Consider the following 52,718-nt stretch of genomic DNA (forward strand, 5'->3'; position numbering starts at 1 on the left):
TTGACAACATATATCAAAGAGCATCACCAGCATATTAAATTATCTATACCTTTATTTATTTGTTTATTTACTTATTTTCAAAACGGTTTTGTGCCTTCTTCTTATTTATCTGGTTACTCTAACTAGAATTTTTTCCTTCGTCTCTAACTATTATATAGAGTTTTCGTATTCAAGTGTTAATGTGTATTTAAAATGACATCTTGAGATTTAGGTTTTCTTTCATATTCAGAATATATTAGATTTTTGTTTGCTGTTACATAACACAAAAGGCAAATCAATCATGGATGTCTACAATTAGTGCATGTGCCGTATTTAATAAGTATTGTGAAACTTTTATTACTAATCATTCGAAATGTGAACAAAGACTACTCCCACTTTTACATGTATATTTATGGCCGAAAAAAGGAAACGTCTGCAAACATTTCTGGAATACGACGTTGACTGTGGTGGCGTCTACTTTTCATCTTGATGTTATATTCGATGTACTGCAAGAATTTGACGACTTGGGCGACATTTTTCACTGGACATGCAGTCTGGATAGCACTGAGCAGTTGTCTTTTCCCATTAGATAGACTGGCATATCATACTTCACACCTGGTTGATATCTGGACGCCATGGTGAGTGCCTAAGGGCGGGGGTGGGCCATTCCCCCGGGGGGACAGTCCAATCACAGATGTAATCATAGTTCTTCTGAGCTGTGAGCAGGCGGAATAACCCACTGATATCCTCAGCTCACTGTACAGACGATGCCGTGCTATGCAGTCGGTCCTTTTTGGCGTGTGTTCAATTGATATCAAAAGTACAATAAGAGTGAAGATTTAAGCAGACACACGAAAATTGACTTCAAGCTGAGGAGTCGATGAAGTGCGGAGTTCCAGTCAATAGAATAATCCTAGTCGGTTGAATTATGTCCACTTACCAGCTACTTTGTTGTCCATTTATCTAACACTCTTCCCTTCTCAAATTGGTGATGTCCATGATCCCAATCCAGAGGCTCAGGGCCAGTCCAAATCTTTAAAAGGATATGCACATCTTTAAATTCAGTGAATAAAATGCATATTGTAAATCATAATGTACATTACGAAGCGCGTGCAAAATACATAACTTGATTATGTGCCAGTTAAACGCACATCGACATCGGATTCCATGAAAACCTGATTACCCGCTTACGCCAGTCTATAATCTGTCAGCTCATTGCAACTGCTGTAACATCTGGCAATAAACAGGGCTTCGATTCAAAGAAAAGACTCGCGAGGTTAAATATAAGAACTATAAGGGCCTTTAAAACACAGTCTTCGAGTTTGAAATGCAATGTGACATGCTAAATACGATCTGGTTTGTTGTCCTGAAAAGTTGGCAACATGTATATCCCTATGTCTTGTAAGTGTAGCAGTACAGTCTTACATCTTAGATATCACAAGGATCTTCTGCATAATGGGGTGGTTGTCGAGGGTTGTTTTTGTGGATAGTATTACTGTATTGTCACTTTGTTTGTATTCAGATAATGTAGACTCTATCATCTGGATGACGTGAACACCTATGCTATAGGAAATGAAACAAAAATTAATCCTTAAAACAAGAATTAGTGAATGTTTTATAATGAGTTTTAATCGTTCCATAGGGCTTGCACCCGGTGATATCTAAACTGATTAACATCAAAAAGCTTTTGATTTATTCCGTCGTAAAATCTTAATATTTTGTCAGATTTGCCAGATTTTGACGTTTATTAGAGACAATATAGCTGAACAATGAATTAATACTACCAAGCACAGATATAAGCAAATTCCCAAATGAGCATGTTATTGTTGATCTGTTTCAGTTCTTATATTTGGCATACGAGAATCATTATGGAATAAACAGCTACAAGGAATACAACTCCAATGCGTGTTATTTTATACTAGAATGCGACATTTTTGGTCAAACAATCCATTTAAGTTTGTTTTCTCTGTCGGTTCATAAGGTAAGCTAATTTGGGAACTAAACTTACTTGGGTCTTAAGTTTCCTTTGTATCATTCATATAATTTTTATAATATAAAGAAAATTACTTGTAAATAACTGCGAGTTGCCAAATTTAGAAAGAAAATGCATTAATATGGCAGGAGAAAACATTCTACAATGTTGTCTGATAATTCCAGAGGAGCATGACTTCTTACGATTTCCTAAATGCACTGTGTATAAATTTTTTCACGCATTTTCTCTACCCTTGGTGGACAAGTCAGGTGTGCCCTCTATATGACACTGTGCATGGGATCTAGAACAGTGGATTTTCACGCTTAGCAATACCCTAAAGGGTACTCAACAAGTTTTGTGAAGTCCCATGCATTCCTAAACAACCACCCCTCAGTATTCCATTTTTATGTATGTTTATCTATAGGCTCATATATACTGGAGCAGTCCATGTATGCATATAGGTAGTATCACAGTGTCTTTCCAACAATCCAATGTTTGTTACCATCATCATTGGTTTGTTTGAGTGGTATTTAATATCACATACCCAGGAATATTTCACCTGGCGGCGGTGAGGTTTGTGACCGACAGAAACCGAGCGGGAAACCGCCGCACTTCAGCATGCACCTGACAAAACCCCCTGATGTAAGGCAGCAACTTCGCCAACTGCTAGTATGGAGAGTTATTTGGATTCATACACGAGACCTCAGTAAAACTGGTCATGGGCTATGTAAAGATCTGAGTTAAGTAATTTAGGGATTTTTTGGTTTGCTCTATGCAGTTATATGTGGACATGTTGATAACAAAGACACATTCCTCCAGTCAACGACATGCCCATGAAATAGCATACACCATGTGTGTGCAGCGTACAAATGAGTCCAAACTGCTGTCTTATGTGCATAATAGACATGTAATACAGTTCTGCGTCACTTCACTTAATAACAAATCACTAGATAAAGTTTTTCTAAGTGGCTATCGCGTCACGACAACATAACAACAAGGTTATAAGGAACGGCATTAGCTCAACCCTATCCATTGTTACATAGGCGGAAAAATCCATTTTACACAGAAGCGACTGGTTCTATTAACAGGTAAAGAAGGGCGTGGCTGATCGACCTGGCCGACAGCAGGGGAGAAGCACCTGTCAATGTCCGGTTCCTCAGGCCTGTCCATTTGGTCAATGGTGGCCAGCTAATCTACTTGCTGTGTGGTCAATTCACTAATAAATGCCTGGAAAGAAAAACATGGTCACGGTGTAACCGTCTGGATGGCTGCTGTTTTCTTGCACAGAGTAGTGTTGTCAATAATTGGGGAGCGCCACTTAAAAAAGAGAATGGCAGATGTAATGAGATTACTGCGCTAACAATGGACATTGGAACGTCCAGGAGCGGTCATTCTGTTCAGTGGGAGTATTATTGGACCGGATTATATCTAGGGGCTATTAAAGGAGCAGTGATCGGGGTTTGAGTGGACCCTTTCCCTTCTCAATCCTATCAGCTGTATTCACTCTCTCGGCAGGGTCACGCAAACAAACCGTGGGGGTACCGATGACGCCTCCCCAAAACTTCACAATAACCCACCGACAACAAAACGAACGGCAATGGAAAATTAAAATGGCATTTGTAATAGCTTTCTGCCTCGTTTATTGCTAGGAGGCAATTTCTACATACCATCCTTAATCTAGTTCTGACAGTCACTAGTGCATATCACTTCTGATGACAGTTGTTTACCACGTGCACGGTTACCTGATAACTCTACATTATATATTCTTGGCTGGCGCATTTGTTGAAATGTAGCTGAAAATGACTGTCTGTTGCATTCATATAATTAAAAGTTATTTAAAAAATAAATAAATTACAAAACCCTAAAGCACGGACTTGAAAACATACACATATTAACAAAATTTATCCTGTTCAGTTCTGTTTCGACAATTCCACGTACATTGTAGACTTTGTTGAATTTTGATATAGGAATCAGTGCAGAATGTACTTATCCAATTTTGGATTGCTTTTCTTTTCGCATATTTTTTTGAAAACGAATTACGACGAAATACTCACAACAAACTTCACCTTTCTAATGCCTTATGTCTAGACTTGGTTATGGTACCGTTCGCTATCACATGCAACTTTGGTGACTTGTAACTGCCATTCTACAAGGATTGTAGTAACCCGAGGCAAACGATGTTAAAAATGACAAAATCTCTATAAACAAAGAAACTACAATCAGACAAACTAGTTTCATCTATAGGGCTTGGATCTATTCCATGTAATTTTTGCATTATGGCAGTGCGTTTTGTTCCTAAACTGTTGGGCCCATCATGTATAAGTATATCATGTTCAGTCAAGTATAAATGGGTTATAAGCAATCTGTCAAACTGTTTAATGTTTTGTGATGAGATGTTATGGAATAACCTCCTTTCTATCAAAAATTAAAAACATCGTTTCGGTTTTCCAGTGTATATGGTAACATGTGTGAGAAAAAAAGCATGAAAATGAAACAGAAAATAATATTTACACTTTCATGATGGAATATTTTTACACTACTTTATTGTTAAAAATGGCGCATGGAAAACTTTCTTTAGGTTAGACCATACATTTCGTTGCGTGTGTAATTGAAAACAAACGGTAAACATAAAATAATACACACTGGTGCACCTTAATTGAAGCTGTCATTCATTTACGCGTTCGTGCCTGCACAAAATGTAGCCTTAATAATCTCTCAAAAGATATAGACCCTTCTAAGACTAAATAATCTCTATATGATCTTTAAACAACCACATCGACAGAGTCTAAATGGCAGTGGACTGTGTCGAGCATGTCTGGTGTGCTTTTCAAGAGGGATGTCGATATTCCAAAAGGTCATACATAGTGGATGTTGTGACAGAGCTCATGGATCTGTGATTCTCTTCTGGACCTATGATATTCTAAAAGGATTAGCAGTCGTTTTTGTTCAGGATTTACAACGGTTGTTCGATCCGCCTTCCGGTTTGACAGAAAATTACGTGTCTATTTTCTTTTGTTGTTCCTGGAATGCGTCAAAAGCTTCCATTAAGTGGCGTTGGGGATAATAATAAGAAGAAATCACATGACTGCGAGATACCGCCACTCAGCATTATACGCGTTCTGATTGGCTGCCGAAATAAAGTAGGCGGGGTGCCAACACAACCAGAGTTAATGTTATCCTGTTTGACATTGTTTGTACTATAATTAAAGAAGGGAACCACATCGTACCGTTAGTCTCATTAAGAAGATTGGAGGGCTCATTACGATTTTATAAGTATTACTTCTCTAGGCACAGTTAGTCCAGTCAGAGCAAAGAGGAAAACACTCACTGTGAAAGTATAGGTTAATGTGGTCGGATTTTTAAACACTCAGACCACAGTTTGAGAAAAACCTATCGGAAATTTATTGGAACCATGCATCCAGCGGTTCTTTCTCCCCAGTCCACAACGATGGTTCCATACCCTGTGTTTCAGTCTCCTGTTAGTCTGAGGCATCTTGATTACCATCCCCTGATGTTCCCGTTTCACCAACAGCTAGCTGTGCACGCTCAGACGGGAGCTTTTCAGTACAGTCTAGCAGGTTTACCATTCCAAACTTCCCCTCAGATGTTTGACGATAACGGATCAAGATCATCTAAAACAAATTTCCCTCCAGGAAATACTGGCTCCAGTTTTACTATAGACGCTATATTGAACACTAAGCGCAACAGATCCAACAGTATTTCACCAGAAAGTTCTCCGGTGTCCAGAAAAGTTAGTACTTCCCACAAACGCCATGAGCGCTTGAAGCACTTCTCCATGCCTTACTGTCGAAGTCCTCCAAGACCTGAGATATCGGATTCACCCCGTCCCGGCGGAGATCTCGCCACATCAGGTATGATAACGCCTTCTGGATGTCGGATAATGTTTGATTATTTCACCAAATTTTTTTTTGCAATTTTTATCCTGAAAAATCCGAAAAATAATTTAGTGGTGAATGCCGTTTTACTAAAACGTCTCATTACATGCATAGTATAATCAGTCAAGATTAATACATGAAAACTGTTGTAGAATTAATTCAAAGTAGGTAAAGTTTCCAATTTTTTCGTTCACATGTATTTAACGCGATACTATAACGTTTAGTATATTTTGCTTTTTTAAAATTAGAAATAAGTTATATAATTTCATTTATATGTGGGTTTTTTCGGTCAGTAGCCTGTGTTTATTTTATTAATAATTTTTGTTGCATGTTTGCGCGATATATTGCTTCAAAAATTAATCACCGACGAAGTAACCCATAGTTTGTTTTAATTACTAAAATTATATGACAAGCTGGTCTCTCTATGACAACTGAATCTTTAGTTGTAGTTAAGTAAATATTCTGTGATTAGACTGTTTGTTAATAACCACAGATATGCTGTAGGTTGTGGTAGTGGTTAGTGTTTAAGACCGTATTAAATATTAACTGCCCCTCAGAGCAGGGCTGGTTAAGCCTTTGCCTGTCTGATTGCTGCCAGCGACAAACAGGCACGTCCCATCGATACACCCACTAAGCTGGCCTATCTCTCAACCATTCCGTACTATTGTTTCATGTTTAATGGGAATACCAAGCGCGTTAAACGGGAACATGATGTTTAAACACAGGCTATTTATTCAGCTTATCGGATACAATCTAAAGAAACTTGGATACGTCCCTCTCTGCTCTCCATATTTGTTTCAGCTTCGAATTTATTCAAATCCGTCTAATTGATTTTGATTGTCTGGTTTTAGACGAGGGTCGTGTTCATAATTCTCACCATTTACCATATCTGTAGTTCTGTACGGAGCTCATACTGATAAGGGCATTGAGTGGTCTTGAGTCTGCGCCTGTGTGGGCTGTCTTAAGAACGGGGAGCTCTGGTAGCGATGGGGCACTGAGGAACAGGTGGGACACGGGCCGGATTTCCCCACATCTCTGACCGTTGTCAGAGAATACATGAGAGTCATTAACGCTCTGGAAACATCTCAAAGCACAGCAGCATTCTATACGCCAGTGAAGTTACTCTTGAATACGTCTATGGTCTCATACAAATATTATCGGTCATTATATAAATATATATTTATATATATATCTATGTGTGTACTTTCTCCCGACAGATCCAAGCGAGAAGAAGTCTGGCTGTGGTGAATGGAGAGGGGTTAGAGCTAAGAGAATCCGGACAATCTTCACCCCAGAGCAACTAGAACGCCTGGAGACCGAGTTGAGAGACAACAGTACATGGTCGGCACCGAGAGGTAGGCAAAGTTGTAGCACTCTTTCACAGTCATTTCTTACAACTTTTTAGTAAATATATTAAAATTTTGTTACATGACACGAATGTTTTTTTTTTCGATTTTGACAAAAGACGGGGAAGATTTTTCCTGCTCTTCAAAGGCAAATTGTTATTAATCAAAATATTTTTATATAAGCCTTATAAGACTATTGTTCCAATGTTCATGTATACTTACTTTTGTATTCTGCACTTTGCTATTTTTTTTTCTTATTCTTATAGTTTAAATTCATCACTCAGTCATTCTATGCATAGTTCTTATCTTAAACTTCTTCCTTTTGTAGGTACTATTTGGCCACGGAGCTTAACCTTACCGAAGCCCAAGTTAAAGTCTGGTTTCAGAATCGCCGTATAAAATGGCGAAAGCAGACGTTGGAGAAACAGCAAGCACAGTTGGCGGCGTCTGACATCTACCACAGTGTCCAGTCAGAAAGCGATGCAGAAAGTATCGAAGACGTTAGTGCAAATAGAGACAATGATCGGGAATCTCCTGATGTACAGAAGGACTAAAAACTACCACAACATACAACGTTCGCAACCACATCACATATGTCTGTGAGGAAATTCATAAACATTATATACTAAAAGACTTTATTAATCAGCGTGCATAGTTCTACAAAAAGCTTGAGATTTTCTCTTATTTTCCTGGTTAAATAGACAATCATCCGGGACATTCGCGACAGGGCTGAATTTGCTTTCCGTTTTATATCAGAGCATCTTTGTATATATTATCATATTATTTAAAAAGATTTACACTACGTGTATATATTGTAAGTTATATTTGGTTGAGTATTGCAATAAAAGACATTTTAAGTAGACCAAAATGTATATCTGTTGGGAGTTATATGACCATACCAGTGCTTTTCACGGTAATAACGTGTTGGTGTGATGGGGTTTTCTTCGTATGTGTATATATAGATCTGTTGAGTACAATGAACACGTTTTTTTTTTCTAGTTTTGTCATGTAAACGTGCTTGAGATTATATTTGACGAAAATCATCATAAATAATTAGTGTATCAAATGGATAATTTGAAGTAGTACATTACTATACATGCACGTGGGCTGAAATTCTCCGATCCTCGGTCTGCTATTTTGAGGATAATACTTCGTATTTAAAGTTTTTTTCATCATACTTCTGTTTGGAAATTAAAGCCTAATTCATATAGGCCTACCCGTTACGAAGCCAAGGATTTGGGAGTTTGGCGTAGTTATACTTATGCTATATGCTAACTTAAAAATCAAAAAATGAATGTCCAGCTGGATATCTATATACTGGTTCAATTGGCATGATATAAGAGCGTGAATTTCAATGCGAACAGTGTCCATTGACTCTCTACTTTTCATCAATTTGGTTAAACATGGATTTTAAATAATGGTTCACAATAGTTCCTTGTCAGTCAGCTCCCTGTATTATTTGTCAATTCGTTAAAAGCCATCGCGATTGCCGTAGCTAATTATAAAAATACATTTTATCCAGAACTTTAAATGGGATTTCTACGAGTCTTTAATGTACCAATTTATGAGGACATGCGGAGGAACTGACCATTTAAAGTACCTCATTGTGTCAGACAATCAAACTGTCTTCCGTAAAAGAGGAAGGCCTATGGGGTGTCTTCAGCTGGTAGCAGAATCTCCCGTTATATTATTCCGCTGAATGACTTTTGTCTTAACCGCTTAATGATCAGGCTGGCTTAAGCCACACAGTTCCGGACTATCAGCCGGACGGTAGGGGGTAGGAGTGTCCCGATAATCCTATCCCCGACGGTAGGGTGACACTGGAGCCAGAGTCCGACTGCCTTTTCTCTGCCATTATCGTCAAGGGCTCTCTTAACAGCTTAGCATCGCAATGTGGCGCTCGCTTCCGCCACTTACCCTCGACACTTCCATCTGTCTTCTATCCAGCAGGGGACAAGTAATGAACAGAAGTCTAGTTAGAGTCAAGTGATACTGACAACAGTAATGGAGTAGATAATGGAGATACAGTCAAAGCAATATCAAAGTAATCGGACGGGATGCAGTCTCACTTGTAGCAAATTACTTTAAACCCCTCCCATGCATTAAGCGATCTAGTTGGCTAATTTAAGTTCATTATTTATATATAGGGGTGGGCCTATATATTTCACAATTAAAAGTATTATCGACAGGCACAAAATATGCTTATAAACACAAAACACCATATCAATTTAAGGATCACACTCTCTGGCACCCAGCTTAATTTTTCTGTACAAACATATAGAGAAATCCTCTGGATAATTGATTGGATGTATTCTTTGGTAAATCAATATTATATGGTTCTGTTAACATCATCTAAGCGTTCTTATTGGAAGTAACGGTGAACTATGTCAAAGGCGCACATCTCAGGTAGGAAAGTGGATTTAGTTTGCTGCCTTCACTCATTCTCACATCATGATAAAATGGTACCGACAAAGTTCAATCGGATTGAGAATATTTGGCAGTAAGGAAATAGATATGACAAAGAATTTTATTTCAAATAATAGATTATAGAATCCATCAGAACCTTGCATTGTCTACCATCCCCGCAATTAAATGCCACTCAGACAAGTCAGATAAAAGTTACAACAATCACACCTGTAATTGTTTCACCTGATTCCCCACTGGGCGCTAACCTGATCCCCCGCACGAGCAGGCCTTTCAGACAACATGGCGCCTGATAAAGTGTTCGGCACCACCTGTCCTGTAACATGCTGTACCGGTTTAAATGGCCCATTTAATATTTTTGGATATTTACTCAATGGGAGATGAGTATTAGTAATTAGCAATTAAAGCAATGCTCTTTTAGATAGAGGAATCCTGATGAACCCACAAAGAAGCCGTGCATACCTGTAATGTGTGGGATTAACCTTTGTAACCCAGGCTTAATCCTTCAGCACATAATTGCAGTAAAGTAAGTCATTGGTAAACTTAGACCGTTTTATCGTGTCTGGCACAATGGATTGGGTTATAGTCTACGTTTTAAAATTTCTCAACATCCCATATGTCGGACTGACTTCCTCTTAATCCAATACTGATCACTTAAAACAGTGGCATGTCTCTCACAGTATTGGAATCTGTCTACGGCTGTGCATTTACCACGGTCTATCACCTTCAGGAGAACGACAGGTCCAAGAAATCAAATCCGTCTCTGGTAAGTGTCACGCCATGTCACTCAAATCTTTCGCTGGGCTTAGTTCAAAGTTATTTGACCGTATAACTTTCAAGAGTCTTTTTCAATCTGTAAGGGTCTGTAAGCGTCCGTAAATCAAACACATCGATCTAAAAATCCCCACAGAAAATGTGTCAAAATCTAAGCCCATGGGTTGTGGAAATTGTGTTTTCTTTTAATTGTGCAAGGACAATGTGAGGGGTTCAGGCTTTATTGAGGTGGTGTTAGAGAGGCTGAGTGACACCCTCGTGTCTAACTGAACTGCAGCAGTGACTACATCTCTAATACATCCGGCTTGACCGGCTCCATTATTGAGTGCAGATATACATACAGGTACTTCACTGGCGATGACAAAAAACAGACTATATTACCTGAAATAAAATTCGTAATAAACTGATTATGACGCATACCTAATTTTGAATGAATGTGTTGCGGCTAGTGCTATAGTGTAATGCTATATTTTCCAAGTGTTATATAGTTTGTACGACATTAAACACTGTGTTGTATATACTGTCAAATATAAAGACTGTATTGCATATAGTGTCAAATATACTGACGCTATTGCATACACTGCCAAATATAAAGACGCTATTGTACATACTGTCGGTATTGCATATACTGTCAAATATGAAGACGGTGTTGCATATACTGTCAAGTATAAAGATGGTATTGCAGATGCTGTCAAGTACAAAGACGGTATTGCATATACTGTCGGTATTGCGTGTACTGTCAAGTTTAAAGACGGTATTGCATATACTGGCGGTATTGCATATACTGTCAAATATAAAGACGGTATTGCATATACTTTGAAATATAAAGACGGTGTTGCATATACTGTCAAATGTAAAGACGGTATTGCATATGCTGTTAAATACGAACACGCTATTGCATATACTGTCGGTATTGCATATACTGTCAAATATAAAGACGGTGTTGCATATACTGTCAAATATAAAGACGGTGTTGCATATACTGTCAAATATAAAGACGTTGTTGCATATACTGTCAAATATAAAGACAGTACTGCACATACTGTCAAATATAAAGACAGTACTGCACATACTGTCAAATATAAAGACGGTATGTGGCTTGCAGAGCACGTGACTTTCTGCATAGTCCATAATCGTTGTCATATCGACAATCTTATTTCAAAAATAAAATCCCAAAATAATCGTAACACTGTTAATATGGCCACTATAGCCACGCTGGTACGAGTACAAGACCCCCCCCCCCTTTCCAATATAACAAACTTATTATACCAAAAATATTTGTCCCATAAAATAACTTTTTCTTACTTTCTGAGACTGTAGGACTATATGAACACATAGATCACATATGAACAGCTTTTTATATATAATTTTTCATGTAGAAATGTTTAGATAAATTATAAAGGTTATAGATCGCATCTACTGAGTTTTGGGATAGATCATAATATCCCTGAAAGTTTGACTTACCAATATAGAGGTGTATACACTTGAATTATAATTTTCGGATCGGAGCGTTTGCAAAAACAGCTGGTGTGCTTTAACCAAGCCGTAATTGCTATGAGAAATGCATATTATGGAAATAAAATAATAAAGATACATTTTAACCAGAGAGATCTGAAGGCATTTTTTAGATTAGTTTTTTTTATTTTAACATAAATAAACGGCAATTTCAGGATGCATCTTTAGATACCATTCGAACAGTGTTAATAATAGCACACTTCAGGAAAAAAGATATTATTTTTTCTTTTGCTTGATGTTTGTAATAATGATTATTTACTGGGTTTTTATGTTGGTATTTTTGTATTTGTGCTTAGTTTTTTCGATGTTGTTCACGTTATCGAACATACCATTTTTGGTCAGATTTCTTAAACTGCCAAAACATTCTAACACATACTACATCTGCGGTGATAGAACGTTACACTTGTGGCTGAGATTCTGCATGCTTGAGAAAAGATCTTGTTAAGTGGCCAAGCACTCTATGCCGGGATACGTATTGAAATCGTTCGTATTTCTATTATTTTTCTTCCGTTTTTTTTTTTGAAAGCTTTAGATTTGCTATTGGAATTTGGTATTTGTAGGAACAAAGTTACGAGGCAAATTTTGGCCGTTTTTGGTTGCCTTTGGTCACGTGACATGTCGGCCATCTTGGATTATCATCAAATCTTTTAAAGGTTTTCTTCTGAAGGATGGATTCTTTTGAAATTTGATATATTTGTGATCCCAGTTAGAACAAGTTTGAAAATGTATCCATCTTTGTAAATACTGTTAGAATTTGTACATGCAGGTTGCGTGTGTTGAATTTTCCATTGTCTACATACTTCGGCAGTTGAATAATGCTATTCGTCGTTGTGTGTGTTAGCATCTGCTGGTAAACATGTTTTCTTCAACTTAATATTTCCGATCATCGCAAATTAGTTCAGTGCGTTACTTTCATAGTGTTTTCTAATTTGACATTTAGTTTGGCCTTGACGCTTACCCACCGGTATCGCTGTAAGGAACGTAACAATTATATTTGGCATACAAATAACTTTTCATAAAAATATAACTGATATCATTATAATAGATATAAGTTAAGATATGTTTTAAGAACTGCTTTCTTTTTCTTTATTAGTAAAATTTCGCCAAGCTGAATAACTCTGTAATCAAGCACTGGATAACTGGACATCAAGGTGTTTTTTTTTCTTCAACCTATTATACACGCACTCCATAGGGGCCTAACTACAGTGCACCCAATAGGTGTCAAGTACCTGGGTCTACTACATTTCACCCAAACATTAAGCCACAGATGACATCTGTGAACAACAATGCCTGTGAGATAATCTCCTTTACAGTAACGTTATAACATAGTTACTCTCTAAGTGATAAGCCAGCACATTGTCCGTCTCTCCTGACATCCGGCAGTCTGCTGCTTCTGTAAGGATTATGACCATTCTCTGTGTGCTGTCACAATTGCATCAAGTCTTAAAATTAATTGAGGTGCAGTGCAATGGGCATTCCTGAATAGTGGAGATGTAATTATATGACCATCAATGAGAACGGTGTCAGAGAATCACGGAATACTGGGATTTCGTCTCTGTTCATAAATGATTGAACTGGTTTCTTTGGTATTAGCTCTTGATGAAGCTTATGTTCGAGAGGAATTTAAACGTTGGTCGAACACTACACATCATATTAGTCTGATATAGATGGCAAATGTAAATTCTGTCATTTGCTAGGATTCTAAAACGTCTAATTTTGAAATGTAACATGATGTTAACAAATTTATGAATTGTGTTAAATGTGATTTTAAAGCGGCCATGCACAGGGAAAAATATGCAAATTAACAAAATGAAACAGAGAAAAATAAAGGGAAGAAAGTGTAAGAAACATCTTCCTCTCGAACTGGATCAACTTATGTCATCTAAAAACGTTAAGCTGTGAGAGCATTTTCGTCTCTATTACCGTTCACAACTTTTGGATAACCCATGGGCACTATATTCACCTAGCCCATACACGCATTTATAACTCAGTTCACAATGTGACAAAATTCATGATGCGAGGAATGGTAACTTCATGCAGATGTAGTTTTTGGTCATCTCTACACAGGTGAACAGGGCTACTCCCTATATTACCGCGCCGGGTTTTATAGTTCCATTTAATTCAAGGCATTTTGTCGACGCCGTAGGTGATTCTAAATTAATAAGACTGTGGTTTATTCATTCTATTTGATTTATTAAATATACATTTTTTTTCTAATCAAAAAATATTTATAGGATATTTCAGTATTGATATTATTTTTATATCTTAGTATGGCATCAATAGGGTGTCTCAGTGGATAAGGGTTAACGACATGCATGCTTGATCTTGATATTCATAAGAGCATAGAGAAAAGTGTCGATAATTGCCTCAGCTGATAATGAGATAATCCGAGACATATGGGACGGACGGATGGGCGCGCTTGTTGGGATGCCAGCATCACAGCCTCTTGCAGACGGAGGGGGTAAGGGTCTCTGCTCTACACCCTGACAACCCCTGCTTTGTCATCCCCCAGTCAGCTCTGACGGGAATCTTAGAGAAGAACCATCAAAGCCAAGCGAATCAAACCGCGTTGCCATGGTTAAGAGAACATCATGTAAATGAGTTTCAGCTCTATTCTTGTATGGAGAGAGGTGAGAAGTGCCGAACAACGAAGACATTTATTTATCGGAGCATCACTTCTCGAGCATATAAACTTTACAGGGGAACTCCATTCAAACGGAAATAGAGGCGCTGTGGTCCATCAGCAGAACTCTATGATGACAAATAGTTTTAATTTTCCACGGTAATTGAATCATGGACTTTCTAATGCGGATTTCTATTGATTTTAGCCTCGTAGCGATAGCCATCTCTTTTGCCGCCTGGACGCCGTGGTTTTATTCTACACGGCGATTTAATTGGTATCAATTGTCATATCGTTTAGAGGGATCAAGAGCTCACAAAGAAAACTTAAATAATATGAGCTGGTTGTTCAGATGTCTCCGTGCCCCACGTCGCGTGCTTCTTTTCTAATGAGACAGGGAGACGGACCAGGAAACACGGCGGACAATGCCGGCCATTGTTGCGCTTTTATTGATATAGGAAAACATTGATGATGTGATGATTTTGTTATCTAATTGGCAGAGGACATTACGCGATTATTCCACGTCTTATGAAGAATTAAAATGGCCCTCGATTAAACTGATCGGTACGAGGGTTAGAGTGGTATATGGCCCTAGACTCTGTTTACTCTTCAATAATTACATCTGTAAGACGATGCCAAAATAATAGCCGACAATAAAATATTAAAGAAGTGTTAATTTGCTGGGAGTAGAAAGAGGGAAGGAGGAGTGAGGGGTGGGTAGGCAGTTTTTAACTCGTCTGCATGCATGGTGGAAGTTGTCCATGCTCAATAAAACATCGGAGCCCAGATCTGAGCTGACGGAATCAATCACTGTGCTAACGTCCGCGGAGTTATCAGCGTATGAACCTCAGGAACACAGTTTATTCACACGAGATGGGACCGAGGAGCTCCATTACACCCTATAACTTTGACAAATCGCTCCGCGCGCCTGACACATAGTCCCCTCATTCCAATTAAATCGACCGTGAACACGAATTAGCCTATTGGGCGTGTAACGGTAAAATACGGTCCGGATCAGAAGACAATATGTCGCTTAATCACTCCGCCCCACTGGACTGCCGGGCGAGTCTGAGGGGTGCAATGTTAACAGGCATCCATCTCTGATTGGGGTCGTGTAGGAACAACCGGTCTCTCTAGAGCCGTAGGCCTATATGGGCTACATCAGCGATTTCAGATGGATTACAGAAAGCAATGAAATAAGTTAAATGTGTGTCGAGTTCCTTACAATGTGAAGTTTGTATCAACATGCATCAATCTAAAAAGCTAGCTCGTAAAAGTGTGATCGTGTAGACTGGACGAATACATTTAGCAGATACACGTATGTGGTAGTATCATCTCAGTAAAGAACAGCCTGTGTCATTCCGCCTTAATTGTTCTTCAACCCAAAATGTTAAACATTTTCGGAGGTCGTTCTCTATACAGCCTTTATAATGAGAGACCCATCCTGCTTGTGAGTTATCTAAGGAATAGCCAGTTTGGTTTCGTGTTTTTTTTTTTTTTATTGTTTTTGGGGTTTTTGTTTGTTTGTGTTTAATTTGTTTTAGGTCTTTTATTAACGGGCCATTTTGGTAAGGTTACAGCCATATATATCGTGGCGAGATTGTAATTGAAGTCTTTGTAGGTTTAAACGATTATCTCATCTCAGAAACTTTTGCAGCTGGGAAGATTAAGCAATAAAATATTTCCGGTGCATGTCATAAAATCAACGTATATGTGAAAAAATTAACCCAAAAAATCAAATATAGAGGAAGTAATGACTTTCCTCAAATGCAATTTTTTCATATTTCAAAATACTGTCACAGGTATGTTCGACATATTTGGCTGTCCTTGCCCTATTATTTATATTGATCATGTTTCAAATGTTGCATGGTATAAACAAAGCCTAAAACCGGTGTACATGTAGTTAAACCCCAAGGAATCCTCACGAATGGTGCATAGGCATATATACGATTTGGTTTCCTGCTTTTCTTTCGTTTTGAGACTTGTCCATGCTTGACTCGACAAGAAACAGTACTATAACAGACAATACAGATATTTCCCTGGTTACTAACGTTCTTTGTATCGTCATAAAAACGTCAGGAATCTACACATAAGGACATTCTCACATGTGTCTTAGAATTAATAGAGTGACTTCACTTTGTCCTTCTTCGGGTCTACTCAGGCTGATTACAACCGCATGACTCCATTAACTCTCGCTTATTGGTGAACTTGTGAGAGTCCTTAGCGCTTAAGCAGACTGTTCTACAGAAAGCCCCTCATTATAAAACTGCAAACTGACCAGTTCACATGCTATTATGGTAGCCTGACATTGTCCAGCAAGTCAACTATCTGTGTCCTTAATGTGTAGGGTAATTACACAACCAGAGAGCCAGGGAAACCATTAACTCGCTGTTTCCAGTGTGTATAGAGTCACCGATGTGTACATGAATTTTAATTGGCTGTATTTTATGATCACCTGTTGTTAGGCGTATACGCTTGACGACACGGTAACACAGTTTATTTGCCAACCATGTGCACGGGCGAGATATTAACAATGGTAAACACTGGTATTCTTAAGGGCCAAATGCTAAAACATAACGTTAAAAAACGTTCACAAATGGGACAGCAATAGGTTAAAACATATTTCAGTGGAAAACAGAATGCTCAGTATCCTTTAAAATGTATCATACTTTATTTTCGTGGAGTGTTTTTCGCCAAATAGTTCCAATTGGATGGGTTGATGCAGTAATTCACTTTATGAAAGGACAACTGATATGACATTGAGCTGGTACCTAGGGCATCATTTGAGATCAGACCAGGTTAAGATAAGGGTATACAGCCGAAGGAATTTGAAATGTACTCTGAATTCCCATGTCAAAACTGTTCTAATATGGCATACAATACAGGCATCTGGGAAACCCTCTCATAACATAATCCAGCTGTTGTTACTTTTAAGTGGAAATGTCAGAACGATGTGCGCCATGTTTCATATTCTTTACTTCTGGTAATTTTATAGTCAATGCAGAAAATGCAATTACGTTAAAGCATATGAGTTATCGTGAGATCACAATGGCTCAGGATGCTCTTGATGATATTACTTGTTGAAGTTGTGCTGATAAACTCCAGGACGGGCGCGTTTCTAAACAGAAACACTTACCTTCTAATTCTAAGAATTTTCTTGTTACCTAACAAACCAATCAGCATATATTTTTACATACACTTTTTATTTCCTTTTGACAGGACGATTATAAATGCAAGAAACATTTTCTTGCGTCCTACGAATGAGCGGAGTAAATGGCAGTATATTTTCGAAAAGAATTAATGATGATGGAATGTAATTTTCTTACAAATCTACAATAGTAGAAAAAAAACAGCACAAAACAGAAACTACAACTTCCTTAATGATCCAAGAGTAACAAAAAAGTAGAAAAATAGATATAAAACAGTTTGAAGCATTTAGTCAAAGTATATTTTCAATTTTCACTACATGTTTTTACTTAACCATTGCAGTTCTCAGCTAATTCTTACAGAGAATTCTATTTACCTCCCTTTCCTGATGTAATGACCTCTGGATGACTTTTCAAATAACTGTCGTTGGAAAACCCTCAAATATAACCATCTTTAATAAGAACGATTGAAGGCCATTTAGTTTAGGGCCAATTTAGAAACAAAAACTTAGGGAAGAAAGAAAATTCTCAACAGTAGCCTATATCTTAGTAACTAGTGCGCATTAAGACACATGTTTAAAAGGCTTTATTAATGAGCTATAAATAATTTACGGACGGGATTTCCAGTATGTCTTGGAATCGATCAAATGCTGGTTTGCATGATGAACTTATTACGTGATAATGTTAATCATACATTCATTTGACATCACCGTCCTTGGCGTCAGTAGGGTAAAGGTCATCATTACCGTGATGGTCACCCGCATCAACATCTCACTCAGCGGCAAGCCTGGACTTCCACCAATAACTCCAGCTGAAACAAAAGTATGTGGATTCATTACATGCATTGTTATAATACCATAACATCACTCTATGTTTCTTAAAGTTTGCAATGAGAATAAGTCTCGAGGGTTAATATTTATATGGCGCTCTTCTTCAAACGTGTGCCATATTCCGCTTGTCACGGGGATAAGGATGGATGCGCGCCGTGTAATGAAAGCAATCTCCTCGTTAGATTAAAGAACAGTTGTGAGCAAAGCGCGGCAGACCTACGAAGTTTTGATCGCCGGCAACTTATAAACATGATTTGAATACTGATCAAATTTACATGCCTAGAACACTCCTTGTGTCATTACATTATTATTGCATAATTTAAAACTGTTGACCGCTTCTCTTTCCATGATTCCGCCATAGGGCCTACATTTGTCATTTTACAAACTTTCTTGGCTTGTCTGGTGTTTTGTGCTGAACGTTGTATTTGGAGATTGGTCTTGCGATTATTGATGGCATCAGTGGCATCCATTATGTGCCAAAGGACTGGCACGCATATATGTCTGTTACAATGTCTAGATATACATGTACAATATGCAGATTTGGCGTAAGTAGAGACTAATCACGGAATCTGACACAATATTACATGGTTTCTTGGTGTAAGACACTAAACAAAGACTCGGAAGGGTGTTTCATCTTTACCGTCACAACAACGAATTAGAGATGCTGTAGTTCTGCCTTCGAATTATACTCAAACGTGTGTCGTGATGTATAGAAAAAACATGTTAATGTTATGTTATACAGTGGTCGACGGACAAACTTACTTTGGTTGTTGTGTTTCATGGTATATTATTGCGTTTCCCCCCACAAAGCGTTGAGGTTGTTAAGTCCATGCATTACCTCATCACCGGTTAAACCTTATACTTTGTTTATTTCATCATATATTTATAATCCCTAAAAATGCTATCGATAATAAATCATAATCTATATGAATAATTCAGAACCGCTGTCAAATCGATGCAACATTTACATCTTTTAAAAATAATAACCGCTTTCAAATTATAAATTATTATAATTTTACACCATCAAGATTTCTACTTCTTCTAGGTTTCATCTTATAAGACTACTTGAAAATGGGCAAAATCATTTATTACATGATATGTAGCATCACTACTACATGATGTTTTTTGCATATATATATATATATATATATAATATATATATATATATATTATATATATATATATATATATGAGTCACAACATATGCTGATAAGCCCTTTCAATAATTGATTATTAAAATGCATGATTAATGTCATATCGGCAAAGTTACGGTCACCTCCTGACGCTGGCAAGTTGCGGAAGAAAGAAATCCAGAAGATTTGTTCGATAAGTATAAAGTAAGGTCATGATTCAGCTTTTGATGAGATGTTGGAAGACCCATACAGTTAAACATATTATACAGTTATACATTTGTATATTGAATATGTATTATATGGAGGTGAAAATTGTTCCACCATAGCGTACTAAATAAATCTAACGGGGATTAGTACTGCCATAAACACATTATAGGTTGGTTATACACTATAAATTTAAAGCCTTAGTGCAGCGAAATTACATATCATCAAAAGTAAAAGTTTGGTATATAGAAACTCAATCGGTTGACTGAGTGCAGTTTGTGCAATACAAAGTAATGACCTCCCCAGGTGCACGTCACAATGCGTGTTAACGGTTTACCGCCATATTCTCCAAGTCAACAGGAAGCCAAGCACAAGCTTTCATGTCAGCTCAGCAGAGCCCGTACATACACTCCAGATATATCCATTGGCTGGATGATGGGTGTTTAAGATAAATATATTTCTACCATTTGTTGCCTTAGGAATGGATAAATGCTTTTTACAGTGAGTAGATTAAAACGTTGTCTTTTTAAAAATTTATTGTGTGTTTTGTTTTGTTTTTTTGGGTTTTTTTTAGTGTTTTGTTGAGATTTGCTCCCAACCGTTAAATTGCACTCTGTAATTTCCGTCGCCAAAGCCTTAATGACGTCACAAGAATAGAAATTTGAGTTCGTTATTGGCAATATAGTCAACAGGGGAAGCCAGCGACAGACGCGCTAAAAATACATACAAAAGCATAAGACTGACAGGAGTGAGTTATGCGACAGTAGCGCTATACAACACATATGATCTCAAAGAGAATTCTCACTAAATCATTTCATCTTGTTTGGAAAATACGTGTACCGGTACGCTGATGGAATCTAAGTAAAGACAGTAGCTTCCTTTTCTGACAAAACAGCTCATATTCGTATTTTTTTGTACATCTTTGGTACATGAATGTGTGCAGTTACGTTCTTTTTAGTGAATTTGTAATGATGACATTTTCGCTCAAGTAGCACTTTATGTAAGTTGCATGTACCAAATTAAAATGATATGTTAGTTGTCTTGTTTATTTATCTAGAAACTACTCTGATACATTACTTTTCTCTCAGATTCGTCAGGAGTCGTTTCCGCTCTAGGCTAAGCGCTTGGTATGTTGTTGAAGAAATACCACGTGCACGCGAGTGATGGTATCGCATATAGCTTGACTGTACATGTATATATATGCGGATTGGAAGTTGACAAATGCACTACAAAACAATCATTTGTCAAGAATGTGGAAGGTGCAATCACTGTGAGGGGTAGTGAAGTGTGACCACACTCATTAAAATCGGATCGTATGGTCTATATCGTTTCGCTAACAACGTTGTTAGCGAAGTGATATACATGTAGGCTATGACCGAAAACTGCAGTTATTAAAAACTAAACAAAAGTAAGTATAAGTAATCACAATGCACTCTAACCCTAAAGTGTAACCTTCAACCACAAGTGTCGCCACGATATGGCTGAAAAATTGCTGATGTGTCGTTAAACCATAATCATTCATTCATCCTCAAGTGGAGACCAGCTTGCAAGTGGACCAAGGGAGATAACAATATATTTCCTAACAGTGTGTGTCAACTCGGAACTAACTTAACATTTATCATTCAAGATCATAGATTAGCCAACAAATTATTTCAGTCAAGCAATTAAAAGGTACTCAGTTTTACAATCATTTTGTAAGGCAAAGTCAAGACGGCTAATGTTTTTCAAAACGAGTAAGAAACTATGTACAATTCCCAACAAACCCATATCACAAGTGAGGCAAAGGCGATTAGGCCTAAATCCAAGTCTCAGAAAATTATGGGTTATCGCCGATTGGTAGGAACTGTTTTTATATGCTTTTGGAAAATCTGGACATACGAAATATATTCGATAAAGGGAAACTTTGGTAATTGTACCGTACAGGTATATCGCTTTGGGAAAAAGTTATTATCCTAAAGTAGGACATCATCTATAAAATACAGCCTATACACACCCTCTATAGAGTAAAGGAACCGTTATTTCGAAAAATCAATTTAAAAAGCAATCGAATGACGACACATAGGCCTACATTACATATTTATATACAGACAGTATAAAATATTGTTTTTAAAGGCACCCAGGTGAAATTCTTTACTTGTTAAATTTTGTACCCCGAAATCGTATGACTGCTGGTGATTTTAGGAAATTGTATGAGCACCATCGGACTTTCGCACACAAAACGTTTCAGTAAAGTTCTTTCTTGGGTTACGTATTCTTCCATAAATGTTGAAGGTTCTGTTATCTTCCCTATTTGATTTAATCACAAAATGTTTGGTGACCGCCCAAATCTGTGATAACTTTCTTCTTTCCATGAGGCATCGAAGTTTTCGGCTTAAATTAGTGCATAGGCCTTCTTATTTAATTTATAGTTGTTCATGTGATGGAAACTTTAAAAAAATACATTTTATTTCAGCAATATTAAGGGCAATACAGATGCAGATAACTACGTGGCAGCAGAAATCGTTGATATACTTGATCGAACAACAAAAAAGGCTCTTCTGTGCATGGCCATCATAAGGTCGAGTACAAAAACGTGAAACGATACTTTGTCAATTAATGTTCACATTTTTGTCTATGCATTGATTTTAACAATTCTTCACTTTTTCACATTTTGCCATTGTACCTCAGTGACTCTTATGTAGACCTAACGACAGCGCGAACGCATTCCAAACAAGGGAGATAACTTCAAGCATTAATTCCATTTTATGATCAAAAAGTATCAGTTAACTCCCGCCGTGAATGATAGTGGATAATTACTAAAGTCAAGTTTCGTGGAACAGTGTTTAATATGATTGGTGTTTTACATTGTGGAACAGTGTTTATTTATTTATTTATTTATTTGATTGGTGTTTTATGCCGTATTCAAGAATATTCCCCTTTTACGACGGCGGCCAATATTATGGTGGGGGGAAATCGGACAGAGCCGGAGGAAAACCACGACCATCCGCAGGTTGCAGCCAGACAGGTACAGTGTTTATAGCATTTACATAAACATGTTTACCTAAATCTACGACCGGAATAATTAAACATGGTCAACCCGCCCGCATTCTACCCAGGCAATAATAAGGCATTTGTGCGAAATAGCGGCGTATCGTGTTACTATTTAATCAGCTAATTTGAGACATGTGGCATCGGCGTACATAACGATACCTCCATGCATGGACCTATACAACAGTTTGCTGGAATTCTACATAAGCCCATCTAAAGTAAACAAATGCCCTGATCAATCTATGCCGGAACTAATTCACTAATTCTGTCCCAGGTATTTCTTTTTTTTTTTCCTGAAAGTTTTATTTTGCAAGACAAGGGAATAGTTATTTCTCTGCTGTTTCCTTAAAATTTTGGCCTGCCGGACAAAACTAAGCGACACATTTAAATGTATATACCATGTACCAAAATTGGATTTTGAAATACACCTTAATCCCTAATGCCAGCTATATCGGCTTGGCTATGTCGTGTAATTTCTGCAAGAAACGATATACCCCTGTGTTAATGTCGATGTGTTTGTGTACACATTACGATGTGGTATATGCAAAATAACCTTGCCTAACTCTTGAAAGAACATCAACATTGCTTTAAGTTAAGAGACTATAACCCGACATTTTTGGAAAAAAGACATATTCGGTGATAACATATTCTGTGGTCACCAAGAATAGCTCATGTATTATTGTCACTATCAAATACCAAGCACGTACCTATAATATATGTCTTAAAATGACTTTCTGAAAAAATTTGAAAAAATTATAATAATCCTCACTTCATAAATTTTAGAAACTTTATCACCGATTTTTGAGCGATAACAAGGTAGATAATTTGTGAAAGGTACTTATTTTCGGCTATTCGGTAACAAAAATCGATTGGATTTGAGGTGGTCGATCGTTTTCATGTTTCTCCACTAGGCCTATTGTCTCTTTAAAGTCAAATTTGCCTTAATGAAAGAACGTCAACGACAGGTGCAAAGGAACAGTTTGGTTTATTCGCTTGTATACATGCAAGAGGTGTGAATAACAAAAAATCGTATTAAGCAAAGTAAAAACAAATGTGAGATACGAGTTTATCACAGAAATATTGTTCAGCATTTATATCCCAATAAATTGTCTTATGTTGCCTTAACACAATCGTGGAAGAACTTAGATATATGTACACAACTTTATTAATGTTCTATACCGGTATGCTGGATATATGTTTGTATCAAGTGACTCCGCATTGTCCCATAATACTTAACCTACAATATGCCATGTCCACGTTATCCTCATGTGCTGTGTTTGTGGTGATGTGTTTTCCCAATTCGTATGTATTATTTGTGTATCTATTATTTTCCACATATATTAGCACTACGGTATTATATATGCACAAGTAGTGTCAAGTGAACCTGCCTGATTAACTCTGTTGTGTTCTTGCCGTTCGGTCCCTTAATACTACGGTACTGTTTTGGATTGTTGTGCATCTCAACTATAAAATCCTCGGTGGAACATTTGTATTCGACCTAAAGAATTTTATACTGCAAACAACTGAAATATATACTAAAATGTAACATTTCCGTTTCGTATGTTACATTTTCGTATGGCCTGATGCTGATGGATTATGCAATATGAAGATAATCCTAGTCTGTCATTCGGTCAATTGCCTGTCAGTGCTCCGTGACTCGAGATCAGAAAACACTGCCTGATCATGTCATTATTCAATGAGATGATCAAAAGATGAAGGGTACACGCTAGTGTAGATAACGCTATTGTAGGGGCGTATCGAAGATTTGGGTAAGCCATGTAGGACGGCAGAACATGTCGCAGGAAAATCTTCCAGAAAAACTGCTGCGCGATATTTGCATATGTAAGTTAAGTAGAATTACTAGTGCATGTAAGTTTACAGCAAATCAGTATATACATGTACATGACTTGAACGCACACCCGGCCATATTGGATCTCTGACGAAGGAATGCCACGGTCCACTGCACATGATAGTAGGAACTCTCCAGGAGAGATCATGAAATTCTTTTGTTAGAGATCCAACTTGGCCGACAGACAGCATAAGTCCTCTATTAGCATGCATGAAGTTGAAAGCTATGCTAAAAAGTCATATTTGAACATGCTGAGGGCAGATTACAATATGGAATGATAATATAGGCGTTTTATAAGCGCTAGAAGGCGTAGATTGCAGATATATCTGTAATTTGCGTTCACTTCATAATGGTTGTGTATAAAATTACGCACTAGCGTCAAAGGTCATTACATTAATGATCGGCAGAGATTAAAACGATACTGGAGGTGATCACTGTGGAATGTTTGATGATTACAGCAGAATCTAGCAAGCATTCCAGAACGTATAGTATACCTGTAATAGTGTGAATCTTAGTGAAGCTAGACCAGCGGACAGGAACAGATGCACTGGTCCGGAAACATCGTCTTGGTTACAAAAAAAGGAAGAATATAAGATATGCACCTACATTTTTTACTTTGTCACCATGGAATTTGGAAATTGAAAACCAGCGGCGTGAGTATATCAGCGCAGCAGGGCAGTTGTTTTCATGAGGCGTTTTGATGTTGTCTGCCTGAGTGAAGACCAATGCGGTTAGAGATCTACATCAGTATATACAGCAATGGCATGGGAACTATAAGCAGAAATATACTGGTACCGCCATTGTCAACATTATTAATGCTGCTCTGAATTTCCTTAGTTATTCAGTGATCGTTTAATGGGTTTTGCGTGCCGATTGTGTGTGTCTGCCTATCTCCGTGTCAGTGATGGGATCATCATTGGCTCAGCTCACTCTAGCCCACTGACATTGCTCACACTTTTTTTTCATTGCCATTGATGACAGTCTGTACTGCCTAGTCTCTGTCCACGTACAATCCGGACTCTAACAAGGTCAGCCCAGCGATTGCACAGAGCAGGGTAAGACTTAGGCACCGATCTCCAGCACCACCTTTACCATTTCCGTCACCATTCCCGTCTCCATTTCCATCACCATTTCCGTCACCATTCCCGTCTCCATTTCCGTCACCATTTCCGTCACCATTTCCCTCCTCTTTGTAATTGACACCGCCCCCTACAAACCAGATACTCAGTCTGACATCATCTGAATGACACTCTAGCGGTAGTTAAATTGCGGTAAATAAAGCCAATTCGTAACATTCAACATTCCATTGCAAGGAAGACCTTTATGTTTATCCTTAAGGAAACATACGTTGTTTTGAATCTTACACATGAAAATCTTCGTCAGCTATCAACAAAGACTCTACAAATTTATTATACATCGTTTCCCTTTATAAAGTAACATACATTGGCATTGAAAAGTTGCTGTAGATTTAAAGGCTTTGCTATTCATATGGAATGGTTTAAGAAGATCTACTTCAAACAATTATTTTGTGCTTACCTTCACTTTAACTGAGGATTTAAACGACTGAAAACGTCAGGTGACACCAAAAAGCGTCAGGTGACACCAAAAACGTCAGGTGACACAAAAAAACGTCAGGTGACACAAAAAAACATGCGGGTGAAACAGAAGCTGGTGAATAAAACGGAGGATTAAAAGTAGCAGGCGTGCACAAAAACATGTATATATATATATATGTCGATTGTGTCTCCTAACCACCGAGAAGTACAGAAATGTTAGTATTCATCACTGTGATAGTAGTGACAGAGAAACAAATGAAAGGAAGTGCTTGCTCACGGATAATCAGTCTTAATACCGGTAGTACCACATCATTCATCATTGAACGTTCAATATCATTCATCACTGAACATTCAACATCATTCATCATTGGATATTCAACACAGCGGGCTACGCAGTATGCTGTTGCTTCGCCATGCGTGCAAAATTAATGGCTTTGTGCAAATGTTACACGAAAAGGGAGACGCAATAAGTGCGTTGGTTAAAAAACAGAACACTAGAGATACATACAATAAAAACAGAACATAAAATACATGTCAATACATATAATTATAGAACGCTATTACCTTATTACTCCTATTGCAAACAAGGGAGACATGACAAAATATACAATATACACTGCAGTTGCCCTTCGATAACCTTCATGCATGCGCCAGTGTAGAAGCAATGTAAAAATGTGCAGTCTTTGAAGAGTTATAACATGCAGGAGCCGTGCACCAAAAGTTATGTGCGATGATACAAACATAAGAAAACTAATTAGCACACAGAACTTACATGGACAAATGGCACAGGTAGATGGACAGTTGTATGGAACGTTCACGTATTTGGAACAGCCCGCGGAGTCAAAACCACCCTTCCCACAATAGGACGGCTGGTTATTCTCTACTTTTGAGCAGTCCACTGTATATAAAATAAAGAAATATATTAACTGAGTAATTTATGTGGTCACTCTAATTCATGACTCTAATTCATGACTGCTAGTCATTAAATCTAATGATAAATTGTACGGGTTCTAGAAATGATATCAGTTCCTGTTTTTAGCGGGTGTTGCACGTTTGTATACTTTTAGCAAAGGCTGTATATCTGCAACTTTGATTCATTTATCGTTGGGGGCCGCTTACTAACGCGCGGAGCCCAGTGCATGGTGGTGGAGGAATCTCGATAGTTTTCTTGCCAGAAACTGGGATTGAATCATTTAAAGGCCACACGGCCATGAAACTGAGCAGTAGGTACATAGCCTCGTTACGCATCACCCACTCTGCTGAGTACTGTGTGCAACATTGTTGCAACATTCCACAACAAAAACACCAACGGCTAAGAATAGTATTCTACTGGTTGCGTATTGCATTTCGAATTGCAGGATATAATTTTAAACAAATCTATGCACTGCATTAACACCTGTCCAACAGAATGCAGAGACGTCGAGCTCTGACAAATCAGACCATAATGTGAGAAAGTCTTACAGTCACACTGGTCTCCGACGTAATACGGCAAATTCTTCAGACATGCGCATGTGCAGCTGGTTAGGTTCCGGGTGCCACCATTTAGACAGTCTTGGTCACATTCTGCAATAGATATTTAAACAGTCATTTTCACATTCTACACATTCAGACATTCTACAATAGACATACAGACAGTCATTGTCATATTCTAGAAATTCAGACATTTCTTGTCACACTCTGAACATTCTTTGTCACATTCTGCGATAGAATGCAAATTCAGTCATTATCACATTCTAGACATTCGGACAGTTTTTGACACACTCTGAACATTCTTTTTCACGTTCTGCAATAGACATTCAGACAGTCATTATCACAATCTAGACATTCAGACAGTTTATGACCCAGGCTTTGTCAAATGCTGCATTGGACACAGACGAGCATTTTCATATTCTAGACATTCAGACAGTTCTTGACACACTCTGGACATTCAGGCAGTCTTTGTCACGTTCTGCAATGGACACAGACCATCACTGTCATATTCTAGGCAATCGGACAGTTCTTGACACACTTCGAATATTCAAGCAGGCCTTGCTACGCACTAGATATTTGTCACGTACTACAATAGACATTCAGACAGTCATCATCACACTCTAACCATTCAGACAGTCCTTGCCCTGCCTTAGACATTCAGACAGTCCTGGATTGTTACATGCTGCAACCGACATGGAGTTTTTGACACACTATGAACATTCAGACAGTCTTTGTCACATGCTGCAATGGACACAGACAATCATTGTCATATTCAAGACATTCCGACAGATCTTGACACACTCTGAACATTCAGACAAGCCTTGTTACGCACTAGATATTTGTCACATTCTACAATAGACATTCAGACAGTCATTATCACACTCTAACCAGGCAGTCGTAGATTGTTTACTGTCTGCAATCGACATGCAGACAGTCTTTGTCACAGTTAAACATTCAGATATGTCTTGTGACAAATTGTTAAAACTGCAAATGACATGAAGGCAGTCTTTGTCACACTCTAAACATTGTTACATTCTGCAATTGACATGCAGACAGTCCTTGTTGTCGCACTCTAGACATTTAGAGGTTTCTCGTCAACATCTAGACAGTTATATATAGTCCTCTTGACCATTCAAGGCATTAGTCCTTGTTCTGCCCTAGACATTCAGACAGACGTAAAATTGAAATTAACATGCAGATATGCACATCTGTCACAAGCTAAATATTCAGACAGCCCTTGTAATACTCTAAACCTTCAGACAATCGTTGTCACAATCTAGACATTCAGACACTTTAGACAATCCCCTAATCCTTATCCAGCTCCAAATAATCAGAAAGTCCTCATCACACTCTTGACATTCAGACACATCCTTGACACACTGCAGTTGACATAAGGATTATGATGGATAGCCCTTGGCTTCAGAAAATGACTGATCTATTTTCTGATTTAATCTACAGTTTCTCGTGAACATGACGTAATTGACCATTGTGTTATTTTGGGCGTTAGGCTTATTTACTGTTATTGCGCTATTAAACATATTTATGGGTATAAAGCATTGCTTGAACGTAGAACATGTTCAGTAGCTAACTGTGAACATACTTATTGTAATAACAACTGTAGACAAAATGTATTGACCAAACTTTAAGAAGTCTGGCTGTCAGCGGTTTGGGGGGAATTACTGAAATTGCGATGAAATGATTTGTGATACTCGTTACTATCACTGGGCTTTATCAGCAAGCTTACCACACAAATTGTTTTTCCGGAATTTTGCACCGCACACGGAAGCACCGGTCTTGTAAGGCGTGGAAAAGTCTCCAACATTACCTCTACAACAGTAGAACGTTACATGTAAGTGTTTCTTCAACCTCAACTCTCAGCTCTTTTATTCTGGTCATATCGCGACGGTGTCCTCTTATAACAGTTCCGTCATAGAGCCACCTTTTCTTCTCATGGCAGTTCGGTTATTTCGCGACGGTATCCGCTTGCAACAGTTTGGTGGTATCGTGACGGTGTCTCTTGTAACAGTTCAGTCATATCGCGACGGCGTCACCACGTAACAATTCGGCCAATATCACGATGGTGTCCCTTTGTAACAGTTTGCTCATATCTCGACGGAGTTGCTTTGTAACGGTTTGGTCATATTACAACGGAGTCGTCTTGTAACAGTTTAGTCACATCATAACGGTGTCCCGTTGTAATAGTTCAGTTATATCACAACGATGTCCCTTTGTAACAGTTTGGTGATATTACAACAGCGTTCCCTTGTAACAGTTCGGTCTTATCACTCCTATGTTCCTTTGTAACTATTTGGTCGTGTCCTCTTGCCTACCAGAAATGGGTTTGTCCATTTAAAAGTGCAACGTTATGGATGCACCAACAATAACATATACTCTTGGTAATTTTCAAACATTTTCATTTGTTTCTTTTAGCAATGGGAAGTTACATAATAACTTTAGAGTTTATAATATGTTCACATTAATATGTGTATTTTATAAAACCAGTGTGTGCTGGTAAGCTAAGTGTGAATTTCTTGAAAACATTTTTAATAAAATCTTGTCATTTAATCTCAAACATTAAAAGCGTGAACAAACAAGGGCTTACGCTGGACCATAGTTGCATACATAGAACTTCCGAACGTTTGAACAATCTGCGTATGCGCATCCAATGCGCGAAGTCTTCGCCCAAACCATCTGCAACAACAACAGTATAACATAAGTCACACATTCCGTAACACCATTTAGTAACGGTCGCTGTCTCATAAGAAGTTGACTGATACAGACACATCTGCAACTAAACAGATTAGTATTATCATCATCATCATCATCATCATATTACAGTTATTAATGTGATTTGTGTTGGCGGCCATGGAAGGCACGGAGGCAACAACTTCACCTGTTAGGACAGCGCTTTTACCCGCAATCTACGTCAGATTCAGCACATTTCAGACTCTATGTGACAGTATTTGTGAGAAATGTATATACTGGAATAACAAACTGACTAGAGGGCATGCAAAGAAGTGTGGTCACCGAAAGAAGCGTAGTCGCCGAAACAAGTGTGGTCACCAAAACAAGCGTGGTTACCGAAGGAAAAGTGGTCACCGAAAGAAAAGTGGCCACGAAAGCAAGTGTGGTCACCCAAGGAAGTGTGGTCACCGAAAGAAACGTGGCCACCGAAACAAATGTGGTCACCAAAACAAGTGTGGTCACCGAAGGAAATGTGGTCACCGAAAAAAACGTGGCCACGAAAACAAGTGTGGTCACCGAAGGAAGTGTGGTCACCAAAAGAAACGTGGCCACCAAAAGAAGTGTGGTCACCGAAGGAAGTGTGGTCACCAAAAGAAACGTGGCCACCAAAAGAAGTGTGGTCACAGAGAGAAGCGTGGTCACCAAAAGAAGCGTGCTTACCAAAAAAAGCGAGGCACCCAAGAAAGTGCGCTCAACGAAAGAAGAGTGGTCGCCAGTAGAAGCTGAGTCACCTCAACTAATACAATCTCTAGTATATAGGCCTGTTTTAGATGTTTCGTACACGAAGATTCAAATTCCTTGTCTTGGACAAGGAAATCGTAGATTCGGCAATTCTCACTTTTCGTGGGGCTTTGGTTACAGTAAGTGGTCAGCGGCGCTCGTGTGGCCGTTTGTGCAGTCTAACATGCGTTGTCTTTCACCAAACGTCACACGCGGGAAGCGTCGATAATAAACAAGTTATCACCTTAGCTTATTAGATGATTTATAGGTTTTCTGGTTATATCAGGAATCCCTAATGTACATTCAGGCTTGCTTTAAAGGCTAAATTTACCAGCTTTGCGAAATGATTCATTGACAGATATCAGCTGTTATTTACGGTAAACACGTCGTTTGGACTGGCTTGACCCGAGAGGAAACAGTCATTGATTTGAAGTAATGGCTTAACTAAAGACAAAGTAAACAGAGCCGCTTATAGTCCCACAAAATATCGTATTGCATCGAGGTATACCTGTGTATAATGGCCGGTCGCACTGAAATCGTTCTTGCTCTTCATCCCGAATGTGAAATCGTCTTTCTCATTGTACCAGCCATTTACCGCAGCTTCCCAGTCCTTATATCCTCGTGCCAAGTTCTGGCCCACACTGAATCTGCCTGTATTGTGCCCAATAATAAGTTACACAAGCATAGTATTCGTATTAGTGTAAGAAGACTACAGCAAACACAATTTGTCTGCAGGGATTTACTGTTTTTCCCTCAGTTAGTGTTTAACGCCGTGTTAAAAAAGTTTGCACTTATTTGACGACGGTCAGGGTAGACAAAACTGGAGAGCCGGGACAAATCAATGGACATGGTCAGTTTTTTCCTCATTGACATACTAGTTAATAAGCTGGATTCACACTGTAGGCAATTTAACATCGATGATGTCAGTAGCGGCAACTTTAATGGATGATTTAAAGAACGTTTACTAAATTTCCCACTTAGACTATATTGTATACATATTTAGAGAAAATGTGGAATTAGACTTGAAGTGAAGAAAGAGCTATATGTTACCTGGAATGGTACGTTTGGAACCTTTGTCATGATCATACAAGCAGTTTTCTGCCCAACCCTCGGCTATTTTGGCTATCTCATCATCCCAACTCTGTCAAATGGTATATACAAACAGAAAGCAAAAAACTTCGTCATTATATGTCAAGGTGTAAAAATCGCCATGGATGTATGACCTCGTGTACCACCAATTAACAGGTTCCGATATATACGGCGTAAATATACCACCTACAAGAGGGCTATATGCGTACGATATGAATTACACTTATGAAGGGGTTATACTTATATACATGACATTAATTGTATACCACTTATATATAAGGTATATATACACAGTACATTTACATGTACCACTCAAAAAGGAGCTAGAGAATTATGAATAAGGGGCTATACACAACATTATGGTAAGGGCCTAAATACACTCCTGAGAATAACGGTATCCTCAGCTAACTCATCCTTTTCATTTCACCGGCGGTTAATGAAAACATTCTCAAGAAAAATGTTAGTGGCGAAACAAACACAGACAGTTCAACAAATACAATCAAGAAATTAAATTCATCATAAGTTTAACGGAACAGTTATACTCAAATGTGTATACGACCGGTTTTTAACTCTGTAAGAAAATACAAACTATACACATAACTCAGAGCCTAATTCCGAACCCGTCATCAACGAGGAATCGGAATGCTCTTTGCGCAGGCGTTTGTTAGTAGCACGTCATGCGTGTAGGTGCATTACAAAGCACAGTTACAGTATTGCTATAATCTGTACCAAGAACCACTGATATAGTGTATTGTGTTTTTTGACACCGTTGTCTCGCTGAATGCTCATCATTATATATCTGATGTAGTGTGTCAAATTGAGACTTAATCGACGTCGAGATATGGTCAGCTGGAAAGAGTAGTCAAACGTCAGACCACACATCCAGGGTTAGACCCATGCTCAGAGTGTTGTGCTTGACATGAGGCGACCAGTTCATGAGACAATACAGATGGAAACAATGGTGAACTTACTTATACACTATCACTCTACATAGTCCAGGCATCCGAATAATACCTCGTACCCACATTGTTCCCTTCTTAAGCTGAAAATGGGCGGATTCCAGTGAGTCTACATTTCATATCGTATCTGACACAAAAATCCCCCTAGAAGAACCTGGGGCTTTGTGATGCCACATCTGGAGGTTTTGTTTTCAAGAGTACCCAGTTGTCGTCTAGTGTTGCGATGTTCACACCTTCATTGTCGTCATTAAAATACGAATTACACAGCCGACTTGTACAGCCTAGCTGCCATTTCAGTGTGTGTCACGGGTCGCTAGACGCTTTCAGGAAGATGCAGGCTGAGAAAATAACACAAGGACTGAAAATGTTGACGCTGCCCTAACTCATTGACGCGGATGAAACGAGATAAAGAAAGGTGGAAAGTAAAACCTGAGATGTGACTTAATTGGAATTAGATGTGTGTTTTGATAGTGAACGCTACAGCAGTCACCTACACCCAAAAAACTATTCTGTTAAAATATGTTTTCTTGGTGGTGGAACAGATTATGTTATTGCTACAAACTGTTATGTTATATATGATAGACATATGTGCCTATTATTCTAACAGAATGTTTTTCTTGGTGTAATGGGATACTGTGTTGTCCATAGTATGTTGCAGCAACATTATCAATTTAAGCATCATATAGGAATCATAGCATTATGTTAAATTTAACAGATTACTTTTTAGAGTGTAGTGGGCTCAGCTGTTGACCAGTGAGGAATATCGACATGTTTAGTAACTTGTTTATCTGGATACCATTATTAACGATGTTAAGAAGACACACAAAGCCACAAGAGTTATGTACATAAGTATTTTTCTTTTGTGTAAGTCCTTTTCCATAATTAACAACCTGCCCCAGGGTCTGGTGGGACCCCGCATGTGACTTCTCAAATACAACTTGTACAAAGAAATCCATATATTAACTTTCCAGTCGTTTGTTCCCATATAGCCTCTAATTCTAGACGCGTGCTGTTTCCTGAAAAAACAGTCCATCTGGAAAGGCTTGAGTTTACATTACAACCAATAAATAATGACCCGTACCTTGCCATCGCTTTCATAAGACTTAGATATTGTGAGAACTAAAAGAACTCATAGAACTACCTACAAATAACTATCACAATGATATATCAGGAGCTGAAACTTGATATGCTATTTAATATTTAGATCGGTTTATGTACAGCCTGACTTACCATTTTGAGCATGTTGGCCGCTTTTGGTGAAACTTTGGACCGGTAATCATTATGAAGGTTAACGATAAGCTGTTTGTCTGCTTCTGACAGACCTACAGATGATATTCAAAATAAAGCATTTATACAATGAAACCAATGAAAACAATTCGCAGCGATATATGCATAAGAGAGTGTGATAAACCAAAACACTATTGACTACTGACATTCGGTCAAAAAGGTTGGATACTGTTATTTATTATGTTGTCTTATTAATGTAAGACATTTAGTGTCAATGTAATGATATAAATTAATCCTTTGTACAGATGTTGATATTAGTAGATAAGTGACTGATACATTATCACAGGATGAAACCTCTAACCAATTGCTGTATTTGTGCGTATAAAAATATGTTAAAAACGATTAAAGCGTCAGTAGAACGTGACATTTTCTTACCGGATTGCTGTACATTTGAAGATTTGGGTAAACATGCTGAGTGAGATTCGATCCTTTTGAGCTTCGCCTTACAAGTTCTGCCCGATCCTTCCTGGAAGGTATAGAGAAAGGAATACTAAGACATTAACACACCTGTTTTTGACCACCTACACATACTGAATATAGCAATCTTTGCGTACAACGCTGATCTATTATATAATTAGCTCAAGACAAAGGTTCCAAACCAGTATAGCATATCCGGCCAAAATGCAAAGTGTAGAAAGTACGCCAAAAGCCCTCATTGTCGTAGAGTTGTGATTCTGCCTGGGTCGTTCAACGCTCTTTTCACGATGTGCTCTAGTGACGTCTCTTCAGTGGCTGTCAGTCAGCCGGGCATATCCAGATATATGATAGCCAGAACCCTCCCTAGCGATGTCACTGTCAATAGTCGACACCCATGCACGGAATGACATCATCTATGCATAGTATATATATATATATATATATATATATATATATATATATATATATATATATATATGGGGTGGGTGGGGGGGTGGGGTGGATATCTGTAAAGCAAATATCCGCCATTTGTTCTATTGCTGATTGCCACCATATTGAACAATAACACACCTAAACCCATGCACCCACCATAAGTATGACAGCACCCACTTACCGAGTTACGACGCTCTCTATGAAGGTATCTTTGCCCAAAAACATCCGGACTGGCAACTGCATTAAGAAAACAAACAACTTAATACTCATTTGCAAGCCAAAGGCGAACTAAGATTCTCTCTGCAAACAATAATTTTGCAGCTCAGCTACACCTACAGCTTAAGAGATAAAAATAGGTCGTCACTGTAGATGCCTTTACGCAGTGTGTTCAAGAATCTATTAATATATGGTATTTTCATGGTAATTAGAGTAAATTTTTGTTTACTGTTGGTCATTTTCTGGGCGTGATATACTTAATGAACTGTTGCACTATGACAAACTGCAACATACTTGTATAGTGTAGATTGCGGCTGACATGTTAATATAAGATTGGTATATAGGGTTAAATTTACGTGATGTCAAATATTGTGACTTGTAAGCTGCGATGGTGTTGTGTGGACAGGTGTGGTGATAAAGAAGTTGCGTGAATTTTTATGCGAACAGGTATCTTGGGTGTGAAGTCTGTTGATAACTCTGATTTACGGTCGAGAGATTATCACACGTCCGACCACTCGAACAGGGCGGGTATATTTGTACTGTTATCATCCTCAGGTTATCACACCTCAGATTAAGTTCCATCTCAAACATATATACGATTTATGGCGACACATATGTATGTCTATATTGACATAAATATGATGTGCTTTTTCTCAAGAATTTCTATATTTACAGATTCCACGCCTGAACCAAAATTTAGCGAAATACGCACCAACACACCTGATATACGAGAACACAAAAACACAGGTTATACAATGACCTAAATCTGATATTCAGATACGCCCATCACGCAATGCCATACATGAATCACTGAGCGTCTTTTCATGCCTTATGTCAGGACAGCTTACCTTTATTCTATTCAGATCTATTATTTCATCTAGACAGCATGGCTTCACTGTTTGTTCCTATTTATATTATATTGAATTTCCTAGTGCCTTGTTGATGGCTGTGTGTATATACAAGCCTGTAAGTACCAATCTAGTTGATATTATATTGACGAGGGCTGTATAGTGAGACAAAATATAGAATATCATGTCAGGTCTGTGACCTCGAAACAGTTAAGTCTATTCTTTGATTGTCTTTTTTATAGTATTTTAATTATCCATGCCTTTAAAGCAATCGAACACATTTTTTATTTCTACTCTGAAATTTTACTGTATACTAGTTGTTTGCGTTGGATATCCCTGCGATTTCAGTATATACAGCAGATTTATGGCTTTTGGATGTTTGCTCAAATCAAGCCATGAGTCATCGTATTGTTCCTGTAAAGAACAGTTTTCAGATTGTTGGGGACCACACAAGCCACGACGTATTTACAATATCATTTGACTCTATCATGAAAATCCCAAAAGAGTAATCTATACGTCTTTAGGCGCTGCTGTTTTACGTCGGTTTTAAGTCCAGTACTTCAAATGCTAGGATCGAAAAAGCGATTGCTATATATATCATCCTTTGGTAAAGCCAAGGGCTGGTCTTTATTAAGAAAATACCAATTAATCATCGATAAAATGAGATTAGAGTCAAATACCAGTGAAGACTACAGCCTGGTAACCGCAAATCAGGTCGATGTGTTCCACTATATACAAGCTGTTAATTGCAGTAATCTTAGTGGTAACAGAGAAATGCCGTTCATTGACGACAGGTGTGGCGGGCCTAGCGTTTACCGATACATTTATCGGCGTCTTATCATTAGTCACACGTAATACTTTCTACTCGACTTTCTCCAGTAGAAATCGCTTTAGCTTTTGTGTGATTAATTTTTCGATCTGAAAAATATCACTTTGGGCAGTCTTCAGCTTTTTAAACAACTTTTTTTATGGCTTAAGTTAAAGCCAGAACAAAGAATTGTTTGATGGTTGTAAGTCTTATAATAGTAAGATACTGTAGTGCTCGTGCTAAACCACCGAAGTTCGGCAAGTTACTGATTGACTTTCCCACGTGTGACGTACAGATATTGTCACTATTGTGTCCCATGAACCATTTGAACGGACAATGTGAAAACAGTCAGATGATGATATATATGCTGACTATGTCAGCTCCCCTTGCCCGGTTTTACAAAACTTCCTGTGTTCAGTAAATTGCTTAAGTCTGTAGATTTTGTCTAAGCCCAGTATGGAGTGTTTCTGCATGGACTAAACTAAAGCCAAACACTTCATAAGTATAATATACTATGTCGCCGAGAAACTGGACCCTAGTTTGATACTCTGCATTCTTCTTTGAAAACCTTGGGCGAGATCCGGCTTTCATATAAAGAGCAATGATTTGGTTACTGGGTTATCGCTATCCCTACTAGGTTTACCTCCTAACCCATCCGGCTATACACACTTAAGAAAAAGGAAACAGCTCACTTCAACTGTCGTTACTGTCGTATACATATCTGCATGCATGTGTAGTCACTTACCTACCAGTTGTAGCGTTCACACCAGGTATAGAGCAAACGATTATTTTGATAACTATCATGTCTTTTGGAAAATATGTTCATGTACAAAAGCGACATTACGGGCCGATCGTTATCATTACCCGTTGAGCCCATTTACTGCACATTTACTAAAATTGTAATCTCCTGTACTGACACAGCAGCCATTATACTATGACAATTGTGACTGGCAAATGGCCATACCATGCGCATTGTAATGGGAATGTCCCTACCTGGAAATACGGTATTAGCAGTTAAAAAGTTTGGAGTCATCAAAGACCATTTTCATATGTTTCGGGCTTAGACAAATATAACGTTTTCAGGTTACTCTAGGCCAATATATACCTCACTAGGTGCTTCTTCGAAAAAAAAAATTAACACCTGCACGCGCATATTTTGAGTCAACCTTTGACGGGTAGTATTTGCCTGTGAGGAGATGGGCGCCACAAAATACGTAGGGTTAGATAGACTAACATACTAAGCCTATAAGTAAAGACTGAATACAGTACATAAACAATATGTTCAAATATTAAACATGTAAAAATGTTACTAAGGTTCAGTGACCTACATGAGTTTGATACAGTCATTAGTTGAAGCTAATTATGACCTAGATGTGACACAACTGTCCCATAATGACGTTCGAAATGTCTTGTGCTCAAAATGTCTCTGATCAAAACGTGGGTTGTCTAATTGTCAAACAAAACTATAGATTAAAGAGGCTATACTTGAGATTTTTAGTCCAAAACAGACATATACTGGCTAATCAGATCCAATTGTCTGTATTTAACCAAAATAGCTCTGAAGTTGGGCGACCCGGGATAAAAGCCTGGTCAGGTCATACCAAAGGCATAAAAGATGGTACTTGTTTCTGCCTCGATTGGGGGTCAACACTGAGAGGTTAGAGCAAGGAAGCAGGACTGGTTGGCCCGGTATAAGTATAATGTGTATGGGTGGAGTGCCATGTGTGGTGTCTTCCGCATGATATTTCAATGCATGGCGGCACAGACTCGCCCTGTTACAAGAAGACACAGTGTATATACTGCTAATACACAAATTATGTGGATGTGGGTTTTTGCCACAATATTGTGTACTACTCGTACACAGTCGTTTTTAGAGTATGCTAATTACCTGGAATATTCTCAAATAATAGCAAAAATTCGATTGGATTGCGCTGATTGCTTTTTTTGCCAAAATCTCTGGTATAGTATTTTTAACACTGTTATGTCAACCACATTAGGCTGCCCTCTAGATGACCACCTACACAACTCCGAGCTTTCCACCCTCGCGTGGGTGAGGGGTATGGCCACTTAACCTATAACATGGGAGACTGTAATGTAAGACTTGCAGCCAGTGCCTCAGCTCTGTCTCGCCCTAAACACTCCTATTACCGTACGCTAATTCTACAGAAATCATTAAAAGGGCGAAAAAGAGAAGTGTTTGAGATCCGGAATTTAATAGGTGCTAGTATATTTTGAAATATTATTATTCAAGCCAAACACAACTGCCATGTGAAAACATATGTCGCAGAGAATATCAAGGTCATCACAAATACTCGTTTATTGAATATTTGAGCAGTAGCCATGCGTTACAATAATACTTACAGTACACGCCTTAACAGTTAAACTACCATACTGAAGAGCACTGCTGCAGCAATTCGTTAGTTCATTAATTAAAATAAAATATATTGCGGTGCGGACCGGTTTGTTGTTATCCCATCTCACACAATGCTTTACACTTGACTAAGCACATACACACACACACACACACACACACACACACATATATATATATATATATATATATATATATATATATATATATATATATATATATATATTCCATAGTAACTGGTGTCTGGTTTGGTGTCTTCATCATGATGATGCAGCACTTTTCCTCCACTTCTGTTTCTTCTACCCAGAACCTTACAGCCGTCAGGTACGTGAAAAATCCTTGAGTAAGATATTTAATACCAACCATTCAATCAAGGTTTTGCGAGGTTTTCACAACATTTTCTTCCTACGTGTTGGTAGTGTGGCATTTTTCACTGCTGTCCTTAATCCTAATTAGAATTGGTAGCTAAAACTTTCGAAAGATTTGCTTGGCCCAAATGCTCTTGGCCAAAGGTTGCTCAAGAATCTAGCAAATCTAAATGGGAAATAGCAATTGAATTACATAAAATATGGAAATAAAACATTTAATAGAATGGTAAATTTATTACGTGTATAGCTTAGGTCGACGTGACCTTTTCACAGTGGTCGAAATTGTCATATAATATATTATATACTTCATGATAATTCTGTATGTAACATATTTTAGTAATATACGAGTGAAGAGTATAGATTTGGTCTTACCTGTCCCCAGGACAGTGCACAGAAGCACGATTCCCGCGATCATACTGCAGCCGTATCTACTATCAAAATGGTCCCACTGAGATGTCAAGCAATCGATTATTTTTTATCGGTAGATTAAAAAAAGTTAACGCCCATGCTCAAAGGCCACTATACCCGCTACATTAAAAGGAAAGGCTTCGTATTAGCTGACATTACATCACAACCTCTTCAAACACGGCTTCGAGCTACACGCATGCGTGGTCAGTGTCCAGCAGCCAAAGGTCCATATCTGAGCCGTCCGATTATCCAACCCATGCGAGGTTTATAAGGCGAGAGTTGACGGGCCTAGCGCCGGGTTGTCCCGCAGTGAATCCCACGTTATTTAGGGGCAAAATAGCCTGGTAGACCTGACCACGCCAAATCCAATACACCACCAGCATTGCTCAATATTCCACTAGAAATGTACATCGCTGTAGATCAGTTCAAGAATGCATGGCTAGTGTGACATGTGAGGAAGAGGTCAGTGGGACCCTTTGTATAGGCGACAAATTTATACGTGGATATATGTGCACAGGTTTATGTTATATTCAGAGAGGCAATATTACACATTATAAGTGGACCTGCAAACCTTTCAATAAGGGAACAGTAAGCTTAGGTTCATACTGACTTCCTGGTTACTTTAAATGTGGTGGGGCCCATTAATGATCGAGCTTTTGCCGCCTGTTCGCGAGCGTAGATGGTCTCACTCTATTAAACAGTCTGTAGTGCACTACTGTTAAGTGTTTAAATTGTGCATTTCTCTCGTTGTGAAGACGACTTTATGTGTTCTGCTATATACAACCTTGCACACGCACGAATACACAGATTTACAACTTTGTGTAAACCTGTGGTGCAGGTTGTTGTTTTTGTATCGGCGTTCCTACATATTTGAGATAATTATAAGTATTTCTCAAAAATGTAGTGATAATAATGTACAAATTACGAAATTCTATGTCAATGTCTAATCTGATAGACCTTTACCTTCTATTTTCGCTCTTATTTCACACAACAAATGCGTAGTGACCCAGAAGCCTCTCACCAATGCGGTCGATGTGAGTTCAAGACCAGCTTATGCTGGCTTCCTCTCCGGCCGTACGTGGGAAGGTCTGCCAGCAACATGCAGATGGTCGTGGGTTTCCTCCGGGCTGTGCCCGGTTTCCACCCACCATAATGCTAGCCGCCGTCGTATAAGTGAAATATTCTTGAATACGGCGTAAAACAACAATCAAAGAAAAAAGAAACAAACATTTATTATCCTCAGTTCAACCTCGAAATCAGAGGTTTGCGTTGCCGCCATTTTTGTAGACTTATGGTTATGAGGGTGTCTATAAAACCCGCACTTATAGTCTTTAAGAAATCGGATCGGGGTTTTCCGATTGAGAGCCGGGCTTCTTGACTTGAACGTCCAGAACTAGCTCACCTCGGACTTTGGCATCACTAACGACGGACAAACCAAGCGGTTCGCGGCAGTGACAGCGACAGAGAGGAAAGGATATTCGCAATAGCGGAATAGTGGACGAGATTTTCGTGCTGCTGTGCCTGCTTGTTTCCCGAATCTAGGAAATCTATTTGCCTGGTTATTTCTCTAGTAAAGCCTATTTGTCTGTGTTATATATAGCTAGTTATTTTTCCCCTTTTCTCTGAATTTGTGCATAGTATCAATGCGTTTGTCCTCTAGTGTAGGATTGAATCTTGTAGATAGTATTGTTAGGTGTAGTATAGGGTGTAGATGTTTTGATTGTATTTGCGCTGTCATTTCTTCTGCACTACTAACAGGGTTCTTGTTGTCCAGTTGTCCCATACACTGAGTCACCCCACAGAAGCTAACCGTTTATCCTTTGTTCCCCGGTTCGTGTCGTCTTACATCAAGTTTTTTTCAAGCATTGATTCAGAAGGCTCGGACAATAAGATTGAGGCTGTGGAAGTGGGTGGGGTCAAGACTCGTAGTACTTGTAAACGCACTAGGTCTGACCTTGCAAACCATGTTGATGGTCCGAAAAAGTGTAAATCTGGTAAAAGAGTGATTCTGGTAATGGTAGGGATATATTTCTTTACATGAAAGCTGTAGGTGAAAGACCTCTGTGTAATGTGAACCCCATTAAATTTGGTGCTGGTTTGCATAAGGTCATTGGTTGTGTAAAGGAGTTTAAAAAAGGTCGGGGGGGGGGGGTGTTTGTATTGAATATTCTTCTGGTAAACAAGTGAAACAGCCACTACGCATTTCTGAAATTGTGGATATGAATGTTAATTGCTATCAGAATAATAAGAGCTAAAACTGCGGTGTTATTTATGGTATAAGTCTTGACGATGAGCCAGAGGAGCTAAAGCATGTCCTGGAAGATTATTGCATTGTGAAGTTAGAAAGATTATTTAAGCGAGACAAATACCCGTCACTGTCTATTTAGTTGTATTTTGACACTGCTATTGTTCCTGATGAGATTACTATTGGTTATGAGTTGTTTGCTGTGAAGAAATATATCACCCCCCCCCCCCACCCCCAGTGTTACTTTGCTACAAGTACAATCGTTTCAACCATACTTCTCTCTGAGTTCTTAGGCGGAGTGTACGTTTCGGAGGGGATCATGATTTTGAGCACTTCCCAAATCGGGATAAACGTAAGTGCTGTAATTGTGGCGGAGACCTCAGTGCTGCTTATGGTGGTTGTCCGTCGGGTAAGGAAGCAAGAATGGTCCATTATGTTATAGTTATTCGCAAAATGTCATATTCTGAGGCCTTGCGGGTTGTAAGAGCTGAATTGGAAGCGTCTATGTCCGCACATGTTTCTCACACCCCTCCCTAGTTTGTCTCCTCTGAACCAGAAGCTGACAGTATCCAATCCATTTCCCAGCAAAGTCAATCCCGTCCTCAATCTCGACCTAGTACACCCCCTACAGAGAAAGGGGGATATCTTACAGATGATTTCCTGAGAAAAATCCTTGTCAAACTTGTCAAAGGTTTTGGTGGTTTACATCAGGCACTTTGGTTTCCTCCACTGTTAAAACATCCTTCAGTGTGTCGTTCAAGAGCAATCAAATATATACACCTGGTAAAACCTGGTACAACTGTACAGGTGTTTCATACCGCTTGGTCACGCTGTTTCTCATTCATGTTTTCATGCAGTAGCTCATTATTTCCGACACTTTGTTCTGGCAGAGCATTGACCAGAACAATTATAAATACATGTAGAAATAAATTATGGCTAAGTGAAACCCTCTCTGCAGCAGGTTAATTCCACCTTTAGCCCACCCGATCACCAAGGGCTTCTAAATGTATCAAATTTATTTTTAACAGCAGGGTACAGGTCACCGCTCTGTGAGGTGCACTCTCAATTCCTAGCACACGATGTGCAAGATCAGTTCAGGCTGTTAGGAATTTTCTTCCTCTCATTGTGACAATAAGTGGTGCTTCAAGGGTTATTGGCATTACCTTCACTGAAGACAACCTGTCTTCCAACTATTTGGAATACAAGTAGTTGAGTAGAATGGATAATTTCAGTTTTTTTCCAACCATAATAAACTGACTACTGGCTATTGTACAAGTGAAAATCTCTGACTATGGTGTTCAAAAATAAATGAAGAAAATAATCATAATACCCAGTGATCAGTTCACAGGGTCACAAAATATTCGTGTAGCTTATGTTTTAATTTAAACTCCCATAAATACTGGTCCTATTTAGACAATAACTAAACCACATACATGCAAATAAGCAGCCAGTATCGGCAGAACATTAGATGGTCTAGACAATTCAGTGAAGCTTAAAAGTTACTCAATCTGGAAAAAGGACTTACCACCATCACAACATTGTTCATATTCATAGTCTTAATATATCAAAAGGTTGGTGTATATTACACGAAGCCTTAGCCTGTTTAATGAATAATTTTCTTCTAGTGTACATGTAACAAACCAACACATGTACACCAAAATGCCATAGCTTGAGTTTTATTACAAGAATTTTAACTATATAGATTTCCAAAAACATTACTTTTGGTGCTGAAACTTACTATTTCCAGTAGAATGTCATATTTAATAATAATATGTTTATTTATCGAAAAAAAAAAGCAACAACATAGCCAACAGTCCTGTCCCCGCAACTTTCCCAACAAGCAGAAGTAAGGTGGTGGGAAACAATAGGGCGCCTTTAGAGTTTTGTTGACGTTGTTGTGGTTGGTATAAGGTTAGTGTTGTCAGCGCCAGGAAGCATAATGATTTCCCTGCTCCAGCCTTCCGACACACAAAAACATTTTTTCCCTGTATAAGTGCTTGCAGACACTGTCTCTGATATGTGTGCAGCTCCACTATCCCGAATTTCTGACAAACAAGGGCCTCGGCTTCTCTGTTAATTTCGTCGCATTCGTGTTGCTCGGTCGACATCAACTTTAGCCAGTTCTTGCTTGAAGACGAATATTAATGAAGACCCCCCCCCCCCCATTTCAACCAATGAAAATTTGTAGTCTTCCGCGGAGGTTTTTTTTCTCATACGGAGCGTTCATTGGCTAACACCGCCTACATCGCTATCCACTAATATACGAATGTCACAGGTTTTTCGACAGACCGATAATTGGTAGGGTACCAGAAGGTTAGGACGGTCGGGTATAGAGAGACTGCCAGGTCTCCTACTCTAATTCCTTCCCATAAGATAAATGGAAATGTGCTTTCGGATGATGAGGATAAAGCAGATGTCCTAGCGGACGGATTCTCTTATGTTAGCAGCAGTGAAAATTATGATAGTTCCTTTATTCTTCACAAGGATGAAGTGGAAACTGCAATTGACTTTAGTAACATACTATTTGATGACTTTTCTATAAATGTGGATTTTACTTTATCTGCGCTTAAGCAAGCCATTAGATGTACCGAGAATAGTTCACCAGGAGAAGATGGTATATGCAATATGATGTTTCGATACTTGCCAGGCCCCTATTTTCGAATTCTCCTTTTGCTGTTTAATCATATATGGTCCTCCATGGAGATGACCCTAGATTGGGGTAATGTTTGGTTGTTCCTGTTTTGAAGCCGGATAAACCAGCATCTGATCCTATCTCATACCGGCCAGTTTCGCTTACCAGTACTGTATGCAAGTTAATGGAAAGACTTGTAAACTCTAGGCTAACATAGTTTATGGAAAAGAATAATTTGTTCTCAGTTGTCCAAAGTGGATTTCGACATAAACGCAGTACTCTTCACCATGTTACTTGTCTGGAGTCAGATATTAAAAATGCTATTAATGATAAAGAGTATCTTTTAGCAGCTTTCCTGGTTGCAGAAAAGGCCTACGAAATGGTGTGGAGGAAGGGTGTTTTAATTAAGCTGCACAACTTAGGTGTTTGGGGGGAAAATGCGTGCTTGGTTAAGGAATTTCCTATCAAAAAGGTGTATCAAGGTAGTGTAGATAACTCCGTCTCTAAAGCGGTTAGCCTTGATAATGGTACACCTCATGGTAGCGTGATTTCGCCCACCTTATTTAATATAATGCTTTATGACTTACCATTCGTATTAAATAGTAAAGTCAAAGGTCGGCTTTTTGCGGATGACAAAATTCTGTGGTATGCTCCACGCGACCTTAAAATAGCTCAACGTTATATTCAGCAGGCTCTGCTAGGCATCTATGATTGGGGGAAGCAGTGGGGTTTTCGATTCTCTGCTATTAAATCTGAAGCTATGAGGGACCTCCGTGGCTCAGTCGGTTAGCGCGCTAGCACAGCGTAATGACCCAGGAGTCTCACCAATGCGGTCGCTATGAGTTCAAGTCCAGCTCATGCTGGCTTCCTCTCCGGCCGTACGTGGGAAGGTCTGTCAGAAACCTGCGGATGGTCGTGGGTTTCCCTGCTCTTTAGCATTCGTGCTCGTCAAATTGTAGATGAAACTGGAGTTGATTTGTCCATGGTACAGGATGACTTTATCCCTAAAGTCCCTCCATGGGAATTAAAACAATGGATGGATGCCAGGGACTGTATTAGAAAGTCTGACTTACCAGAGCTGATCTTTCTTTGTTTTAATGATTATGTTAAGTCCTTTTGGGACAGCTAGTTTCAGATTTTCAAGGATGCCTCTTGTGTACCAATGTCCACAAGTGCACGTCGGTTTTTGCTGTTCCTGAACTGAAGTATTCTAAACATCATAGACTTAGCGATAAAATGTCGTTTTTTTTTTCATGTGAGTTAGTAGCACTTTTGCTTTCATAGCAGTTTTTGGGTGACCGACCGATAAGAGCAGTTATTTTCTCCGACTCTTTAAGCGCTCTGCAAGCTTTTAAATATTTTGTGTGGCAAAAGTCTTCTGTGTTGGTATTAGAAATCTGAACTGAATCACAAATTTATTTTCAGTGGGTATGGAGGTATGCCTAGCCTGGGTTCCAGCTCATGTTGATGTGAAGGGGAATGAGGTAGTTGCCACTCTTTGGCAAGAAAGCACTGAATTCTCCTGAAGTCTCCTTTCCTGTTAAACATAACATTTAAAGTTTTTCTCTAAATCTAGCAAATATTTTTATATACTATGACAGGGTATTTGGGACTTTGCCGGTGATGGCAGGTTTTTTTTTACGAACTGCAACCCTCAATGTTAAGGGGGTTCGCGCAACTGTCTAAACGGACGGCTGATGTTTTGTTTTTTCGGTTTATTTCAGGTGTCTGTCCTCTCAATGCGAGACTCCATAGGATTGGGTTACATCCTAACGGCCTTTGTGACTACTGTTACATGGAGGAAACTGCATCTCATTATTTACTCCATTACTTTAATTTTACTAATAACAGATTCGTTTTACAGCAACGGGAAACCGCTCTGTGTGTAAAACGTCTTACTGTTGAAGAATTACTAAGTCCTAATAACCACCGATTGAAAATTGTCCAGGCTGTTGCCGATATTTTTAATTATAATAATAATAATAATAATAATAATAAAACAGGATTTTCCCACCACAGTTTGAAAAGGAATTTATCACTTAATACCCTTGTGTGTAAACTGGTTATACTTTTTTAGTAATATGGATAAAAATTTGTACTTTACAGACACTGGCATGTAGATTTTGGCTTCAAAGTAAAGCCATTATTTTGGAGTTCTTGGTTACGATCGTGATGACGTCATCATATCATCTGTGTTTACCAACTGTCAAAAATTGCCTTTTTGACCAATTAGAGTCTCCTAAGTTAGACCACAGCTCCGCCAACACCACGCGAAAATCTATATATAGGCTGATTTTTCAGCGTCTGAAGATGGCCTTGGAATCTGCCATGAGTAGACATCAAGTTGCTGGTAAGCATCCCAAGTAAGTAGATATTTTATTAAGAGTTGAAAAATTCTTATACGGTGAAGTGGGAAACAGTCCCAATGTCTGGAATAGTGAATTAGGATCCAGTTTAAGAACTCAGAGCCAGCTGACACTTGGTGGGAACCAGTCTCAGGAAGCCAGGAATACAGTGTCAAAACCCTGGGTAACTTTCCCGGTCCCAAAATTCTGGGACTCTCCAGTCTCACGAAACCTGAGAATCCAGTTCCAGTCTCGTGCAAGTGGAAATTATATGACATATCAAAAGTGGACAAAGAGAGACTATATGCCAGAATTTATCAACTGAAGTTTGGTACGATAATTTGAGACAAGAGTCTCATGAGACTTTCTGTGCCATGTATTGTCTTTAAAGGAGAAGAAAACTTAACACAATGACATTACAAACTGAAGAGAGCCTATTTTTTTCTATCTGGTTGTGCCTGGTGCATAATTTTGCGATTTTTCCTCGCCATACACGTAAAGTCTGAAAATGGCAAAGCTGGCATAAATCGCTGAGTTCATCGCGTCCTCCATCTTTAACACCCTGTAATTTTTTGCTGGGGGTGTGTGGCCTCTCAACCAATGAGAGTTGTTAAAACTGCCGGCTTGTTGGTGTAAACTCGGAACCTACGCCCAACATTCCGGTTTCCCGATCGTCAAGCGGAAAACGAACTGTGCTGTTCGCTACTTGGGAAGAAGCGCTCTACCGGAAATGTACGTACTGCACTTCGGCGGTTTCCGACGGCAATTCTCCTCCTAACACACAAGACTTCAGGGACTAGTTCTTAGGCAAAATGGAGTCTCCCACAGCGGATTTTGGCGCTGACTATTTATAATTTCTCATCCTGAGGTACATTTAGAATGTTTTATGGCATGCTCCTGCGAGGAAATGCATACTCTTTTCAGTGGTATTTGTGTGATATTTGAATTTTCTTTTCCTTTAACTGGGGACTCTGTCCCATATGACACTGAACCGTTTGGTACTTGTGTCAACTGCTGATTCCTACGTTGTCATAATAAATGTTCATCATCTGATTCACTGACAATCTGTTTCATTTCGTATAAAAATGTCGAATCTCATATACAAATCATACTGAATAACAACCCCTGTTCGGGAAATGTTGTGAAATCGAATCCAAACAGTAGCAGCGTCTCCAAATAACTAACATCCTACATGTCTGGAAATGAACAAAACTCAAAAACAACAAGCTAATGCAAAAAGATACTAACATTTCATTTATATTTTTGGTACAGGTAATTCAATGACATGAATGACAATACATCATCACAAAAAAGTAAATAAATCATTCGGCTGGTAAAAAAATATATCAACAAGTACTGGTAATCGCACGCAACAATCATAATCCCAGGAGCAAACGATCCAGGCAGAGGGCGTTGTTGTGGTACCTGTAAGCTCTAGTTACTTCGTCCGAAAAAAGGCTGATGGCCTCGGAAGATTATACCAGCCGTTCTCATTTTTAAACACCTATGGGTTAAATCCGTTGAATAACGAACTCGAGAACACGTGTGCGCGGGGGCATATTACACATTGCGCGCAGGACCCAACCGGCTCCTTCACATGATAATGGCGAGGCAGTCATGTTTCAGAGACTCCCGTACACACGTACAGGACTTGCCTATCCCTCTATTATATTTGTCCTAGTGTAGAGTGAGTGAGTGAGTGCTTGGGGTTTAACGTCGTTCTCAACAATTTTTCAGTCATATGACGACGATCCTAGTGTAGAGGTAATCTACATAAAGTTTCGACTTCTAGGTGTCAACTGACACGTATCTGATTTTGAGTCAACAGTCAAATGTTCAGTTTTACCGGATTTTCTCTTAGGCCATCAACTCACTCAAGTCGTTATATTTAGAACGACAGCCTCTTAAATCAGTAACAAATTTCCCCTTATAATTCTCTTAATTGATATTTTTTGGAAAAATACGCCCAAAAGGGTAGTTAGGAGTGAAATGCAACACGTTTTTGTATCTAGCTGAACCAACTCAAAAGCCTCGGAATTTCTTTCTGCGCTATGTCTCTTTAAACGCCTTCTTCAACATTGACAGATTACTGTCAGTTTGTCTGTAATTGAAGTATTTTTACATTTATAACTACTTTGGTGGAGGGTCCCCAGGGTACCTTTTAGTTATATAATGGAGTTGTTGATCCAGCAACCAATCAGAACGTCTATACTATAACTAGATGTCAGACTTACATGTTTGATATCAGAAGTCCATTACCAAGAAGTATGCAGTTTCCCTATAGCTAGCCTCCACGGCACTTACAGTTTTTGTCGATCTCTAACACATTATGTGGCGTATCTGCGCAGCCATGTATTTTTGTTTCTCTCCATTGCACAGAAAACCTTTGAGAAACGACTTATCCAAGATGGGTTCCAAACGCGGTTGTGTTTTTTAAACCTTTTAAACTTTAAAAATTACGTGTACGTGGAAGGTCTGCCAGCAACCTTGCGGATGGTCGTGGGTTTCCCCCGGGCTGTGCCCGGTTTCCTCCCACCATAATGCCGGGTTACATTCTTGTGTAAAAGGACAACAATGTCTTTGATAGTAATTGTTTTATAGTTGCTTGGGAATATAAAAACAGTCAATGGGTTTCTAACTGTATCGCAATAATGATCGGCGAAATCGTAGTTTTGAAACACTGAGTTTCAGCCGTTTATAATATGTTTCCCATGATTCAGTTCACAATTTCCACGCAAGATGTTGGTATATTTCCCAACCAGGCGGCGCGAGCTCCTACAGGATTTCTGATGATGAAACATCATTCCTTCACCTCCATAGAAAATATAAGCCAGCGGATACTATCTTTGTGTTTTAGTTAGTCAAATTTAAATGATGACAATCTCACTAATGTCAGATATGGTAGCGGCTTCCTATATTGACTTGTCGCTAATCAGAGTGCTTCCTTGCTTGGGGTGCTCAACAATTTTATCTGTCATATGACGACGAATCGCTAATCAGAAATGAAGAAACATTTGTTTCCAGTCCATCTAGGAACGTTTGTTTGACATGGGTACATGGAATCTAAGTAGGTTAACCACTCAAAATCCTTGTTTTAAAATTAAAAGAGCTCATTAGCCGACTTCTTTTCCTAATATTATAGCGGAATGGCCGAGAGTGTGTCTTCTTCAGATCTAGTTAACAAAAGTCGGTATACAAAGCGCAGCTACCAGATCTGACTTCACTGAAATTGCACAAAATCCAGTCTGAGGTGTACATATACATGTCGATTGATCTAGGTTTCCTCTGGACAATTTGGTGCATAATCTCAGCCCAATTTGTGCATGCTTATAGCCGAAGTCATTTGCCTACATGTATTTTTCCGGCGATTATTTGGTGGTCTTTCTCTCGCTCGTTTTGTTTGTGTGCATCTGTGAGTAACTTCAGGGAAAAAAGTTATGCACAGATAGCGGTCAGCCCGGTATCAGTATAATGTGGCCGAGTGGGACGTCATTGAATCTTCTACATGGAAACATCGTCGTGATATGAGCAAAATAATAATGAAAGTGCATTAAATCCAAATCAAACAAGCAAACAAATCCAATGGTACAAGCACATGGAAAAAGAAGAAGAAGAAAACTATGTGAGGACAGAACTGGACTATTTATTTTACATCCGGTCGTGATAAGGATTCCTCCAGCAACTGTTTAGTGACGCTACCACTCTGCGGAAGGATTGCTGAGCATTCGCAGAAACGCGCGCCTTCTCACCTGACCAGACATAGCCTGCTCATTGTGCTCGTGTGGAGTACTTAGTGTTTCCGTAGGGTAGCTATCTGATCCTGAAGGTTCGCAATCGCTCTCCTGGTCCGAGTCGTGATCGTCACATGGAACATAAAAAGTTAGAATGAGATCTAGTTCCCTCTTGCGTGGAGGCATACCACCGTTATCACGGAGTCCGTCCATAAGGTGGCCAAGAGGTCTGTCACATGATGCATGTCCTCCAAACACGGGCTGTGGACGGAGGTCGGCCTCTGTATCGTCCCTTATGTACCACGTGAGACCATCTTTCCTCATCACCCGACGCACTGTGGGGTCGTCATTTTCACCTTCATCCAAATCGTCTGGGTATGTGAAATACATTCGTGGCTTAGGTGTTTTACGAGGCCTTGGGATGATGTCCGCGGTAAAAAAATATGCCCTGGTTCTCTTTCTTGGGTGCATTTGTAGAACTGGCGTTTTCAGGGTCGTAATGTTTTACGTTGGTCTTGAACTGAAATGCACGCCATTTTTATCAGCATCATGGTTCTTTTCCAAGCATGATTTGTTAGGCACTGCGTCTAATGGCGGAGGATTGTGCACATCCGGATCAATATCTGTCCAAGAATCCTCTTCCTCATCATCTGCAACCGAGAACGTGCAGGGTAGATATCATACAAAGATAAAGCCCACCCATTACACTCGTATTAAGACATGACTGAGTATGACACCATAAAGCTCTGACGCCCCCCCCCCCTTAGTTTTACCTACAGATGTTAATTGTTCCCAGTCGCTGAATATATTACTTACCGCACATGACGCACGGAGCTGTTGTCTCCATGCAGTTGCCATGAATATCTCGCATAAAGTACAACATACATGGGGCCGTTGTGCTCTAGTGCTGAAGAATATCTCACTTCCAGGATGCAAAGGGTTGTTGTGCCAAATTGGTAAGGAACATATCACGTAAAGTATGTGATACACAGGACTGCTGCACTACTGATGAAGAATATTTCACCGTACCGGATATAATGGGTTGTTGTGCCAAATTGGTAAGGAATATCTCACGTTAAGTACAAGGTACATGGGGCTGTTGCACTCTACTGATGAAAAATATCTCACCCCACAGGATGCATGGGATTGTTGTGCCAAATTGGTAAGGAATATACCCTTTCACGTAAAGTACGTGATACCTAGGGCTGTTGCATTCTATCGCTTCTTGCATCTTTAGTGACACAACAAATCAGTTTTAGAGTCATTTTCATAATAAATGTACGCATAAATGCCACTGAAAAAATGCTTTAGTAATTGAAAAGGTTTACAGTAGCCAAAAATCGTATCGTTCCGCGC

General features: G+C 38.9%; 2 protein-coding genes across 4 annotated transcripts; one reads left to right on the forward strand and one right to left on the reverse strand.

The window, feature by feature from the left end:
* The first annotated feature begins 5,363 nt into the window (after nucleotides 1–5,363).
* Nucleotides 5,364–7,747, forward strand: LOC135467372 (homeobox protein not2-like). Its single transcript, XM_064745145.1, has 3 exons — nucleotides 5,364–5,823; nucleotides 7,065–7,188; nucleotides 7,522–7,747. Exons 1-3 carry the CDS (start codon nucleotides 5,364–5,366, stop codon nucleotides 7,745–7,747), a joined length of 810 nt encoding a protein of 269 aa, XP_064601215.1.
* A 9,449-nt stretch (nucleotides 7,748–17,196) lies between these two features.
* On the reverse strand, nucleotides 17,197–40,852 carry LOC135467896 (cysteine-rich venom protein pseudechetoxin-like). Of its 3 annotated transcripts, none has more exons than XM_064745815.1 (11): nucleotides 40,374–40,852; nucleotides 35,572–35,627; nucleotides 34,917–35,007; nucleotides 34,485–34,576; nucleotides 32,257–32,347; nucleotides 31,715–31,857; nucleotides 30,344–30,432; nucleotides 29,486–29,568; nucleotides 27,733–27,834; nucleotides 27,044–27,169; nucleotides 17,197–18,483 (listed from the first exon to the last, which is right to left on the reverse strand). In XM_064745815.1, the coding sequence occupies exons 1-11, from the start codon at nucleotides 40,414–40,416 to the stop codon at nucleotides 18,344–18,346; spliced, it is 1,056 nt and encodes a 351-aa protein (XP_064601885.1). In that variant the 5' UTR covers nucleotides 40,417–40,852; the 3' UTR covers nucleotides 17,197–18,343. The 3 variants fall into 3 exon arrangements, with proteins under 3 accessions (XP_064601885.1, XP_064601883.1, XP_064601884.1); XM_064745813.1 differs by lacking the exon at nucleotides 17,197–18,483 and adding an exon at nucleotides 25,358–25,924; XM_064745814.1 differs by lacking the exons at nucleotides 17,197–18,483; nucleotides 35,572–35,627; nucleotides 40,374–40,852 and adding exons at nucleotides 25,358–25,924; nucleotides 35,141–35,206.
* Between the last annotated feature and the right edge of the window lie 11,866 nt (nucleotides 40,853–52,718).

This window comes from Liolophura sinensis, chromosome 6, assembly GCF_032854445.1.
Source record: "Liolophura sinensis isolate JHLJ2023 chromosome 6, CUHK_Ljap_v2, whole genome shotgun sequence".
NCBI lineage: Eukaryota > Metazoa > Mollusca > Polyplacophora > Chitonida > Chitonidae > Liolophura > Liolophura sinensis.

Coding starts and splice junctions, on each gene's coding strand:
- LOC135467372 (XM_064745145.1), top strand. CDS start 5,364: ATGCATCCAGCGGTTCTTTCTCCCCAGTCCACAACGATGGTTCCATAC. Junction 5,824..7,064: donor CGGAGATCTCGCCACATCAG/GTATGATAACGC, acceptor TTCTCCCGACAG/ATCCAAGCGAGAAGAAGTCT. Junction 7,189..7,521: donor TTGAGAGACAACAGTACATG/GTCGGCACCGAG, acceptor TTCCTTTTGTAG/GTACTATTTGGCCACGGAGC.
- LOC135467896 (XM_064745813.1), bottom strand. CDS start 40,416: ATGATCGCGGGAATCGTGCTTCTGTGCACTGTCCTGGGGACAG. Junction 35,008..35,571: donor ATAGAGAGCGTCGTAACTCG/GTAAGTGGGTGC, acceptor TATACCTTCCAG/GAAGGATCGGGCAGAACTTG. Junction 31,858..32,256: donor TTCCAAACGTACCATTCCAG/GTAACATATAGC, acceptor GGCACAATACAG/GCAGATTCAGTGTGGGCCAG.